Genomic DNA, 72,089 nt, shown 5'->3' with positions numbered 1-72,089 from the left:
ATATTTAACTGATGACACTGTGATGGACAGTGACAGGTTTTATGTTTACAGGGTGGACACTGTGATGGTGAGTGTCATGTTTACATTTACAGGATGGACACTGTGTTGGTCAGTGATAGGTTTTATATTTACAGGTAGACACTGTGATGGTCAGTGATGGGTTTTATATTCACAGGGTGGACACTATGATGGTCAATGATAGGTTTTATATTTACAGGGTGGACACTGTGATGGTCAGTGACAGTTTTTATATTTACATGGTGGACACTCTGATGATCAGTGATGGGTTTTATATTTACCTGGTGGACACAGTGAAGATCAGTTATTGGTTTTATATTTACAGTGTTGACATTATGATGGTCGGTGTTGGGTTTTATATTTACAGGGTGGACTCTGTGATGGTCAGTGTTGGGTTTTATATTTACCTGACGGATACTGTGATGGTCTTTGACGGGTTTTATATTTTCAGGGTGGACACTGTAATGGTCAGTGATAGGATTTATATTCACAGGATGGACACTGTGTTGGCCAGTGACGGGCTTAAAATTTACAGGGTAGACACTGTGATGGTCAGTGATGGCTGTTATATTTACAGGGTTGACACTGTGATGGTCTGTAACAGGTTTTATATTTACAGGGAAGAAACTCTGTTGGTCAGTGTTGTGTTTTATATTTAGAGGGTGAACACTGTGATGGTCAGTGACGGTTTTTATATTTACCTGGTGGAGACTGTGATGGTCAGTGATGGGTTTTATATTTACAGGTTGGACACTGTGATGGTTAGTGATAGGTTTTATATTTACAGTGTGGGCACTGTAATGGTCAGTGACGGGTTTTATGTTTACAGTGTGGACACTGTGATGGTCAGTGATGGGATTTATATTTAACTGGTGGACACTGTGTTGGCCAGTGATGGGTTTTATGTTTACCCAGTGGACGCTATGATGGTCAGTGACATGTTTTATATTTACCTCTTGGACACTGTATTGTTCAATGATGTGATTTATATTTATTGGGTGGACACCATGATGGTCAGTGATGGGTTTTATGGGCAGGGTTTTACATTTGCCATGAGCGGGCATACCCATCATGCGTGCTCGTAAAATGACACGCGTTGGCGTTGTCTGTGTGTCCTGACTTCACCGCGCACCTTTGCCATATTTCGCTGGCGCTATGGATTCTGAGGCACTCCAGACATTAATTAATGGTCCAGTTAAAGCCCTTGAGGCAGCAATTGAATTCGAATTTGCATGGCTTGTGCCATTTTCTTGGGTTCGCATGTGTGTGACGGGCAGGTGTGTAGGCCACGTTTTCATTAACCTCATCCACGCGCTGGATAAGAGGGGTGAGTGGGCTCACTAAGTGATTTGTTTTTACTCTCGTTTATTACTCACTGCTACTTGCTTGTGTGAACAGAATATCCTCATTTTGCTACAGAGCTGCTTTGACGGAAAGAATTGGCTTCAATTCAGGGCTCTGGTGGAATGATAACACTTGGGTCGTTCCCAATGTCAAACAGTCTTCTCTTACCCTGGGAAGGGGGATTGTGGTCTCCACTGGAGGGACCTCCTCTGAGGAGGAAGGGAGGGCCAGAATGGGGAGGAGGCCAGGTGTCCCTAATCAGCCTCCAGGGGAGTGACCTGTGGGAGGGCAGGCGCAGGCACAAGGGGCACAGGGCCAGCAGGAAGTCCAAGGCAGAAGGGGCCGCAGAAGATGCCACTATCCTGCTACCAGGGTATACAGGCGTGATGCAGCTACCTCAATATGTCCGAGGTGCAAGGTCGAAGGAGGCTCTGCCTCTCAAGGGAGACAGTGACCTCCATCTGTCAGATGATTGGCTCTGAGATCAGCTCCAACTGTTTGGGTGGACACCCCATGCCAGTGGCGCTGAAGGTCACAGTGGACCTCAACTTCTATGCCTCTGGCTCTTTCTAGGGCTCGGTGGGTGATCTTTGTGGAATCGCCCAATCAGCTGCCCACAGTTGTGTCAAGCTGGTGACAGATGCTCTGTTCAGACGTGCATTTGACAGGAAGGGATTGCACTCCATGAAAGCACAGATAGTGCGTGACCACAGGGTGCTGATTCTACAAGTCTGTGCGAGGTACCCAGGCAGCTCCCATGACGTTTACATCCTGAGACACTCCCAAGTGCGGAGGCTTTTCAGTGTCTGACTGGATGGATGGTTGCTGGGTGATGAGGGCTTTCCCCTCAAAAGGTGGCTCATGACACCACTCCACCATCCAAGAACAGCGGCCGATCAGTGGTACAATAGGAGCCATGTCTCCACAAGGGCAGTGATAGATGCCTGGACTGTTCAGGGGCTGCATTGCAATACCCCCCTGAGCGTGTGTCACTGATAGTGGTTGCATGCTGCATTCTCTATAATCTGGCACTGGCAAGGGGGGAACGCAGTGGAGGAAGAGGGTGTAGACACAGCTGCTCTGACAACAGTTGATGAGTCCAGTAGTGAATCTGAGGACGAGCATGGTCAGGAGAACTCTGAGGGGATAGACGCTGACCCGGGACACCTCCAGGGAGGCAGGGACACCCGGGAGGCTTTGATCCAACACTTCTTCAGCTAGTCTACCAAATAAGAACCACCACCAGATGCCAGGGCTGCGGGCTCCGTATTCAATACCTGATAGGACCATTTGCCTGGTCAATAACATTAATTATGTCCCTTTTCAATAAAGCTCAATGTCAAGCAAGTCACTCGTAACATCATGGGTTACCCTGCACCTGCAGAGCTAATGAAGCACCCAGAGGCTTGTTGAGAACCAAAACATTTAATGCTTTGCAGCTTGGCATACAGAAATCAAACTAAATGAAAGGTGTTCAACACCACACCAATTGAACAATAACTTAAATGTGGGGCAAAAGAAAACCACTAGTGATAAGCCCACATTGTGCCTAAGGTAACTTAGACTTACGCTTGTGGGTGCTACACCTAGGTGTTCCCCCTTTGCTGGCACCAGCATTGAAGACAGCCTGCACACTCTGCTGTCCTGATAGCCTTGATGACCTTGATGGGCGTCCTCTTGCTCGTGGAGCCTGTGCTAGCCCCACCTAGGAGGTGGCATCTCCTCAGTCACTGCAGCCTCATCGGATGCCACAGTCTCAGGCAGAGGGGTGGAGGAGCTGCTGCCATCATCCAGAGTGCCCTGAGAGGAGCCCACAGAGACGACAGGCAGCTCATGCGCCAATGTGAGGTCGCTCTGGACCTCTCTGCTCACCATTGATGGATGGGCACCTAGCTGGGATACTGGGTGCCCAAACCACCTCCCTCACTGACACTGACCACCTGAGGTCATGGCTGGTGTGAGGGCTTGCAAGTCCCAGCTCATCCCCAGAAACCCCCAATTCAGCTCCTGGAGGAGCCTCTCCATGTGAGTCGCCACTCTCTCCATGGAGGGGGCAGTGCCCTTGGCCATGAGGGTCATTGCGTTGCTCATGATCCTCATGGACTCCTCCATCACTGAGACGATGGCTCACATTCCCTCATGTATCTCCAGCAGATCCTCCCGCACACCCTGCTGGACTTCTAGCATCTGCTGCCCCGGGGATGACTCCAGCGGCACATCATCAACCATCGACTGAGCATGTTCCTGGTCTCTTGCAGTTCTCCGAATGCTGGTGCCCTGGGCATTTTCTGCCTCCACCTGCACCTCAAACGACTGTGAAATGCCCTCACCACTGTGCACCAAGATACTAGCCGGCGATGTTATCCCCACTGAGGTGCTGGTATCTACGCTGGTGCCTGCCTGGCTGAGAGGGTTTGATGCTTGTGCGTGTATATCTTCAGGGCCCTCAGGGGCCAGTGGCACGCCCTCTGTCTCCTGAGATTGGGCTTGCTCCAATTAGTGTGATTAGTTGCAGTCATTACACTGTTACTGTGCACGCCTGGCACCTGGATCAGGGTGCCCTCGTCTTTCAATTATCAGTGGGGATTCCATGTTTGAGGCTCACAACAATATAGAGACTACAGTGGAATGGTTGCTATTGCAGACATTCTGACCTCAGTGCTCTGCACTCTTACCTCCTTGTGGCACCGAAACCTCACCGCAGCCGGTTGATCTAGTCGCAAGCACATCTCCATCTCCAGGATCTCCTGCTCGTGTCTGGAGAGGATCAGAAGTCGGGACTGCCCGCTGCCAGTCCATAGCCTCTCAGTATTAATGTGGGCTGTCTTCTCCTGCAGCACCATTTCAGCCTGGCCAACCTCACCTAAGGAATACCTCGCAGGGCTCATCTGATTTGTGACCCTGGAGTTGCCGTACACTCACTCCAAGCAGCCAGGGCTCACCCCCTTCCCCAGATGCTGCCTCTATTACATTTGCCATTCACACTCTAAGGCTTCCCAAACCGATGAACACTACCACCTAGAAGGACAAAGGCAGCAGATAGATGGGAACACCACCACCTGGAAGTTCCCCTCCAAGCCACTCACCATACTGATTTGGAAATGTATCGCCATTCCTTCACTGTCGCTGGGTCAAAATCCTGGAACTCCCTTCCTAACAGCACTGTGGGTGTATATACACCATATGGATGCAGCGGTTCAAGAAGGCAGCTCACCACCACCTACTCAAGGGCAATTAGGGCTGGGCAATAAGTGTTGGCCCAGCCAGCGAAGCCCACATCCCATTAATGAATTAATAAAAAAAACAAAATTCTAAGTTGGGGTTGCGAGAGGGGCCAACCTAACTGCTGTGCTTAGTGACCCATGCCAACACAGTACTCACCCTTCCCGATCACAAGAGGTCATTAAACCACTTGTGGTACTGCACCCAGGTGCACCTCACCACATCATGGGAGCTGACCTGTACTGCCACCTCCTCCCAGGCACGTTTTGTTATGTGGAGGGGCCTTCTCCTCCCGTCCCTTGGGACAAGGACCTCCAAGTGTGCTGCCATCTCCTCGAGGAGTGCAGTGAGGCACTCATGGCCAACTTCCCTGCCGACCTGCCCTCCTGCCTAGCCTGCTCTCCAACAACTTTGTCCATTGCAGATGACCGAACTGAATGGCAGCCTTAGGACCGCTGCCTGCACCGTTTTGAATAGGCCTCTGGGTCCCCATTGGATCTGGTGGACATTGGCCTCCCGCCATTGCCCGTCCCTCCCCGCTGACCTCGGGAGCCGCGGATTACGCTGGGCGGGCCTATCCGTGTAACTTGTGGTGCGTGCCCGATTGCGGGCAGCAGTCAGTTTCCCGCCTGCCAACTGAAAAATGCTGGCATATGTTTACCTGGTGGACACTGTGATAGTCAGTGATGGGTTTTATATTTACCTGGTGGACACTGTGATGGTCAGTGACGGGTTTTATATTTACCTGGTGGACACTGTGATGGTCAGTGACAGGTTTTATATTTACCTGGTGGACACTGTGATGGTCAGTGATGGGTTTTATATTTACCTGGTGGACACTGTGATGGTCAGTGACGGGTTTTATATTTACAGGGTGGACACTGTGATGGTCAGTGACAGGTTTTATATTTACCTGGTGGACACTGTGATGGTCAGTGACGGGTTGTTTATTTACCTGGTGGACACTGTGATGGTCAGTGACGGGTCTTATATTTACCTGGTGGACACTGTGATTGTCATTGACGGGTTTTATATTTACAGGGTGGACACTGTGATGGTCAGTGACAGGTTTTATATTTACCTGGTGGACACTGTGATGGTCAGTGATGGGTTTTATATTTACCTGGTGGACACTGTGATTGTCAGTGACGGGTTTTATATTTACCTGGTGGACACTGTGATGGTCAGTGACAGGTTTTATATTTACCTGGTGGACACTGTGATGGTCAGTGATGGATTTTATATTTACCTGGTGGACACTGTGATGGTCAGTGACAGGTTTTATATTTACCTGGTGGACACTGTGATGGTCAGTGACGGGTTTTTTATTTACCTGGTGGACACTGTGATGGTCAGTGATGGGTTTTATATTTACAGGGTGGACACTGTGATGGTCAGTGACAGGTTTTATATTTACCTGGTGGACACAGTGATGGTCAGTGACAGGTTTTATATTTACAGAGTGGACACTGTGATGGTCATTGACGGGTTTTATATTTACCTGGTGGACACTGTGATGGTCAGTGACAGATTTTATATTTACCTGGTGGACACTGTGATGGTCAGTGACGGGTTTTATATTTACCTGGTGGACACTGTGATGGTCAGTGACGGGTTTTATATTTACAGGGTGGACACTGTGATGGTCAGTGACAGGTTTTATATTTACCTGGTGGACACTGTGATGGTCAGTGACAGGTTTTATATTTACCTGGTGGACACTGTGATGGTCAGTGACGGGTTTTATATTTACCTGGTGGACACTGTGATGGTCAGTGACAGGTTTTATATTTACCTGGTGGACACTGTGATGGTCAGTGACAGGTCTTATATTTACCTGGTGGACACTGTGATGGTCAGTGATGGGTTTTAGATTTACCTGGTGGATACTGTGATGGTCAGTGACAGGTTTTATATTTACCTGGTGGACACTGTGATGGTCAGTGACAGGTTTTATATTTACCTGGTGGACATTGTGATGGTCAGTGACTGGTTTTATGTTTACAGGGTGGACACTGTGATGGTCAGTGATGGGTTTTATATTTACCTGGTGGACACTGTGATGGTCAGTGATGGGTTTTATATTTACCTGGTGGACACTGTGATGGTCAGTGATAGGTTTTATATTTACAGGGTGGACACTGTGATGGTCAGTGACAGGTTTTATATTTACCTGGTGGACACTGTGATGGTCAGTGACGGGTTTTATATTTACCTGGTGGACACTGTGATGGTCAGTGATGGGTTTTATATTTACCTGGTGGACACTGTGATGGTCAGTGACAGGTTTTATATTTACAGGGTGGACACTGTGATGGTCAGTGACGGTTTTTATGTTTATATGGTTGACACTAACAGGGTCAGTGACTGAGGTATGTTCACGAGCAGCAAGATATTTTTTGAATTGTGAATTGTGGCTCCCTTAACTGTTATCACAGGTGGATTAGTTCTCCCTGAGCTGTCCAGCCTATTACTGAGCACCCTTGATCCCCCTCCTCCACCTCTCTCTTGCAACAGTTTGTCCTGCTCTGTGTGGCCTCTGCTCATTCTCCCAGAAATTCTCAATTTCAAGGGTGTTGTGCACTAGTGCATCAAAGTCTGGGAATAATTGGTTTGTGCAGAAGCTTGTAGTGTAGGATCAAAGCAACAGTGAAAAGTAAGCAATTAGTAATGAAGCTGGAATTTGATGATATCTCCTTTAGTCTAAACAGCACTGGTGGTGGTTACGGGGTGTGAGGTGGTGGTTCTTTCTGCTCTGAACAAATGTTTAGCTGTGTGTGGCTCAGAGCAGCTACTTACTACAGTGTGGTCCCAAAATGGCAACACTGGCATCATATGAGCATTGAAGGCTGATTGGCATCTTGGTTTACCTGTTCTATGCACTGCTGGTGGGCACTCGCTGCACCTGCACTCACACCCTCTCCAATGTGGCATCCAGTGCATATTATCTCAAAATGTGCTGCAGAGACCATTTTGAAGATGTGGAAGTGCTCACATCACCCAAAAATCAGGTAACTGATTCCAGTTGCTCACCCTGGGACTGGAGTCACATTTAGCTCAGGCTGAATCAGTACAGCAGACTTCTCTCCCTGGACAACATCAGTTTTATCAACAATCTGACAGCTTCCATGATCATTTTACTGGTGCTAGCCCACATATTACCCTGATTTTGCATCAATCCAGTTCAACCACATAAAAAGTTTGAGATTTGAATTCATGAACTCTGGGTTTTCTTATCCACACTTTTGTCACTGCCAGAATGGGCTATTCCAACACTCTCCTGGCCAAACTCCCATCATCCACCCAATAAACTTCAGATCACCCAACCCCTGCTGCCTATGTCCTAACTCACAATGTCACCTTCACCATCATCCCTGTGTCTACTGACCTACATTGAGTCCAAGTACAATAATGTGTCAATATCAAATACCACTCTGGTCACTCCCCTTCCTATTTTTTAACATGTTCCAGACCTTGGAGATCTCTGTGCTCCTCCAATTTCCTTGTGCATCTTTATTTCCATCGGCCTATCATAGGCGGGTGTGCTTTCAGCTATCCCTGCAATTCTCTACCTATTCAACTCTCTGCTTCTCCTCCTCTGCAGCTTATAGCCCTCCTTACAACCTCCTCCCATGATACCACATAAATGCAAGTTGTTGTTGTTTCTTTAAGTTGTTTGCAACATCTCCAGTTGTGATGAAAGGTCATTGAGCTGAAACGTTAACTCTAGGGCGAATTTTTCCTATGGCGGGGGGGCTGTTTGGGAGCAGGCGTGGGCAGGCACGGAACCCATCACCGCCCGTGATCAGCTGCACCCTGCCATTTTACGCATGCAGGCCAATTAAGGCCTGTCCACCGTAACATGCGGCCAATAGTGCTCAGCGCTACTTGTGCGGGCAGGGGGGAGGAGGGAGAGTCGGGGCCCATACTCTTTTGCGCATGCAAGCGCAGCAATCTCCCTGAGGCACAGAGCTGCCTCAGGGAGATTAAGTTGAAAATAAAACTTTTTTATAAATCAAGTGAAAAGTTATTTAAACATGTCTCCCCATGTGACAGTGTCACGTGAGCTGGGACATGTTTGCGAACTTTGCTAAATTTATTCAATTATTTTATAAAACCTTCAGGAAACCTTATCCTGTCCATGGATGAGGTTTCCTGGAAAACGCGAGGGCCGCCTGGGCTCTTCCCTTCCTGCCAACCTTAAGGTTGGATGGGCAGCGTCATTAACAACTTTAATGACTTTGTTAATGGCCTTAACAGGCTGTTGACAGTTCAGCAGGGGCACAGCTGCCTCCAGCGCGCACCCGTCAAAGGTAATATCAAAATGACCCGCGATGACATCAGGATGCACGCCCGATGTCATCACACGTCATTTCATGCGTTGGTGTGACAGGCCCGCCCCCACATGCCAACAGCAATATTCTGCCCCCTGTTTCTCCCTCCACAGATGCTGCCAGGCCTGCTGAGTTTTTATGTCAGATCTTCAGCATCCGCCATATTTGGGAATATGATTCATTTTCCCTTACAGTTTGCAGTGTGACTGTGCTATTTATTTCAGATGGATTTTGAAGAAGAATTTTCTCCCTGAAAATCCAAGCTTTTTGATTCTCAGATGTTACCTGTTGGGTATGTGTGCAGAAGCAGCTTATTCGATATAGCAATGAAGCTGGCAGCCGTGTGGGGCGATACCATTGCCTTTCAGATCTGGAAGCAGTCTTCAAATCCAGCCCAGGCAGATGGCAACGAAGGTCCTGCTGCCCGGCAGAGGCTCACATCCAATTAATGTCACTATAGCTTCTTGCCACTGTATGTTCAAAACATAAAATGCCAGAAAACTGGCACAAAGACTTTGCTGAAGATGTAACAAATTGGAAATGTTGATCCAATAGGCAGCATTGTTCTGAGATTTAGGGGGTCCAGTGGAGAGGGAGCTGTCCTGTGCATCTGTCCCTGCTAAGGAGTTGACTGGACTATCTTAACGGACTCCTCATTGGCCTCCCACATTCTACCCGACATAAACTTGAGGTCATCCAAAACTCTGCTGCCCCTGATATATCAAATGATCTGCCTCTCCAAGCAGAGACCTGAAATACAAACAGAAAAATGTTGGACAAGCTCAACAGGATGTGTGGAGGGAGAAACAGAGTTAACGGTTCAGCTCGATGACCTGTCATCAGAGCTGGGAGACATTACAAAAAAACCAAGCCCCATTATCCAATCACCCCTATGCTCGCTGACATACTGGCTCCTGGTCATCTCGATTTTAAAACTCTTATCCTTGTTTACAAATCCCTTCATGGCCCCTCTCCCTGTAATCTCCTCCAGGCTCCCAACCCTCCAAGATCACTGCACTCCTCTAATTCCAGCCACTTGTACATCCCTAGGTTTAATCGCTCTGTCATGCTCCTGTAGCCGCCTAAGCCCTGAGCTCTGGAATTCTCTCCTTAAAGCTCTCCATCTCGCTACCTTGCTTTCCCCCTTTAAGATGCTCTTTACAATCTACCGCCTTGACCAAGCTTTTGGTCATCATGCCCTAATACCCCATGGTATGGCCTGGGACCAGACTTTTCCATCCCAAATCAGGCTGGAACAGAGGCAAACAGGAACGAAAACTGGCGCTATGTTGGGCAGCCAGAAGTTCTGCCTCTGTTTCTGTTGGCAGCGGCTTTCATGAGTGTGTGTGATGCTTATTAAACTGCTTAAGAGCTTATTAAAAGCCTGACTTTCAGAAGTTTTGAGACTTTGGTAGAGGTGGCCAGTCTTTAGGAGCCTCAGCATTCAGACACAGTGAGGGCAGGCATGCAACATGTCAGAGGTCAGTCAGGAAGCAAGAAAACTTTAAAATTGACAGGTGGTGAGTTACCTACCTTATTCAGAGCAGTACAGAATAAGTAGAGGGGAGGAGCGCTATTGAAGGTGGCAGGAAGGTAAATATTGGTGGTAGTCTACATGGGGATAAATAAATTGGAAGAGATAATAGCGATGTCCTACACACAAGAATTTCCTTAAAGCTCATACCTACGGGGTGGATGCACTGTAATGTTCTCCAGAATACTGGGTTTGGGAAAGGCAGGAGAGAGTTTACCAAGAAAACTGTAATGATTGGCCGCCAAAACAATTTGAAAGCAGCAATTTTTACTGTCTGAGACATAGGTACATTTACAGAGCTCTTTCCCGGGCACCTTTCGCCCTGCCTGCTCTGGAGGCAGCCCATCTCCGCCCACACATCCCCGCAGCCTAATTAGACAGCAGACGCCTTCCGTAGTGAATTGAGGTCTCAATCCAGGTGCTGTCACTGCCAGTTCCCTCTTTGCGATAAAGACTGGTTCAGGACCCTGAATCGAACCCGTCTTCTGTTATCCCCTACCGTGGGAAAATCCAACCCATGGGGCCCAATTTTCCTGTGGGAGGCAGGAATTAGGAGTTGAGTCTGAATCTGAGTCAAATTTCCGCTTCTGTCTCCATGTTGTCAGGGAATATGGTTTTGTGTCACCAAGACCTTAAGTAGCCTCATGGGGGTTGGGGGGAGGATACGGGAATGGAGGTGGACTGACCCTGGACTGGGCATGTAAAAGGTCTGCCTTCACTCCGGTCCATTCACACAAACAGCAGCCTAAAAGAGTTTCAAAAGTATCTCAAAAATATGTTAACATTTAAATGGAATTCCTCTCACTGGTCTACCTGTGCCCCGCACCCTTCTTACCCATCCATCCCCCTCACCCCATCTCCAAATCATCCCCCTCACCTTCCTTATCCACTCGCCCCGCTCATCTGCCTAACCCAACCATCCCCTCACCCCCATCCCTACCCATCCCCTCCTCTTATCCACGTTATGAATTCTCTCCCTATTATGAAAGCTGGATTGCTTCCAAGACCACATAAATCCCCCAGGTAAACAATTTGACCTCAGAACTGCTAAATTCAGCAGATGCCAAAATGAAAACTTACCTTTGAAGCTCTTCCTGCTTCCATGCTGCTGGTGTAAAACCCGACAGTTGCTGAACCATGGTCACCTTGCAGAAAATCAGAAAACTTGCCAGAGACATGCTTTTAGTAAGCCTACTATTACCACTGTGATGGGGGGAGTGCACAGCTCATTCTCACCCAACTTCTCCACAGGTCACAACAGTAGTTTAAGTGTTTAATTAACTCACCAAAAATAGCCAATTATTTGCCTTCATTACTACTATACCCAGCATAAAAGAGATTTTAACCAGGCTTCTTTCAATTAACACAGAATAATTGATTTATTATAAAACAAACTTCTTTTAAAACAGGTCGCAAAACTAATTAACATACAATATGTAATCTGAAAGTGTAATGATTTATCCCCTTTTTAAAAAAATCGCACCATACATACACCCTCACACAAACACAAAACAAAGGACAAAACAAATAAGGTCTCTGCAGAGATTGGTGCAAGGGACACTTTAAAAAAGGATAAAGTTCAAAAAGGTCTTGACGTTGTTGTTCTGACAGATTTCTGGTAGATAATTGGAAATCCTTCCAGATGAAGCTTTGGTGAAACATTGACTTTGATAATTCTCGCTTGTCACAGCTTCGCAGGTTTTCAAAAATACAGATTAGTTATCATGAGATGAGAATTCTCAGACTGATGGTTAATTCACACTGGACAGCAGGCAATACACAGGGGGCTGGGGGGGAGAGAGAGAGGGGTGGGTATGGACTTCCTTCCCAGTCTGCTCTCAAGGCACAACACACACAAAGTTCAAAATAAGATGGGCAGAAAGAACTTGCCCAAGCCAGCTGTTTTCAACCAATTAGTACAAGCTCAAGGCTTGGCAACAGCAGTTTTTTCCTTAACTCAAATAAAGCAAGTAACTCTTCTCTCACCAGGTGTCCACTGGTCATCTAGGTAAAACATGTGATTTCATGAAAAAAAAGCAGCCTGTTCACAGGCCAAAAATGAACTTGTAACCTGAAGAAAGAACACAGGAGGGAGTGTGTCCAAAATTTGATGTCCTTCCAATTTTCCAAAAAGCATATTCCTCACACCACCAGAATGTAAATTAGCTTTTTAATAGGAGTGGGATAGTTCAGGGCCTTGTAAAAATGACGGATGGCAGGAACAAAGGTGGGATTTCTGGCTGCACTGCCCAGTGGATTTTTTTTGCCGTCCTACCTCCCATTCCCATCTGATTCAGGACTGGAAAATTCCAGCCTTGGGGCTGGATTTTCCCTTTTGAGGTGGGGTTTGTGAGTTGAGAGATTTCCAGACATCATGGTGCCATCTCCTGCCCAACAGTGCCTGCCCACACTATCTTCATGGTGGGGTGATGGAACAGGTTGGAGTTAGGGCCATCACCTCCCCAAGAAGGCCTGATGTGAAACAAAGGTTGGTAGATTAGAAGGTCTATCTCCTGGTCACTGGATATTGGCCCAGTATTGTATAGGATTGTTTAGGCACCCTAGCTCTCACCACACACCACTCCCATTCACCTCACCCCCACACACATTCCCCATACTCCCTTACCCCCTTCCCCCACCCCAACATCCACCCTTCCATTCCCCCGCTCCCTTTATCCCCATTCCCCCATTTCCCTGTGCTGAGCATATCCCCCAGTGATCCCTCATATCACCCTCCTCCCCAATATCCCCCATGTCCACTCACTATCCACAATGGGCAGAACTCATGAGCATTATAATAACACTGGAGAGTTTTTGAGATGATCATGAAATTGTTGAAATAAATGAAAAGCCATTCAAACCCCACTTGTGAAATCTTAATTCCCTTAGCAGTTCATAAAACTGTCAATCTAAACAAAACTCACAGTCTCCTTGACAACTGTATCAACAACCCCTGCCGAGCTGAATCCATCAGCATGGTTTGGAGCTCAGCCAAGCACTCATAATGAGATTCCATTCCAAAATTATATCAACAAAGCTTCCAGAGCTGAATACATTAAAGCCTTTGAAGTAGTGGAACAGATGACCATTTATATGACAATGCATTCCACTGTGCCAAAAGCTGAATGGGTAGCTGGCTAAAGAACTAAGCCATTTGTTGCACTATTTAAAGGCTAAGCAAATGGCTCACACCTGTCAATGGAAAGGTCAAGCCATAGGGTAAAATTGACACACTAAAACTTGAATCTTAATACTGCTCAATGCAGAGGAGAGTACTTTATCCACTGAATAAATTAATCTAATGCAGCTGAAGACTTTTCCATTTTCAGAATGCTGATCAATTTAATGTTCACTTATCTTTTCTAGATAAAGCCTTATTATAATCATTGCATTAAAAGTGCTTAATTTATCATGCAACATTACATTAAGACATGTGAAGTTAGCAACACCTTTTACACTTGCCTGTCACAAGGTCCAGGAACAGGTTTCCCATATGGTTCATGGCAAACCTGCACTGGCATGAATCATATCTCCTTCAGAAGCCAGTCCAATTCCATGAAAATTGCAGGGGGTTCGAAATTACCACCTCTGCAATTGATGGTGGCTGGATTGCTGCATCTGGTCTCAAGACCAACACCCTTATCACACGCCCTTAAAAAGACCATATGGCGGGAATGGGGCTGGGAATACCTGAATCGTGGCCCACCTGCCTCTTCCCCCAACCTGATGTGGGTTTACCCCATGTTAGGATGGCAAATTCCTGCCCTTGGTGTCTAATCTTGCCTTATAATGATCCTTTGAAGTGCCTTGGGATGTTTTGTTGCATTAGAGGCACTATATAAAGATAAATATGAGTAGCTGTTGTTGGGAGTTTTCAGTAGGACAGTGCAGGGGGATCTTTACACCAGACCCGAGAAATGTCTGATGAAATGGCTGACTGAGCAATGTAAAGGGATAGAATCTGAATGAATGGAGTTCATAGGGAGGTTTCGGATGATGTGCTCCAGAACCTGCAGTCTGTAGTCTGTGTGGGGGTGGCTGAGGGGAGAGTTGTAACTGGCCCTTTCATGTTGAATTAACTTTGTTATTCAATAAAAAACCTGAGTAAAGGAAATGTTTGTGTGTGTTTTCTTTCATGTGAGTTTAGTACTGCCTTAGGCTGCATAATGTAACATTTTCCCATCTCCTCTTTCCAGCTATCCATAGTCACAGTTGGGTGCAGAATAAAAGTCTTCGACATGCTTAAACAGTGGAAGACAGAGCAGCTGCCAATATGAATCTTCAGGTCCCAGTTGCATCGAGCCAGTGAGCAGCTGAGAGCAGCTTGTAGGTGAAGCATGACTGAAGATAGCAACAGGCCTGAGGAGCAGGGAGGCATCATGATTCGGGGTGGGGGGGAGGTGGGGTGGCTGGGGGCAGGGAGTGGTCACGATCATGGTGGGAGAGGAGCGGTAGCAGAAATGTGGTGTGGGGCAGGGGATCACTCTACCTCCTCCCAGCTCCACAATCAGCTAAATATAATGTCTTACCTTGTGATTGCTGCCACATCTAGACCTGATTTTCCTGAGTGCAGCTGGTGCCAGTTCCCTCAGGATAAACCACACTAGGAGTAAAACAAGTATTAAGCATTTTAATTAGAGGGTTTAATGACCATTTTCAGTTTTCCAATGTGGACCTCCACATCAACCTATTGGCCAAAAAGAAAGAACTAGTATTTATATAGCACCTTTCACAACCTCAGGATATCCCAAAACATTACATCCAATGAAGTACATCTGAAGAAGTCACTATTTAATGTAGGTCACCAATTAATGCACAGCAAGATTCCACAAACAGCAATGAGCTCATAACCTGATAACTGTTTTTGTGTTATTGGTTGAGGGATGAATATTCGCCATAACAAGATGGTAGCTGTCACTCTTCTGGCTTGTTAAGAGTGTGCATTTCACATTGGCCATATTGGCAGCCATTTCGTGCTGGAAAGATGGGCATTGGGTGGTAAAATTTCTAAACCCTTTTCTTAGTTGCGTTTCCAAATGAGTATAAGATGCTAGTGATTTCTCTTGTACATAACAAGCACAAGTGCACACTGATTGGCTTGATGCTCTTTCTGTTAGAGCAGGGTAGATTATGGGATGATTTGATAAAGGTAGGAGTTTCTGGCATGTAGCAGCTCTCACATTTACCTTACATGTGAAAGGTCCCTAGTTTGATCCTGGGCAGAAACATTATTTAAGATTATGAAGCAATGGAACAAGGTGGTAGCAGCAGACTTTCCACGGATTAGAGAATGTAGAAGAAATGAACATAGTTACACATTTTAATGTAAGAGCTTTGGGGTAGAGGATAGGACAAGCGTGTTAACACAGGGAGTTATTGGATTGTGGGATGCACCATTAAAGTCAGTGACTGAACCAGTGACCATGTCAACATTCACTGAGATGTTACAGAGGTGACTGAAGGAAAGGGGAATAAAGGGATAGAGGAACAGTTTTGGTTCATGGTTATTCAAAATTACCAACAGAAACTGGTTGTACCAATGGGTCTGTTTCCCATGTTGTAGTCTCTGTGCGATTCTATGAATCTTTCAGCTTTGTTTAGCAAGAAGGAAAGAACTTGCATTTCTATAGCACCTCAGGATGTTTTAAAACACTTAGCCAATGAAATGCATTTAAAGAGTAATCACTGTTGTAACGTAGGAAGCACAGCAACAGGTTTGGCTCAGCAAGCTCCCACAAACAGCAAATGGTAATAAGCAGATATTCTGTTTACATGATGCTGGTTAAATAAATGTATAACTCCCCTTTTCTTCAAAATATCTTCATGGGACTTTTACACCCTCCTAAAATGGAAGGTGAAGCCACGGTTTCATGTGTCATCCAAAAGATGTCATCTCTGACAGTGCAAAACACCCTCAGTATTGTATTGAGTGTTAGCCTTTATCAGCGATTCCCCAACAGTGGTACTTATATCCAGGGGGAATACATGAGGCATCTCTCTGGGGTATGCGGAGAAATGAGGAGGATTTTATTATTAATTATCTTATTTATTTGTTGCCTTTTTAAAAATATGCTACCCAGGTGAAGTTTTAAAATTCTGCGGAAATTTGTTACCTAAAATAGTTAATTAGCTTCACAATGTACCAATGAGGTGATGACATCCAGAACTCTCTCCTCCAATCATCATATGTTTTGGCATGGTTTCAGTTGTCTAGCAACACTCCAGTCTAACTGAGTTCTGAACTGTCAGGATTTTTATTCTTTGTGCTGTGATGATATCAGTTGGGATGTAACAGTGCAGATTGGGCAGATGGCTAAAGACAGAAAGTGTTGAGAATAACAAACAAAGTATCAGTGATGAGAAGCAAAGTCATGAAACCTGTACTGTCAATACTATTGCTGGAATCACGGATCAGACAACAAGCACAAATTCAAATGGAGGAAATTTCCCAGCCCTGTGGAGACAGTTCTGGATGGGCTTTGCTGAGATTTTAAAAAATTCATTCATGGGATGTGGGTGTAGCTGGCTAGGCCAGCATTTATTGCCCATCCCTAGTTGCCTTTGAGAAGGTGGTGGTGAGCTGCTTTCTTGAACCCCTGCAGTCCGTGTGGTGTAGGTACACACACATTGCTGTTAGGGAGGGAATTCCAGGATTTTGGCCCAGTGACAGTGAAAGAACAGCAATATATTTCCAAGTCAGGATGGTGAGTGACTTGGAGGGGAACTTCCAGGTGGCGGTGTTCCCATCTATCTGCTGCCCTTGTCCTTCTAGGTGGTAGAGGTCATGGGTTTGGAAGGTGCTGTCTAAGGAGCCTTGGTGAATTCCTACAGTGCATCTTGTGGATGGTACACACTGCTGCTACTGAGCGCCGGTGGTGGAGGGAGTGAATGTTTGTGGATGGGGTGCCAATCAAGCGGCTGCCTTGTCCTGGATGGAGCTTCCTGAGTGTTGTGAGAGCTGCACTCATCCAGGCAAATGGGGAGTATTCCATGGCACTCCTGACTTGTGCCTTGTAGATGGTGGACAGGCTTTGGTGAGTCAGGGCTTGAGTTATTCATTGCAAGGATAAATTGCAGCCCAAAGGCTCCCTGCGCCTTCCCACATCAAAGGGAATTTCTCAGGAGTGAGTGGCAACAAAATTGGCTTCCCGCTCCACAAAGTAAGCAGCCAATTATGTCTCTTCGGGACCATTTTCCAAGGTGATGGCAGTTTTCTGCTACCAGAGTGACCCCTTGCTGAGTTCAGAGTCCAAGAGGCTCTTGGGGGCAGCCTCTCAACAGCAGGTCAGGAACCACTGGAGCCAGACACTTCACGCCCCAGTGAAGGAGCCATCAGGGTGAAAGGCAATACCTACAGCCTAAACCAATCCTGTGGAGAGGTTTCCACTTCCAGCTGTGGGCCTCTTCACTCTCAAAATTGCAGGAGGGAACTGAGCCTGCCTCCACATTGAGCCAACCCCGTACTTGCCTTTTCGCCTCAACAGCATCCCCCTCTCCTAGCTGTCCCCTGGTCTGGTCCCTCAGATTGGGTCTCCTGCCTCAGGAATCTGCCCACTGTCCTTAATAGTATCATAAACACAGAGGCAGCTTCTTAACTGTCCGCCTTCTGTAAAGTTGTGCCAACAGGCTCACTGCTGGCAAGTGTGGACTTGGAACCCCCATATCTTCCCAACATTGGGATTGTGACCCAACCAGGGAAATTCTGGCCAACATGAGGATCTCAGCTTGAGTTCAAGCACAAGACAGGATATATATGTCTATTTGTCCCCAGGCCCACAGCAATGTGGTTGACTCTTTACTGCTGTCTGAAATGGCCCAGTGAACCATTGATTGGCAAGGAGATGGTTCACCGCCTCCTTCCCAAGGGCAGATAGGGATGGGCATAAGTAATCAATATTGTCTTTGCCAGCAATGCCCACAGCCTCTAAATGATTTTAAAAAGGTATAAACATAACAAAAGCTACACTGAAATGGGATTTACTGGTGAATCTCGTCAGCTGCAGTGAGCGTTCTGTAGTGACGTCCTGTTGAGTGACAGACTAAAAACACCCCCTTTTTGCAAACTCTTGGAAGCGAAGCATGAAGAACTCAAGGACAAATGCCAAAATTTTTCAAGTGGATGCAGAAACCGTTAATGTGGAGCAAGACAGTTTTGCACTCTACTTGTCTGCTGTTATTGATGACAATATTAAGGCCCTTGAAGCTTCAAGCAGCGATTTACAGATTTGCAAAGTCAGAGAAACCTCACATCATAGCAGAGTAACTAATGCTGTCTACAGCTTCTGCAGCTCTTTTCTTGAAAAGTCCCAAAAATAAATTCAGTTTGTGTCATTATCAAACAACAGTGTCATGCTACATTAATGATATGGCCAGTGATGCGCTGCCTCAATTAGTGATCTGTGCCACCAGCAGTAAGTGCCCACAGTGTTACAACTGGGTGAGGAGGGATGAACTGGCTCCCCTTTATTCAACCTCCTCAGTTGGTCGCAACAAATGTTTTTAAATTCCTTTTCCCCGTAGATGGCTTTTCCAATCCAAAAGTATGTATTTATTTATAAGGAGCCAAACTTACCAAATTTTTGAGTCAAAGAAAGAGCGAGTTTATTAGTTGCTAAACACAAGGAAAAATAATAAAAGGCATGATGGCACACACAGAGGAACATCAGAAGTAAGAAAGATTAGAGTCCAAATAAAAGTTAAAAGAATATACAATTAAGCCCTTTGCTTGTTCTTGAGGCATAGATTGTTGAATGTTGCAGCCATTTGAAGTTAGCTGGTTCTCTTTAAAATCTAGGGTTGACTTGAAGCCCAGGTAACTACACTTTGCTGGAGACAACTTCCTTCCTTTTAATTCCGTAATCTGTCTCCCAGAAATCAATGGTTTTCTCCTGAGGTTCTTTTCAATGGACAGTCACTATCTCTTGGGTTGGATTTTTATACTGTAGAGATAGGGTTTTTCTTAACTGGAGAGAGAGAGAAAGATTCTTTACTGCTCCCTTCAGCGGCTTTTCTGAGTGACTTTGATGATTTCTCTCTGCGTCTGGCTTGGCAAAAACAGTTCTTAAAAACCTCCTGTTTGTATATTCCCAAAGAGAAATTTGATTAACATCATCATCGTAGTAATCACATTTTGATCTTTCATCTCAGAAACTTCTGACACATTTCAAAATAATAGAAATCAACAGGAGATGGAGTTATTTCATCCTCCACAGTGGGTGCATCTCACTGGTTAGCAATTCCCATTATCTTTACTGTTGATTAAAATTCATCATTTTGCATTTTTAATCTCTTCCTTAGAGTTTTGGGTTTTGATGTCTGTAGGTTTCCTTTGAAATGTCTCTCTTCACACTTCCTTTCAGCGGGGTTCTTGTTTGCTTCTCAAATTCACCTTGGAATATGGCCTTGCATTTTAAAGCAGTTTGCTGTCTCATTTCTTTAAAGTTTCAAATTTCCACTCAGTTGAAAGTATTTTAAAAATCGTTTTTCAAAAATAAAGAGGCATTTTCATGATAACAGATATAGCTGGCATAGCTCACCTTCTGGTGTACATGAGTTCTATTTATGAAGGTGCAACACTGGAGGACATTTTGTTTTGCCAAGCACTGCCCACTAGAATAGAGCTCAGCAAATTTTCTGCTTTCTTGGTAGCTTCATAAACTGACATGATAGTGTCTGGTCACAATGTATTGGCATCTTTACCAATGGCAGTATACACAGTGGAGTAGGAATGTGTATCAGAGTGGCTCTTCCCAATGCAAACTGACTACATTGCAATATATATAGGGAAGCACTCACTATCAAAACTATGCCTACCAATTGGAAGGCAGCCTGGACAATACTGTGAAGATGGTAACTTCTGTAAAAGGCCTACTCTTGAATTCCAGAATATTTTCCACTCTGTGGAATGAGATGAGAAGTGAGCACATCAATCTGTTGCTCCACATGGACATTCGATGGTTCTCACCTGGCAGGGTCTTGACACATTTCTTTGAACTTCACTCTGAGGTCAAGTTATTCTTTCCAGCTCATCCATTCCCATCTCTCACTATCCATATGAAATGGCCTGGCTGTCACACCCAAGTAACTTGTTAGATATAATCCTTCTCCTGAAGGAACTGAGGACTTCGAGGTCAAAGTGCAACCACCTTCCATGTCCAGGATTAAAAAATCCATTGGAATTCTGTGCTTGGATTTTGGAGGAAAGCAACACAGATTTTCCTAACCTTCATGAATTGCTGACAAAGAATCAACCACAGTTACAGGACAGTGTTAAAGATGAAATAATGGACCCCTGAAGGTGGCAAGGTAATTATGTGGTTACTCTCCCTCAATGGGAAACAGAAGCAGCTGACTCTGTTACACATTCACAGATAATTCCCCAGACCCAATGCTGCAATACTTGTCAATAAAGGAACATGAGGACCCCCCTGACATCTCAACAGACAGCAGACACGGGATTGAGTTCCAGCCAAAGCAACCGGCTGAGTGTTGGGTCTCAGTGTAAGCAGAGTTTTCTGAATTGCTAGATCGGACTGTTGGAGTTTTGCTACATGTTGCGGTGAATTATCCACGCGAATGTGGATTTTCAGCTATCACTCGAATAAGATAACTGCATGGTCAGAGTCTTTGTGTAGAAAATAACACATAACTCAAGCTATCAATGATCACTCCAAATGTCATGGCCTGAATTTTCAGGTTGGCAGGCGGGCACAATCGGCAGGCCCGGGAGCAGTCAGGAAACAGACCACCAACCACGATCGGCTTGACACTGCCAGAGCTGGGGGTGTTGGGAGGAGGGCGGGCGCTGATGTAAGCGTGGGTGAGGGGGAGCGCAGAATGAAAGCTCCCTGAAGGCAGAGAGCTAACTCAAGGAACTGAAGACTTTAAAATGAATAAATAAAGCTTTTAAAATCCGGAAAAAACGTCCACGCATCATAATCAGTCACCTGAACATGTACATGATAAAAATTCTGTCCAGCCATTTTCACTTTTTTAAAATTTAATAACGGAAACCTCATCCTGCCCTTTAATGAGGTTTCATGAAAAATGCAAAGTCCGCCTGGCCAATTCGCCCATCTGCCAACCATAAGTTTGGACGGGCAATGAAAAATCTGGGACAATTACAACTTTAATTCCCTTAATTGGCCTCCCAATTGTCGGTGGGCTCCCTTCCAAATTTCACATGCCCCCGAAATATCATGCGAGCGCAGGGTGACATCGGGATGCCTGCACGATATCTTCTCACGCAATTATGCAGTCGATCGGGTCGAGCATGCGCCTACGCCCTGACCTAAAAATTCTGCCTCATGTGTCCAAACAAACAAACTTGCCTGTCGCATTATGGTGAATAACATTGTTGAGACAATGGGTGGAATTTTCCATGCCCACTGGCAAAGGGCCTGATAGGTGGTGCGCGCAGAAAACATGGTGCAACCTGCTTCACGACGGTGGAAAGGCATGTGGCGATCGTCCACTCAGCCCACCGACGGGGGGCCGCGTTTCCCTCCATCGGTCAACAGAGAGCTAATTGTAATACATCAACAACTCATTAAAAGGCCATCCCGCCAGGATCTTGCACCCCTCCTGGATGGTCCATCCACGTGGGTGAGGAAGCACACTGATGTGTTTCACAACAGCACACAAGCGATGTGCACTTGGCGGCTTCACTTTGGGGCAATTAAGGTGAGTGAGCAGCCTGCGAAAGAGGACACATCACTCACAGCATGGTTGTCTGATGGACGTTGCACTGCTGGATCCTCATTTGGTAAAGCAGCACCGACCTCACCGTCAGCACAGGAACGATCCAGATCCTCACTGGCCAGATAGCTGGCTCTGCTTTTGAATGCTGTCAGAATTTTGATTTCCAGCATCTCTTCACCTGTCTGTGACCTCTCCCTCCTGTTGTGAGCCAGTTTATCCTGCATGAATAGAGATGAAGAGAGTGTAAGCAGAATGCCTGCCAGGCCAGATGATAAGTATGACTGGCATGTGTGGGTGGTGGGTGGTCCCATGGACGAGATGAGGACAATGAAGATGAGTGTGTGAGAGAGTAAATGGTGATATCCCTTGAACTGGCAGTGAGTGAGGGCCCTGTGGATGTGCGATGGGTTTGTGAGTATGTAAGTTGTAAGTGATGAGAAGAGTGATTTACCCTGGTGGAACGGAGGAGATCATTCATCCTTTTGTGGCACTGGGTGGCTGTCTTCTTTTGCAGGGCATTGGTGCTGACCACTGCTGCCACCACCTCCCAAGCCAGGTTGGTGACTTTGCTGCCCACCCTGCGGCCAGAGTGGGGATAGAGGACCTTCTGACGGGTCTCCACAGCGTCCAGCAGTTGCTCAAGTTGAAGCGGGGTGGCTGCAGTCTTTTTCCCTTTGCTGGCCATGTCTCTCAGGCAGCGGTGGTGAGCTGGTGGTGATGAGCGGTTTGCTGGTGGCTGCCTTTTAAAGATGGCAGCCAGTGTGATACAACAACGGGGTAATGGCGTGCAGACGAATGAGAGCCCACCGCCATGGAAATGGCATGTTTCCTGGGAGTGAATATATAATGAGGTGAGCTCGGGACAATTTGGCATGAAAATCCACCATCTTCATTGGCGGTTGGGACTCCATTTTACCTGCCTGCTAACGCACTTAGTGCAATTCTGGGAAAATTCTGCCCATTGTTTAAGTTGTATGTGTGTATTACAATTTGTACATTTTATACAATATTTGGGCATTAAAGGGGTTAAAATATTAAACAAACCCTGCAAGTAAAGTTTAGAAACCTCAAGCCCAAATTATGCGCTTAAGTCTCCGGAGTTAGACTTGAACTCATGAACTTCTAACTCAAAACTGCAAGTTCAATCATGGAGTCAAAACTTTCACCGAAGGCTTTCACAGTTATGTTTTCAGGATCAGGATCATGCATTGTTGACGGGAATATTGGGGATGTCTGGGCCGAGCCCATGGGCTGCCCAACTTCATCTCGGGATGCCGTTGGGTTACATCACTATAGCTGCCAGTACAAGTGTTGGTGCCAACCCAATTTCCTTCTTGCAGCAGTCCAGCCTTTACTCCGCTCAATGAGTGTGAATGAAGTCCTGATGCATGAGCATCCAAGTGGAAGGTTCCCAAAAAAGAGAACATGGCCTTAAAGTAAGAGTGAGGGCATTCAGGGATGATGTCAGCAAGCAATTCTTCACAAAAAGGGTGGTGGAAAATTGGCACTCTGCATCTGAGAAATCTGCTGAGGCTGGGGGCAGGGTCAGTTGAAAACTTCAGAACTGAGATTGATGGGCCTTTGCTAGGCAATAGTATTAAGGGCTACAGAACCTAGGCAGTTAGATGGAGTTAAGATCAGCCATGACCTAATTAAGTGGCTGAACAGGCTTGAGGGACTGAATGGCCTCCTGCTGTTCCTATGTTCTTAGACAAAGGCCATAACATCTATCCAAGCAGCGTGAACAGCAGCCATCAGCTACCAGAACTCAAATTTCCATTGAGGAGGACCTGTCCTCCTTGCTAGCAGGTACCAATGTTCCTAAATTATGCTGCAAGTAGAGACACTTCCACTGCAACAAAGCAACACATCGTTTTTATAAATAGAAGTAATGGGCCAGCTGCTTGGAGGTGAAACTGGAGCTTTTGTTACCAGTTGAATTGGAAAAGGAGCTTGCATTTGTAAACTTCATTGTAAACACAAGCTCAACGTGCTAGCTAATAATAGACAAGAAGTCACTGTTCAGCATCGTTTCAGGAACTGTAAATTGAAAAGAATTTCAATTCAGCCAGTGGCTGAGATAAGAAGGGATCAGCCTTTTGGGGAGGATGTGTTGGAGATTCACTAGAACGGTAACAGGGAGGAAGGGCTTCAGTTATGTGGAGAAGCTGGAGTTGTTGACCTTAGAGCAGAGAAGGTTAAGATTTAATAGAGGAGTTTAATAATGAGGGTCTAAGGTTTTGGGGTTTGGGGGCCACAGACACCTAAATAGGCAGTCGACTAGTCATTAGTAATTTTAAGATGGTTTATTAAGTTGATTAAGAAATAACTGTTTCGACATGCTACAGTAACTAATTAGACATAAAAAGTATAAGACCCGTAACATTTGAGAGCAGTTTACTGACCCCAGAGGACAAATTGATGGTTCACAGAGTATGCTGACCTCAGTAGTTTGTGATAACAACATTCTGCTCTTAGTTGGAAGCTCTTCCCTTCCTCTTCCTCCTCCTCCTCTGGTCAATCTGAAGGAAGCAGCTGCCCAATGAGCACGGCCGCCTCAGCAACACCTCAGCCCTCAGCTCAGCCCAACACCTTAGCAGCCCTATACCATCAGTATGACACCAATATTCTGACCAATGGATACAGGACAGATACTCCAAACATCAGAGTTATCACCCTCTGTTCGTCATCCTGCTCAAGGTCAGTTTTTAGTTATGCTGAGGGTTATAGCTTGGTCTTTTCTAAACACTTGCATAGGTATTGGGGTTCAGAAGACGCTATTCTATCAACTCAGGAATGTCAATATGGCAGCCTGAACTAAGGCTGTTCAGGAGTCAAAGTGTTTAGAAGGAGGGACAATCAATACTGCTTAGAAAATCCTACATAATGCATAAGATACCTGCTTAGATAAGAGCTCATTTTCATTTATTCAGGACCTCAATTTCTTACAAGGATTTTGATAGAGTAGATTGGGAGAAAGTTTTTCTAGTGAGAGAAGGGTCATTAACCAATGGACATAAACTTAAGGTGATTGGCAAAACAAATCAGAGGGAAGCTGAGAGAATTTTTTATTTTTTACACAGCAAGTTGTTGTGATCTGAAACACGCTGCCTGAGAGTAAGAGGTGCACAGTGAGGGTAAGCTCTGGCTTGGGTGAGACAGAGACTGAGTGAGTATATTTGGGAATTTGGTTTTAATGTGGGAATTCCGTGCATGGGGAGAAAGAGGTGCTTTAGGGTAAGGTTTACTGCAAGAAGTAAAATGTGCTGAGTGGGGAATTCAGTGAAGGGCAGGGAGGAGGTGATTTCTCTCTTTTACTCTTTTTCAGCCTCCAGTATTTCATTTTCACTTTGGTGCAACAGAAGGGTCAGGTAAACCAGTAACTGGTATTATTAGTTTTATCTGGCAGTACCAAAACCTATTGGGAGGTGTAGGCTTTATTAATTATAATTAATTATCAATTATTAATTAATTAACACATATTGGAGATGGCAGGGCAGGTGATGTGCTGCGATTGCAGGATGTGGGAGCTTCTAGATACTGGTGTGATCCAGGGAAAATACATATGCAGTTTGCGGCTGCAGGAACTTCAGCTCCAAGTTATTGAGCTGGAGGCTGAGCTGCAGTCCCTGCGGCATATCAAGGAAGGGGAAAGTTACCTGGACACTTTATTCCAGGAGGCGGTCACACCCTTTAGGATGGAGTCTTCTGATTTGGTCAGTGGTCAGGGACAGGATGGTGTGACTGCAAGTGAGGCAGGCCAGGGGACCCAGGGGGCAGGAATGCAGGATTGTGAGCCTCTGCAGTTGTCTAACAGGTTTGAGTTTCGTTCAGCTTGTTTGGATGAGAGTGGGGGCTGCAGGGTGGATGAGCTAACTGGCCATGGTACAGGAAGCCATTCAAGCGGGGGAAGTTATAAGGAACTTGTGGTAGTAGGGGACTGTATAGTGAGAAGGATTGACACCATTCTCTACAGCAAAGAGCGAGTCCAGACAGTTGTGTTTCCTACCCAGTGACAGTACATCTGCTCAGGGCTAGAGAGGAATTTGCAGTGGGAGGGGGAGGACCCAGTCATCATGATCCATGTTGGTACCAACTACATAGGCAGGACAAAGAAGGAGGTTCTGCAAAGTCAGTATGACGAGCTTGGCAACAAATTAAGAAGCAGAACCTCAAAGGTCCTAATCTCTGGATTATTACCTGAGCCACGTGCAATTTGGCATAGGACAAATCAGATTAGGGAGATGAATCCATGGCTCAAAGGCTGGTGTGGGAGAAGTGGATCTAGTTCATGGGGCACTGGCACCAACACTGGGAAAAATGGGATCTGTACCATTGGGATGGTCTGCAGCCGAACCGTGATAGGACCGGTGTTCTTGCAAGCGGCATAAGTCAGGAAGTAGAGAGGTTTTTAAACTAAGTAGTGGGGGCAAGGGGTCAAATCTGGGAAGACGTAGCAAATTAAAGAATAGAGATGAGGCAAAGGAGAAAGGTATTATTTTAGGAAATGAAAAACAGATGGTGACAGGAAGGGATAGATAGTACAAATCTAACAGTAAATCAACAGATGAGACCAAGGTTATAAAAAGAATAAAAGGATAAAACTAAAGTCTCTGTATCTGAATGCACAAAGCATTTGAAACAACACAGATTAACTGAGAGTGCAAATAGAAATAAATAACTACTATTTGATAGCCATTTACAGAGACATGGCTGCAGGAGGACATGGATTGGGACCTGCATATTGAAGGGTACAAGGTATTTAGGAAGGACAGAAAGCGAGGAATAGGTGGAGCAGTGGCTCTGTTAGTTAATGATGGTATTAGCACAATAAAGAGGGATGACCTAAGTTCAGGAAATCAGGATGTGGAAACAGTTTGGGTAGAGGTGAGAAATGGTAAAGCCAAGAAGTCCCTTGTGGGAGTTGTGTACAGGCCCCTAATTGTAACCACATGGTAGAATGGAGCATAAAGGAAGAAATAAAGGGAGCTTCTCAGAAAGGCACAGCGATAATCATGGGAGATCTAATCTGCATATAGACTGGAAAAGTCAGATGGGCAAAAGTAGCCTAGATGAGGAGTTCATAGAATAGTTCTGGGATAGTTTCTAGAACAATGTGTTCTGGAGCCAACCAGAGAGCAGGCTGTACTAGGCCTGGTATTGTGCAATGAGATGGGATTGATTAATGACATTATAGTGAAGGCATCCCTAGGTAGCAACAACCATAATATGCTTGGATTTTACATTCAGTTTGAGGGAGGGAGGAGTGGGCCCGAGACCAGGGCTGGGACTTTCTATGCCCACTTGCATCAGGCATGTTTGGTGGTGTGAGGGGACAATATGACATATGGCAACAAGGGCAAAAATCGGTTTCACGACATCCTGAAGCCAGTCTCTGATCGTCCGCTCAGCCCGTCGATGGTGGGCCACATTCTCCACCATCAGACGTCAGGAACCTCATTGTAATACATCAGTAAATCATTATAAGGCCAGCCGTCCCCAATGGATCGTCCGCCCACATCAGCGGGAAAACATGCCAGTGCAGAACACGACTTGGCAACCGTTACGTATAGAAGCCAGGACTTACCCACCAGGGCCTTGCTCACATCACGGGCATCCATGGAGCAGAAGGTGCTGGAGCCTCAAAAATGGGTAAGGGGCCTAATGTGGGCCACACAGCCCCTGGTCTGGGGCCTCTCCCTGCTGATGTGAGCCAGCTTCTCCTGCATGGGAACAGATGGAGAGAGTGTGAACAGGACATATGGCATTGCTTGGAATGTTTGTGAGGTGGGCGGAGCCATTGACAGGATGAGGACGTGAGCTCCAGAGGATATGAGCCTGATGGAGACGTTGAGGGTGTGTGTGAGAGTTAGAGGTGTGAGATCCCTGTGAATGTGTGATGAGCTTGTGAGTGTGAGCTGAGAGTGATGAGAAGAGTGAATTACCCTGGTGGAATGGATGAGACTATTTAGGGGCACTGGGTGGCTGCTGTCTTTTGCAGAGCATTGCGTTGACCACCGCTGCCACCGCCTTCCAAGCCAGATTAGTGATGCTGCTGCCCTTCCTGTGGCCTGTGCGGGGTTAGAGGACATCACTGGAACCTCCACTGCAACCAAGAGGCACTTGAGGGGCGTGTCATTAAACTTGGGGGCTGCAGTCACCTTGCCTTTCGGGGCCATGTCTTCTTTACAGCAACCATGGGCGGAAGCACTGAGAGGTGTGCGTGGGCCTGGACTTTAAATATGGTGCCTGGCGTGAGGAAGTGGCGAGGTAATGATGGGCGAATGAGAGCCCACCCACTATTGAAACAATGTGTTTCCCGGAAATGCATAACTAAAGCAGCGAGTTTGGGATGTTGTGGTGTGAAAAGTCGTTACTGCAGCCAATGGATAAAACATCGTTTTACCCGCCCGCTGCTGCATTTCTTGCAAATCTGGGACGGTTCTGCCCTCTGTTTTTAAACTTGAATAAGAGCAATTATGAGGGCATGAATGCAGAGCTGTAAAGTAAATTGGCAAATTAAGTTAAGGGATAGGTCAATAGAGATTCAGTGGCAAAGGTTTAAGGTGATATTTCAGGATACACAGAATAAGTACATTCCATCAAGCAAGACAAAGTCCAAGGGATGGACACACCATCTGTGGTTAACTAGAAAGGTTAAAGATAGTATCAAACTTAATGAAGAAACAGTTAATTGTGCAGAAGATTGGACAGAATATAAGGAACAGCAAAGCATGACTACCATGCAGACACAAGCACAAAGCCATGCCAATGGGTACACAGAGTCCACAGGCTCAGCGTAATTTGTCCACCATTGGCACGACAGCCAATACAGGCGAATCAATGTGGGCTGTATGTCCTCAGCCTTGCAGCCAGAAGTTGCCCAGCTTTTACCTGTCTGCAAGGTGTGTGGCCCCAGAGGACACTGGAAACACCAGTGCAGACAGAAAAGGTCAAAACAGATGGTTTGACATCACGAGAAGCCAAAATCAAAAGCCATACAAGCACAGCATTCCAAACAACCAAGAGCACGCACCAAACAGCATCAAGACAAGACCCACAAAATACCTATCCCAGCTAGAGAGTCAGATGACCAGAAGGATCAGACCATCGACACACAGAATAAGCAGGCTTTCAGCATGGTGAACATTGAAGAATCTATTGGCACAATAGTACCAAAAGAAGCCTTTGCCACCCTCCAGTTTATATGCCCACAGATGAAGGGTAACCTTTATACAAGACTAGATACTGCTGCATGTGTAAATACCCTTCCCCTTTGCACACTGAAATGTATGTATCCACAGAAGTGGCAAGAGATGCTTCAACTAATCACTGCTATAATGATCCGGAGTTTCCATCCTTGGGATCCATTACATTCAAGCGTCACTGCAAAAGCTCACAATTTGAACCGAACATGTCTCCCCATTCCAAAAGTGCAAACTTCATACTGTGGAACCGATGCAGAATTACTGTCCGGACAAACCTCCTCAGTCATCACTGGTCAATACTCCCAGGAGTACAAGATACATTACTCAAAAAACAGGGGAAGATGAAAGATGTCCATGATTGGCATGCCAGTAACAAATTGCCAAACCTGAATATCAGGCAGAAAGTTTGAGTCCAACACCCAACTGATGGAATCCAGCAGCAATCATCAGCATATGCCCAGAACCAAGACTGTACCCAGAACAAACACCAAAAGGCACGACTGTGCAATGAAACTGATGCCAAATCAGCATAATACCATAACAAGAAGCACTGTACAGTTCTATTGTGACTAGAACATGGGTCTAAGACACAACACAAACAAAGCAACCCTAACCAGCATTCTGAAAATGTACAACAGCTTCCAGCAAAGATCACTGTACCGCAGTCCAGACAGATAAGCAAACTACCAATATGCTTCTGAGACTTGTAAATTTATTCCTTTGTATTAAAGTATGTACACACACAATATTATTTTCTTTAGCTTTCATGCTAGTTTGATTCTTTAAGGGTAAGCCATTAGTTTAGTTAGGAAAAGGGATGTTATGATATGATTTATGTATACCTTTGAGAGAGTATTTCTTAAACTGTAGTCAGTCATTACATACCCCAACAGGATGTGATGTATTAGTTTCATGACTTGTAGTCAGTCTGCCAGCAGCAGTGGTAGAGATTAGACATACACAATATGTAGTCTCCAAGTAAACATGATCTGTACATAGTCTTATCTTCAAATAAAGAGCCCACATTATTGTTTCACCAATCCTTGTGTATGATTGGTAGTTTACATTGAAGAAGAATATAACAAAAATGCGCTTTCTGATTTTGACCCAAAATAGTCTGGCTCAAATTTTAAGATTAACAGCTGTCAAAACCCAGACACCTTTAAATACTGCAGCCCAACATTCTCCCAACTGAGTTATTTTAGCTCCAGAGTGTGACTAAGCTGCTGATTGGGAGCTCTTGTGTGAAATGAATTTGGGACAATCTCAAGTCCATTTCCCAGAGGGCAGCGTTACTACTCCTGCAATAGCATCCATTGCGTTCAGAAACATAAAGCAATAAAGTTCAACTTTCCATTGGACTTGAATTGATACATCAATCACACTCTGCTCAATGTGCATGTGACTAATAGAAATAGAGGTCCTTTCAGCACTGGACAGGTCCTCTTGGGAGATAATGGCTGCTATATGTTAGCAATCCAGTAAATATGCCAAGAATATTCCTTTAGTGGTGGATTTCTAACCAAACTGGAAGAGCAAGGAAAGGTGATCTCCCGGAAGGTGAACTTCTCACTGTTTTATTCAATTATTTTCATGAAATTCCTTTCACATTCAAAGGGTTTATTTATACTGCAGATGGTGTTTAGTACAAGCTGTAATCCCACACTGCTTCGAGAGGATTAGAAAAGTTGAACAACACAAAAGCTAATTGAACATTTACTTCTGTTTGTTCTCACATCCAGTGCTCCATAATGAGGTGCAAACTGTTGGTTTGGGCCCAAAGTAAACTGAACAATGGAAACACTATGAACAGCAACTTTGAAATTGCTGTAAATCCGACGAGCTGGTGGTCATTACTTTTAGGCTGATGTAATCGATTGCCCTTTTTTAATCACAGGTGTTTTAAATGCAAAGGATTATACCACAAAGCACCTGGCCAGGGTAAGGAGGAGGTGGTGGTTTAGTGGTATTGTCACAGGACACATATTCCAGCAACCCAGGGTAATGCTCTAGAGAATCAGGTTTAAATCTAGGAAATAGTGAAATTTGAGTTCGTTAAAAGCCTGCTGATGACTGTGAAGCCATTGTCATGAAGACCCATCCTTTAAGGATGGGCAATATATGCTGGCCCAGCCAGTGATGCCCAGATCCCATGAATGAATTTAAAAAAAAACAAGGAGATGATGTGTACATAAATAATATTTTAAATACTTCTTTCAAAGTGTGATCGCCACACTTATATGAAAGAATTTTTTTTTATGTGTTCATGTGAGGTTTATTGGCTAGATCAGTATTTATTCACCATTCCTATTTTCCCTTGAGAGGTGGTGGTGAGCTGCCTTCTTGAACCTCTGCAGTCCATGTGGTGTAGGTACACACACAGTGCTGTTAGGGAGGGAGTTCCAGGATTTTGACCCAGCAACAATGAAGGAATGGTGATATATTTCCAAATCAGGATGGTGAGTGGCTTGGAGGGGAACTTCCAGTTGATGACGTTCCCATGTGTCTGCTGCCCTTGTCCTTCTAGGTGGTAGGGAATGTGGGTTTGGAAGGTGCTGTCAAAGGAGCCTTGGTGAGCTCCAGCATTGCATCTTGTAGATGGTATGCGCTGCTGCATTGGTGGTGGAATAGGGGAGTGCAGGGTTTTTGCCAGTGCAGTGAAATAGATAGAAGCATTTTACCATCTGGAACATATCCCAAAAGGACACAGAGAAGTGAAAGTGAAAGACCACTCTTTTATGACAGAGATAGTCACCTATGGCACTCTATTCGCTCTCACATATATCAAAAGGTAAAAAGATTTCAGCAACATTAGTGTTGTAGGGTGGCCTTGTTGCCTATTTGTAATAGAGTTGATCTCCAGTCAACTTTCTAGGTGGAAACATTAGGGGCAGAATTTTACATTCAGCGTGCAAACGTGCACCTGACACATTGGAACGTAAAATGATGCACGATGACATTGGGTGTGCATCCCAACGTCATCACGATATTGCGTTGGGCAGGCATGCGTCGGGGTTGGCTGCTCACCCGCCAATAGTTGAAAGGCCTATTAAGTCCAGTAACCAGGTAATTAACCTGAATTTTATGCTGCCCGCCCAACCTTATGGTTGACAGGCAGGCAAAAAGGCCAAGTGGCCTTTTTTAGGAAACCTCATCCATGAACGGGATGAGGTTTCCTGAAGCTATTACAAATTAAATAAAAAGTTTCACCTGAACTTCAAAACATGTCCCATCTCATGTGACACAGTCACATGAGGGGACATGTTACATTGAATTTTTCTGCTCTTAATTAATTTTTTCAAAAATGCTTCAATCTCGCTGAAGCCCGGAGCTGCCTCAGGGAGATTGAAGTGCTCTTTCATGTGTATGCACAAACTGCACGCTAGGCCCCCTCTCCGTCCTCCCCCTGCCCACACAGGCAGTGCTCAGCGCTAGTGCTTGTGATCCACGCAGGGTGGGCCTTAATTGGCCAGTCCATGTGAAATCGCAGTGCGGATTCAACCACAGGCAGTGGCCAGCTCCGCGACCACCCCCATCTGCTCCCGCCAAGTCCTCCCGACAAATGGAAAATCCTACCCTTGGTTTATTTACAATGCAGCCAGCAGCAACTGCACATGTGCTGTCAACTCTATCTCTATCTCTACACTAACTGTGGAGGTAGCCCACACTGCTAACACATTGGTTTACACAGAACATGTGATCTTACATCGCAGGACTATTCTTAAAGGTACAGTCCAACATTTAACAAAGCCATAATTACTATAACTAGGTGCAGTCCAAAAGTCCAGGCTTGTTACCCACAGCATTTCAGATCTGCAAAACCTATGTAATTATCCTTTGGGAATCATCTCCCAACTCTGAACTTCCTCATTTTTAATGTATACCCAGGGATGTGAACCCTTTGTCACTCAGAACCAACTCCTTGGACCAACTTTTTTAATCCTCTTCCTAACTTACTATCTTCAAACTCCATCAAATCACAGCCTCCTCTCTTCCAAGGAAAAAAAGCTCAACTTCCTCAACCAATCCTCATAACTCAACTTTTAAATAGCTTCATTATTCCTCATTGTCCCTTCTCAAGGGCAGTAATATCTTCTCTATGACTGGCTGGTTAGTAGCATTTGACCCACAGTTTACAACATAACCTCCTTGGATTTCCATTCTGTCCCTCTATTCTTACTCCACTTTCCCTTGTTTTCATGTACTTATCCATTGTAATCCCCGGTCATTACCCCTAGTCAACACATTGGCCTATTTGACAAATACTACAATGATTATTTTACATGGTCCACATTAAACTGTATTTGCCACCTATTGATCTAGTTACCTGGAAGCTCTAAACCTTCTACAGTCTGATAGATTGTTCCTTATTATTTATTTTGTCTCCTCTATCTTCACCATTGGTAAATTGGGTAAATTAAAAATGGTAGATACCCTCAAGGAAATTTGCTTACAATCTCTTTTCAACTTATCAAAGTTCCCATTGATGCCTAGTTTAACTTTACTGTTTTTAAGCTAATTCTCTGAATGTTGCCATACCCTGCCTTTGATCTTATCACTCTTGTCATTAAACATGAATCATTAATCTTGGTATATAAGGGGGTATTTTACAGATCCATACTGTTAACAGGGATCCTTGACAAGTGATTGTAGGCAATTCAATGCAATGGTCATGGGCAGGCTACTCATTATTTTCCAACCAGCAGGTATGGACTTGTGAATGATCCCTATAATATCAGCTGAATTTGCCCAGTTCACCATGTAACATCTTCGAGGAGGTCCTCATGACCTCTAATGGGAGCCAACTAAGATTCTGAAACATACATAGGAAGCGTGGGGAGGGGGCATGGTTGGAGGGATCTGATTTACAGCCAATTTAGAAACAGTAACCAAAGGACATTTGACACAAACAGAGGAAGAGGAGTTGGTTATTCAGTCCATCCAGCCTGTTCCACCATTGACAGATCTGCACGTCAATCCCATATACTCGCCTTGATTTCAGATCCCTTATCAGCCTTCCCAAAAAAAAAATCTCTTGATCATGGTCTTGAAAGTTTTAATTACCCAGCATCGATAGCCTTTAGTAGAAGAGAGTTCCTATTCTACCACCCTTGGTCTGAAAAAGTGCTTCTTGATTTCATTCCTGAATGACTTCACTCTATGACCCTTTATCCTGGACTTCTGGATCAGAGGAAATAATTTCCTCCACAGACCAGATCAAATTGCTATATCATTTTAGAGATCTTGATTAGACCACCCCTCAACTTTCAAAACTCAAAGGGGGGGCCAGCTGAGTTTACACAACCTGAATCCATTTATCCTCTTTATTACTCTGGTGAACCTGTGTGCACCTCCTTCTAAAGTTAAAATATTACTGCCTGAGATGTGGTGTGCACAGATCTGAATGCAACACTCCAGCTAGGGTCTAAGCAGATAATAACAGATTTATAACTTTATACATCTGGAACATAACTTCCACCCCTTTGTATTCCAGACCTTTGGAGATAAAGGCCAACATTCCATTTGAAATTATTTTCTTGTACCTGTCCACTAGTTTTTCAGTTGGCCTCATGTGTAGCTTCCTTTATTCAACGGAACAACTGAAACATTGTGGTTGCGATTAGACTTCTGTGCGATTGCCAGAGGGGAGAGAATTGCCGTGTTTATCTTTCACCTGATCTTTTTCTGCTCAACATTCTCCTTGTTCCTCAGGGTGTGTTTGCAAAGCGTCACCACATTTAGCAGGTGTCACCAGAGAGACAGTGAGACAGAGAAAGAGAAATTAAACATCCCCAGGAAGTGGCTTCAACTTTCATTTGGCAGTTTACTGTGTGGTTTCACTGTTAAAAGGCCTGTGTATTTACATCTGCTTTGGCTATTTTGTATCCTTGAAAGAACCCACATACTGTCCCAGTTCCAAAAAAGAACTTGAATATTTTTTTTTGTTTGGACATTTACACAGTCACATGTGCAGCACCTTCCCTGAAATGCTTATGCTAGTTTGGCGAATGGATGCAGAATCAGTGGTTGACAGGGCAGAATTCGTCTGTCTGCAGGGAAATGTTTGTGTTAAAAAAAACTTTAATAAACCTAACTTTCTCCCCAACAAACAACGATACCTTGAGCCATTCTTTAGGGGGTGGTGTACTTCTCAAGCCTAATCCTGGGATCGTACATTAGAGAAGGGGACCATTCAGCCCATTCTACTGGCACTGCGGAAGAACAATCTAATTAATCCATATTGCTTGGAGTTTCTCCTTATTTATCCAATTCCCTTTTGAAAGTTACTATTGATTCTGCTACCACCGCCCTTTCAGGCAGCACATTCCAGATTGGAGCAACACATTCCGTGGAAAAATTCTCCTCAACTGCCCCTCAGCGTTTTTTGTCAATTATCCTAAACCATTAATATTATATGAATAGAATTTACTTTGCTGCATTTAACACACAGAGATCCTGCAGATTAACCCTAAGAAAGAAATCACTTCTCTAATACTCCATGAAAGAAGATGACTCCATCACTCAATCTTGCTTAATGTTTTTTAGGAATCTTCTAAAAAGCCCCATCAGGGCTCCAGCCGCCTAAGCCATCTTTTCTGACCATAGAGACATTAAATTACATTTCTCTTTTAGTACAAAGCTGTTTGCTTTCATAGTGTTCCTGATCACAACTGAAACTGAAACAGGTCTGTCGAAGTTAAGTCTCTTTCTTCTGTCAGTGACTTCTTAGTAATGAGTCTGCATTTGCATCCAAATGAGTGCCACAAGCATTAAATCATTGCCTTGGAATCTCCTTGCTTCCTGCAGGAGAAATGTGGGGCACATCAAAGAATGTTCTGATACTGAAGCTGCGTTTTGTCCCAAGTGCTGCCAATTTTGGTGTCTCACCAAGTCAAAGACCGCAGTTAGAGAAAGTGCTTTCATACTCCCACGATACCCATGTGTGTGAAGAGTCCAGCTCGGCTCCAGGATAAAGTCCATGTTGGATGAGTTCCATCACGAACTTGGCAGTCTGAGCGAGCTTTAGGTTACAGTACCTTAGCAAACAGGTAATCCAAGTCCTGGGAGATATTATCCCAGAGGCAAAGATGTGAATTCCCCAGCTTGAGGATTAAATAATTTGTTCTTTCATCCACCTGTGACTTTGAGTTTAATTTTTATTCCATCTGTTCTCACTCAAATGCTTCTTTCTCTCAGCTGCCTTCACTTTGATCCCCAGGACAGAGGCCTCTCACTTATCCAGCCATTCCTCTTCAATTTGTTGACTTTTTCTCTGCTGGCTGGAAGGCTCCACACTGTCCCCACCCAATGGGCTGTTCTTCATGTGAGAGTCTAAAGTGATCATCACCAAACAGTTGGCCAGTTCTTCAGGCCAGGGAAGCACAACATGAGGTGGAATATTCACTGGATGTTGAAAAAATATGGTAGATGTTTCACTAATGTCAAGGCCTGAAGCTCCAATTTCATTGGCACAGCTCCCTGGATCTCATTCAGTGACACCAATACAATTATAATCAGGGGAGGGAGAGAGGGACAGTGCATCCCAACAATCTACTTGATGGGCTCTGCAACACAAGGAATTTTATTGAGAAATTTGCCTTTTTTATCCTTTCATGGGATATAGGTGTCATTGGAAGGATGGGCATTTATTGTCCATCCCTAACTGCCTTTGAGAAGTTGGCTATGAGCCGCCTTTGTTAAGGTCAGGAGGGGGATTAATTTGAACAGCCCAGATTTCTCCACTCGCAACCCATCCATAAACAGAAAAGTGTTTTTGAGTTTTGATTTTCCCCTTTATAAGTGGTGGTGTACTTTCCCTAACCCTTCAGTTTTGGAGTTATCCTATCCTCTATTAATAACCCCACAGCAAACTCAATAAAGTAAAATAAGAGGGTTAGTTTACTTTTTACATATACACGAAAAGCAGAAGGAGGTTTTGCAATGTCCACCCCTGTTTGTATTCATACAATCAAAGAGGGAAAAAGATAACTGAAAGAAAGGGGTACAGGTCAAAGACCACAATAAAATAAGAATTATGGTTTCATATGAGTCCAGGGCCCAGAATCAAAAGTCCAGTGGCGTATTCCTTCAGAGGTTAGCAGGCTGCAATTGTTGCAGGGTGATTCGACTTTCCAGAAGTGAGGACTTCCACAATGGAAGAAGGCACATAGAGATGAATGAATCTTATAGGCACAGATACAGGAGTTCTGGTGTTCCAGTAGTTCACAGTGTGGATGAGGGCCAGGCACGTTACCTGGACAGGGCTCTTTCTGCTGCTACCTGTTAGGTGGTAAAATGGTAGACTGCTTGGGTTCAGTTCCACACGGCAATATTACAGGTTCTAGTAGCTTGGGGGTGGTCAGGTGACATAACCCCCACTTCTTCTCCTGGGTCTTGGTCAAAGGATGTATTTTTTCAGGTCTGGAATCTTGAGGGGTTCAATTGAGGAGTCAGGGTCCTTTTTGTCCTGTGCAGACACACCGTCTCCATTGGCTGGAGCTCTGCCTTAGAAATGTAAAGGGGGTTGGTGCATTTCTTTGGGATTTGATTGTCTGTGGTCGCAGAGGGCATTAACACCTCTTTAAAGGTAACGAGGTCCCTGCTGGTTTCTGAAGGTTAAGCAGTTCCTCTGGTATGAGTCATGGCTAGCCATGGTAAAGTCTTTGACAATTTATAAAAAAAATAACTTTATAAAGTAACCAGGTTGATGTAGATATAATATATTTTCCTTCCTTATTTCTGGCTGGGACACCTTCTTCAAGTGCTGCATTCCATGGGCTGATGGTGCACCCTCTGTGTTGAAGATAAACTGGGAATCCATGAGACATTGTCGGCCATCAATAGCAACAGCGTTGTCCTGTTCCACTACAATATGTAACCTCATGGTCCAGCATATATCCCACTCTATGATTACCATCAAATTAAGGAACCAACCGGGGTTCAACGGGGAGTACAGGAGAGAATACTAGGAGCAGTACCTGGTACACCTGAAAATGAGATGCCAACTTGTGCAGTTACATAGGATGACGTGCATGCTAAACATTGGAAGCAGCATGTGATAGATGGAGCTAAGCAATCCCACAACTAATGGATCAGATCCAAGCTCTGCAGTCCTGCCACATCCAGTCGTGAATAGTGGTGGACAATTAAATAACTCACTGGTGGAGGAGGCTCCACAAATATCCACATCCTCAATGATGGGTGAGCCCAGCACATCAGTACAAAAGATAAGGCTGATGCATTTGCAGAGCTGTGGAACAGATGGTCCATCTTGGGATCCCCCTGAGATTCACAGCATCACAGATGCCAGTCTCAGCCAATTCAAGTTGTAGTGTGTGATTTACGTACATGGACTGTAGGAAGATTAAAAGGGTTAAAAAGATTTTTAAAACCTGCATCAGAGTTGTACTAACTCTCAAGGGAAAGCATAAGTCCAAAAAACAAACTATTTATAGAGAATATATTTCACCAATGATCCAGATCTCTGCCCTATTCAGGGCCTTGGCACCTCCACACAGTGTCTCACCAGCCTTGAACTGCTGCTTCAGCTCCTGGCTGCAGTCCTGCTCTCCTCTCTCTCCATGAGACTCTTCAGGCTCAGGGCTGCTGCCAGCCAGTCTGACTAAGTCTCCAACTCCCCTTCCTGGCTCTTTAGTCACCCTCAGGGACTTCAAGCAGCCCAAGGCTCGAGCCACAAAGTCACTCACAAACCCTGGACTTCTCCTTGCTGCTTTCTCCTTCATCACATGACATCTGGCTGTACCCCTCAGCTGGTCAAAGACCCTGCTTCTTGCAGGGTGGGGCCCACACTTGCTGACCAGTACCCCTGATCGATGCTCTCCCCCACCATAGCCAGCCACTGCTGGGACCCCTGCTACAGATTTGTTCCACATGAAAGCAAGAAACGGCTGAAACCACTGGATACTGTAAAGGCTACGAGCCCTGACGAACTCTAGAACTTGCTGCACCTCTAGCCAGGCTGTTCCAATAGAGTTACAACACCAGCATCTATCAGCTATGTGGAAAATTGCCCAGGTATGCCCTGTACACAAAAATCAGGACAAATCCAACCCGACCAATTACTGGCCCATCAGTTCACTCTCCATCATCAGTAAAGTAATGGAAGGGGTCATCAACAGTGCTATCAAGTGGCACTTACTCAGAAACAACTGTTCACTGATGCCCAGTTTGGGTTCAGCTCTTGATTTCATTACAACCTTGGTTCGAACATGGACAAAAGAGCTGAACTCCTGAGGTGAGGTGAGAGTGACTGCCCTTGACATCAAGGCTGCATTTCACCGAGTGTGGCATCAAGGAGCCCTAGCAAAACTGGAGTCAATGGGAATCAGGGAGAAAATTCTCCACTAGTTGGATTCATACCTAGCACAAGGTATGGTTGTGGTTGTTGGAAGTCAGTCATCTCAGTTCCAGGACATCACTGCAGAAGTTCCTCAGGGTAGTGTACTAGGTCCAGCCATCTTCAGCTGCTTCATCAATGACCTTCCTTCCATCATAAGGTCAGAAATGGGGATGTTCGCTAATGATTGCACAATGTTCAACACCATTCACCAGCACCAGATACTGAAGCAGTCCATGTCCAAATACAGCAAGGCCTGGGCAATATCCAGACATGGGCATAACTGGCTAGTAACATTCATGCCACACAAGTGTCAGGTAATGACCATCTCCAACAAGGGAGAATCCAACCCTATCCCCTTGACGTTCAATGGCATTACCATCGCTGAACCCTCCACTTTGAAATTCTGGGGCTTACCATTGACTAGAAACTGAACTGGACTAGGCATGTAGAAACTGAACTGGACTAGGCATGTAAAAACTGTGGCTACAAGATCAGTTCAGAGGCTGGGAAATCAGCAGTGATTAACTCACCTCTTGACACCCAAAAGTCTGAGCACTATTTACAAGGCATCAGGTCAGGACTGTGATGGAACAACACGCAAGAAGCTCGACACCAAAACAAAGCAACTCACTTGATTGGCACCCCAAACACAACTCAAACATCCACTCCCTCCACCACCGACGCACAGTAGCAGCAGTGTGTACCATCTACAAGATGCACTGCAGGAACTCACTAACACTCCTTAGGCAGCACCTTCCAAACTCACGAACACTACCACCTACAAGGACAAGGACAACAGATAGATAGGAACACCATCACCTGTAAGTTCTCCTCCAATTAATTCATCATCCTGATTTGGAAATATATCGCCATTCCTTCATTGTCACTGGGTCAAAGTCCTTGAACTCCCACCCTAACAGCACTGTGGATGTACCTACATGACATGGACTGTAGCCTTGAAGAAGGCAGCTCACCACTACCTTCTCAAGGGGCAATTCAGGATGGGCAATAAAAACAGGCCTAGCCAGCGATGCCCACATCTCGAACAAAGAATGAAAGAAGCAGGGCAGACTGAGTAAGTATGGTGAGTTTCCTTCTACAAAGGATATATGTGAAGCAGGTGGGTAGAATAACAAATTTCATTGTCACTTCAACTGAAAGCAGCTTTTAAAATATTCTGTTTTGACCTGAATCAGGAGCCTAATAACTATTGAAGGAGCTCTATGTGAAATGTAGGTCCCAATGTGTGGGGCATTTATCGTCCGGACTATAATCAGCACTTTACCCTTCAGCCGACATGTACAGTTCTGTTTGTGTTCACTTCAGCCGCACAAAGCTCCCCACCCCCACCTTAACTCCATGGCACTGGCGAACACCATAACCATCTGTTGCCCAGCAAATACCCACACGCAGAACTTGACACCTGATATTCATCTTGCTCATACGGCAAGCCATCTATGGAGGCAGTCAGGTGCTGACAGCTGACACAACGATGTAGATATGGCACAAAGCCCACTATCGGACCATCAGACACTCCCAGGACAGGTACAGCACGGGGTTAGATACAGAATAAAGCTCCCTCTACACTGTCCCCATCAAACGCTCCCAGGACAGGTACAGCATGGGGTTAGATACAGAGTAAAGCTCCCTCCACATTGACCCCACTAAACACACCCAGGACAGTTTAAGCAGAGGTGGTTGGAATGAATTTTTTTGGACAGTAGATTCTGGTGTGAAATTGTGAATTGCTAGCATGGAGGACTTTTGGAAGATTTCTCATTATTGATTACCGGGGTGGGGGGTTGGGGGGTTGGGGGGGATACGTTCCTGCTCTTCCTGGCCCACAAGCAGTGCTAGAAATGCACTGGCCTGGCCCGCACAGCATTCCTTGCATTCTACAGCTGTGAAAGATAAAATCTTAAAGTATTGAAATAAGGGTCTCACCTCCTGAGAGAGGGTAGGCTGCCCAGCAACTCACCCCCTCACCATTAAAACTGGGTTCCAGGTGGGTTGGATTTAGACTTGAGAATTTTTTACATTCTACCTGCCCACCCATCACAAACACAATCATTATTAATCAGTGTTAAAATACCTCCCATTGTTTTGGGAGATCAATCCATGGAATTGGCTCTCTCAACAGCAAGTGGAAACAGATAGAATTGAATGCTTCAAATAAAAATTACATTAATTCTTTGAGAAAATAAATGTTTGGGATCCAGTTTGAGTGATGTGGTGGAATTTAATGCTTGTGACAGGTTTGGGGTGGGAGAAGCTTTGGCAAAGGGTTGGAAAAACAGGGAGATTCCCGTGTCACTCTTTCTTGGGGAACCCAAGGTTATTTTATGGAAATCAGGCACTTAAATGGACAATCCTGGGCCTCCCATCGAATTAAGCCTTGAGCTGGGTGGAAATTCCTTCCCTGGAACCTGCTGGCCAATCAGAGCCAGCAGCTTACTAGCTCTGGGAGCACCACTGGGAGTGATGGCATTATATAATATAATGGTATATAATATATATAATATAATGGTATTATATAATTATATAATACCACTGCTGGTATTGCACTCAGGCCTTGACCAGGGATTGATACTGAAATCCTGGAGAGCAGTAAGCGTGGGCAGGATGGAGGTAGGAGGGAGGGAGTACTGGTGAGGCAGTACGGTGTTGACTGAAAGAGCAGGGGGCTGCCTTATATGGGGACACCTTTGCTGATGCTAGGTGCCTTGAATGGCACAAACTACCCGAGTATGAAGGACCCCCCCCACCCCCACCCTATTAGTAGGCTGCAGACAAACCTGACTAGGTTTACTGTGCGTTTGTCCTGGAGTGCTCCATCGGATGCCAGTTGATTTCCAGGGATGAGGCCTTCAAGTGACGCCTTAAGGGCTTCAATTAGTTTCAGGTGGGAAGACCACCTTCCACCCTTCCCTCCCCTGCGTCCCCTTCACCCGGAACTTGATCGGGGGAGTTGGGAAGGTGACAGGGCCTCCATCCTGCATCCTCCTGTCCAATCAAATACGCACATCCTCCGGCCCTGCCACCACCCCCCGCCCCACCCACCTCACAACCTTCCACACCGTCAACCTTGCCTCCCAGTGAGTGGGGGGAATAAAACTGTGCATAAATGCCGGTGAGGAAGAAGTAACTTTGGAGCAGTAGTTTCTGAAGCTCTTGTCCACTGATGTTCTCCTCACATATTGCTTGGGTCTCTTGTTGGTTATCTGAATGATGTCAGTTGCTATAATTGGTCAGCATCTCCATTGTTGTATCCTGTGACTGCCAGGATGGTTGAAGGTGGAATGGGTGGATCTTGGTCTTTTTACTGTGATTCCTATGATCCTATTATTTAGGTCATCCTGGTCTCAGGGGTAAGAGTTCAATGTGTAATCAACTGCACTATTCAGTCCTTCTCACAACTCAATATTCTGACAACCTGCTTCTTGTCTGTTAGAAATATGTGCTGAGTGTTTGCATTTCTATACTTGCACTGTTTAGCATGCTTACAGGGCTGTGTTGTAGCTTTAACAGATTCGCACCTCCCTTACAGGTAGTCCAAGTGATTCTCTTTGAACCAGATTTGGTCATCTGGCTAATTGGATGATGGAGGAGTGGGGGATATACCAAGGTTCCAGATTGTGCTGAAACGGAGCTCCACTGTTCATGATGCTGATGAGTCTCCAATTTAGACAGATAAAAGTGATAAATCTGCTCATAATCAATCCACAGCACATGGCCAGTGTCACACTACACAACTGAGTGTGTCTTCAGAATAGAGTCAGGACTTTGTCTCCACAAGGACTATGTGTTGGCCACTCTTGATATCACATAGGATATTGTCTTATGTTGATTCTTTGGCCACAAGTCTAGTAGCCAGCTCGGTCAGTGCATTTACTACTGTTGGGTCCATATGACATGAACAGAAATCCAAAACTTAATTCTTATGCAATGTTTAAAAAATGGAGTTTTTCCTGAACCAAGAAATATGGCTACAAAAAGTCACATGATCATAGAACTGGCCCTTTGTTTTGGGAGCTACCACCCAGGAGTTACAAGAACAAAAGAATTTCTCTCTCAGCCTGTGGAATCTCACTCCTCATTGTACAGACCCCTTGTAATCAACAAAAGCAGAGAAAGTGCAGATGAACTGGCTCCCCAACCTGAATTATCACACAAGAGAGAGATTGAAACTCATTATTCTAAAAGAGACGCTAACAAACATATTGCCTCTCTTCTAAGGAGGGACAATGGAATTTTGGCCAGAAGCACAGAAACTGATTGGTAAGCTGAAATTAACCATTAATAGGCCATGTCACATGACAAATGAACATAGGAGTTAGGAACAGGAGTCAGTCACTCAGCCCCTCGAGCTTGCTCTGTGATTCAAAAAGATCATGGCTGATCTAATTTTAACCTCAGCTTCACATTCCTGTCTACCCCAATAGCCTTTCAACAATTTGCTTATCAAGAGCCTACCTTCTTCTGCCATAAAGATATTCAAAGACTTTGCCTCCAATGCCTTTTGAGGAAGAGAATTCCAAATTCTCACAACGCTCTGAGAGAAATAATTTCCCCTCATCTCTGTCCTCTCCATATTCACCCTGTAAAGACTCCTCAGGATCGTATATGTTTCAATTAAGTCACCTCTTACTCTTCTAAATTCCAGTGGATACAAGCCTAACCTGTCCAGCCTTTCCTTATAAGACAACCCACCCGTTCCAGGTATTAATCTAATAAACCTTCCCTGAACTGCTTCAATGAATTTACATTATTCCTTAAATAATGAGACCAATACTCTACACAGTACTCCAGATGTGGTCTCACCAATGCCCTATACAACTGAAGCAAAAACTCCCTACTTTTGTAATCAATTCCCCTCACAATAAATGATAACATTCTATTAGCTTTCCTAATTACTTGCTGCAGCTGCATACTAACCCGCTGTGATTCATGCACTAGGACACCCAGATCTCTGAGAATCTCAGAGCTCTGCAATCTCTCACCATTTAAATAATAAGCTCCTTTTTTATTTTTCCTGCCAAAATGAACAATTTCTCATTTTCCTAATTATAGTCCAATTTCTAGATCTTTGCCCACTCACCTAACCCAAAGATATCCCTTTGTAGACTCCTTGTCTCTTCTGCACAACTTACTTTTCTCATCAAATTTAGCAACCATACCATTGGTTCCTTCATCCAAATCATTTGTATAAATTGTAAAGAGTTGAGGCCCCAGCACTGATCCCTATGGCACACTTGTCACATCTTGCCAACCAGAAAATGACCCATTTATGCCTACTCTCTGTTTCCCGTTAGCTAGCCAATCTTCCATCCATGCCAATATGTTACTCCTATACCATGAGTTTTTATTTTCCACAATAATCTTTGATGAGGCACCCTATGAAATGCCTTCTGAAATCTAAGTACAGTACATCCACCAGATCCCCTTTATCCGCAGTACCTGTTATTTCTTCAAAGAACTCCAATAAATTGGTTAAACATGATTTCCCTTTCACAAAGCCATGTTGACTCTACCTGATTATCTTTGAATTTATCTAAGTGCCCGGCTATAACATCTTTAATAACAGCTTCTAGCATTTTCGCTCTGACAGGCATTAAGCTAACTGGCCTATAGTTTCCTGCTTTCTGTCTCCCTTCCCTTTTGAATAAAGGAGTTACATTTGCTATTTTCCAATCTAATGGAACCTTCCCTGCATTTAGTAAAATTTGGAAAATTAAAACCAACGCATCAACTATCTCACTATCTAGGATGAAATCCATCAGGACCTGGGGATTTGTCTGCCCGCAGCTCCAACAAATTTCTAAGTACCACTTCCTTGGTGACTGTAATTTTCCTGAGTTCCTTCTTCCCTTCCAATCCCATTTACAGCTTTTTCGGGGATATTACTTGTATCCTCTATAGTGAACACCAATGAAAAATACTGCTTCAAGTCATCTGCCATCTCTCTATTTTCTATCATTAATCCCCAGACTTACTTTCTTTAGGACCAACACTCACTTTGTTAACTCTTTTCTTTTTTTAAAAACTATAGAAACTATTACTATCTGTCTTTATATTTCTAGCTAGCTTTCTCTCATACTAATTTTTCCCTTCTTAATAATCCTTTAGTCGTTCTTTGCTTTTTTAATATTCCGTCCAATGTTCTGACCTGCCACCCATCTTTGCACAATGATATGCTTTTTCTTTAAGTTTGATACCATCTTTAACTTTTATAGTTAACCATGGAGGGTGGTCCTCCCCTTGGAATTTTTCTTTCTCATTAGAATGTATCTATTCTGAAACATCCCCTTGAATATCTGCCACTGCATTTCTATTAACTTATCCCTTAACCCAAATTGCCAGATGTCTTTCACTAGCTCTGCTTTCATGCTGTCCTAATTGTCCTTATTTAAGCTTAAAATACTAGTCTTTGGCCCACTCTTCTCTCCCTCAAACTGAATGTCAAATTCAATCATGTTATGATCACTGCTACCTAGGGAGCACCTTCACTATGAGGTCATTAATTAATCCTATCACATTGCACTATACCGGGGGCAGAATTTTCAAGTCGACAAGCACGGGTGGGGTCCGCTCGCCGATGCGTAAAATGATGCGTGGTGATGTCGGGCATGCGCCCTGATGTCACCACGCATCCTTTAGATTTCCAGTTCGGTGGGCAAGCAGCCGTGTTGGCTGCCCACCCGCCAAACTGTCAAAGACCTATTGAGGCCTGTTAAAAACTAATTAAAATAGTTAAATGAGCTGCCCGTCCAACCTTAAGGTTGCCGGGCAGGCGAAGGGCCCAGGCGGCCTTCGCATTTTTCATGGAACCTCATCCACAGGTGGGATGAGGTTTCATTAAGTTTTTATAAATTAAAGAAAGTTTATCATTAATGTTCCTTGATATGTCCCAGCTCATGTGACACTGTCACATGAGGGGACATATCTTAAAATATTTTCTTTCCTTTATTTAGCTTTTAAAAACTTTAACTAATCTCCCTGAGGAACCTCCGTGCCTCGGGAGATTTCTGTGCTCTTTCACATGCACGCACAAAAGAGCGCAAGCCCCAGCTCAGGGAATACTCTCCGCCTGCACAGGAAGCGCTCAGCACTTCCAGGTGTGCTTCACGCTAGGTGGGCCTTAATTGGCCCGCCCATGTTAAATGGCGCCGTGGACCCGATCGGGGTGCCGATCGGGTTCACGCCCGCTCCTGCCCTCCAACGCACAACCCCCCTAACAGGGGGAAAATTCTGCCCCAAGCCTAGTATAGCTTGCTCCTTGGTTGGCTCCAGAATGTGCTTATCTAAGAAATTATCCTAAAAACATTCTATGAGTTTGTCATTTACACTACCCTTTCCCATTTGATTTTTCCAGTCTATATGTGGATTAAAATCCCCCATGATAATCGCTGTACCTTTCTCACAAGCTCCCACTGTTTCTTCTTTGATACCCTGTCCTACAGTGTGTTTACTGTTCGGGGCCTATACACCACTTCCACAATTGACTTCTTGCCTTTGAGATCCTTCATCTCTATGCAAACCGTTTCTATTTCCTAGCTTCCTGAACGTAGTTCATCCCTCTCTATTGTGTAATGTTGTCTTTAATTAACAAAACCAAACCTCCACCTTTTCCTAGCTTCCTATCCTTCCTAAAAGTCACATATCCTTCAATATACAGGTCTCAATCGATGGCGTCTTGCAGCCATGTGTCTGTAATGATTGTATTTATTAAATTCTATTTGCACTATCAGTTCATCTGTTTTATTTTGAATGCTACGTGAATTCAGATACAAAGCCTTAAGTTTTGTCCTTTTATTATTTTTATAATCTCTAGCCTTATCTGTTGATTTTTTCTTAGGGCAGAATTATACGCCAGCAGGCTTTTAAAGTCAATGGACTTTTGAACAGTTTGTCACATTTTATGGCCCTGCCCCGGTCCTGGACAGACCATAAAATTCAGCCCCTAGACATGTACTCTCTGCCCTTTCCTGTCATGGTCTGTTTATTATTTTCCATATTAATACCTTCCTCTCTTTCCTTGCCTTTGCTCTTTGATATACCTTATCTTTTCACATTTGATCCCTTGCTGTACTATTTAGTTTCTAGCCCTTTCTACTTCCCTAATTATGTGGTTCACAAGATCACTGGTCCCAGCACATTTCAGGTGTAGACTGGCCCAATGGTACAGCCCCCACTTTCCCCATTGCCCCAAAAGCCAGAACCCACTTCTCTCATACCAGCCATTGAGCCACGTATTCATCCCTCAAATTTTATGCACTGTCCAATTTGCATGTGGCTCAGGTAATAATCCAGAGATTATAGCCTTTGAAGTTTTGCTTTTTAATTTTCTCCCTCGCTCTTCATAATCTCTATGCAGAGCTTCTTTCCTAATTGATTTTCAGGGATGAAGAACTGTAGCTATGAGGAGAGATTGGAGTGGTTGGGACTGTTTTCCTTGCTAAAAAGAAGGCTGAGAGGAGACTTGATAGAGGTATTCAAGATCCTGAGGGATATGGACAGAGTAAATAGTGAGAAACTGTTCCCACTCAAGACAGCTTCAAGAGCTAGAGGGCACAGATTCAAAATAATTGGCAAAAGGAATAAATGTGATGTGAGGAAACATTTTTTCACCCAGTAGGTGGTTGGAGTCTAGAACAAACTTCCTGAGATGATGGGGAGGGCAGGTTCGATCAAGGTATTCAAAAGGGAATTGGATTGCTACCTGAATAGGGAGAATGTGCAAGGTTACGGGGTGAGGCAGGGGAGTGGGACTAGGTAGAATGCTCTTTCAGAGAGCCAGTGTACATGAGCTGAATAGCCTTCTTCTGCATTGTAAAGATTCTGTGATTCTGCTATAGTTCTACCTATGTCATTGGTACCTACATGGACCAAGACAGTTGGATCCTCCCCTCCCACTGCAAGTTCCTCTCCAGCCCTGAGCATATGTCCTAAAACCTGGCGCCAGGCAGGCAACACAGTCATCTGGACTCTCGCTTTTTGCTGCAGGGGATAGCGGCAATGACTCACGCCCTTGGTCTTTTGGCCAGTTTTAACATTACATCATTGGCCACACAGGCAGTCTGCTGTTTAACATCTAACTGGTGAACCACCCCAAGACATAGAACTCCAGGGAGAAAAGCAGCCTGCTCCTCGAAGCCTGTCTCTGCTGGAAGGTTTACTACCATCACCTGCAGAACCGACCCAGTTTCTGTTTGCCTACTTCATCAGCGGTATCAGCACCAACTGTAAAGCGAACTCTGGAACTCTGGTCTTCAACCAGCTGAATTTGAGCTCTTACAAGAAAGAAGTCCTCATTGGACTTTGGCTTCTTGGACCCTGGAAATCACATAAACTAATATTCATTTCTGTGATTCTTCTGCTGTTACTATCCACAGTTGTAAAACTCTTTTTTCTATCCCCCTTTACTGTGTGTGTATGTATTGGAGTGGAAAGTTGCAAACACTCCTCCCCCAGGTTTTGAATGTGGAATTAACTAACCTTCTGAGTTAACCATAATATGAGTTTACTGTGAGTTATTAGAAAATTGGATCTCACAAACCGAGGGTTTGGGAAAACACGCCACTATATACTTTAAAAATAATTCAAAACACCATCTGCTTATGCACAGTTGGAGAGAGGGAACAAGTACAGTTTGCCTGTTTGTAACACTACCAAGCCAATCATGGTGATGAACATTGACGTCCCCCACCCAGAATACCTTTGTAGTCTTGCTTCCTTGCTCAGTGCTTCCTCCGAGTGATGTTCAATATGGAGGAATACTGATTCATCAGCTGAAAGGAGCAGTAGGTGGTTTCAGCAGCAGGATTCCTTGCCCATGTTTGACCTGAAACCATGAGACTTCTTGAGGTCTGGAGTCAGTACTGAGGGCAGCCAGGGACATTCCCCTGACTGTATACCTGCAGGCCAGCACCTCTGGTGAAGTGAATAGCTTTTAGCCATCCCCATCCAAGCAAACACCGAGAGCCCTCGTTTTCTTGGAATACAGCAGAGGATTGCATTGAGTTAAGGTACCAGCCTTAGGCAGAGCACGTTTGCCTCAGAATCAGAGGACAGGCGTTCACATCTCACTCCAGAAATTTGACAAATATCCAGATTGATACTCCAGCACATACTGAGGAAATGTTGCACCATCCGAGGTGTCTTTTATTTGGTTTGAGGTTAAATTCAGGCCTCATATGCTGGTCTCAGGAGAATACCAAGGCACTATTTGAAGAGGAACAGCAGAGTGTACCCTGGCCAATTCTTATCCCTCAATCAACATCGATAATTAACCGTAGTCAACAAAGGACCATAGGAATCTCTCATCATTAGAGGGAGAAAATTTCTTATATAGCTTGAGGGGTATCACTCCAAATCAAGCATGGTGCAAGGCAAGGAGGCAGGCCTCCATGAGCTACCACATCCAATATGGGCACTGAAACCCTGCTGGTGGCATCATTCTGCACCATACTATAGACATTTAGTCAAATGAGCTAACCAACACCCTCCCTCAATCAATACACTAAAAAAGATTTCCTGGTCATTATCACATTCCTTTTTTGTGGGAGCTTGCTGTGCTCAAATTGACTGCTGGGTTTCCTACATTCCAAAAGTGACTATGCTTCAAAAAGTGCTTCATTGGCCGTGAAGCGCTTTGGGATGCCCTGCGGTCATGAAAAGCTCTGTCGGAATGCAAGCCCTTTCTTTCTATATATAGTTCAGGAAGCCTGGCTGAGAGTGAGAGCCTCTCCCCTCCCCAATCCTGTCCCAATATTTTTTTTTCGTCAACAAATATAGGTAATGTTGAGCAGAGTACGGATCTTGCAGCCCTTCTGAAAATAGGCTGCGGTTAGGCAGCTCCTCAAAGAGCCTGCAGCACATTCCAGGTTGAAAATGAAGCCCAACTCATCAGCTCCCTCACATTATTCCGGCTATTTTTACACAGCCTGAAGGATCGGTGACCACAGTTTCCACAAAGTACCAAGAACTGTTTCTACACATGTAGTACTGTACATGATCTCTCTACGAGGGATAGTTGCAGAAAACTATGCAGGATTTGATACTTTCTGACTAAGTTACCCCAAGCTGTTCTCACTGAATGTCAGTTGAGTTGGGAAAGAAGCAAGCGTTTGGTTTTTGCTGAGTTATTATAAACACTGTTATATAAAAAATAAAGAATATAATTGTTTCACAACTTCAGAATGTCCCAAAGTGCTCCACCACAAGAGGTGCCACTGTCGTAATTAAGGAAACAGCAGCAAATCTGTGCACAGCAAGGTCCCAGAAACAGCAGTGAGATCATTTGTTTGAGCGATGTCACTTGAGGGATAAATAATTACCAGGTCTGCAGGTGAATTCGGCTACTCTTCCTTGAAATGCTACCACTGGTATCTTTACATAACCCAAGAGGGCAGACAGGGCCTCAGTTTGCCATTTCCTCTGAAAGACGTCATCTCTGACAGAGCAGCATTCCCTCGGTACTGCACTAGAGTGTCAGACTAGATTTCAGTCAAAGTCCCCAAAGTGGGACTTGAATCAATGGCCATGACTAACTTGGGCCATGGCTAACCTCTGACTTGTACACGAGTGGAATTTTCCATGCTCGCCAGTTGTGTTTGGCGGTGTGAATGGACAATCTGGCAAGAAGGCCAAGAATTGGTTTCACTACTTTGTGATCATCCGCTCAGCCCATCAATGGCGGGCCACATTTCCTGCCATTGGAGGCCAGGAACCTCATTGTAATGTATCTGCATATCATTATGAGGTCAGCCCCCCACTGGATCGTCCCCCCACGTCAGCATGATTACACGCCATCGTGTTTCAAAACAGCATATAAAAGGTGAGCGCTTGGTGGGCTGCACTTTGAGGGGAACTTGGAGCTAAGTGTACAGTAATGTTGCAGAGTGGTCACAAGGGACACCTGTTGAGCTTCAAGGTTGAGGTGATTTTGGGGTGGCCTGCCCTGCGGTTAAAGGTAGTGCACAAGCACGTGCAGGGTGGTGGGGAGGGAACCAGCCACACATTAGGGACATCTTGAAAAAGTGGCCATTCCTCTGCAGCCGAGACAATTCAGGCACGGCCACATTGACATGATTGGGGTAGAGCCTCTAGCTTATCTGCCCACTCAAGCAATGCAGAGGCATCAAAGTGCCACAAAACGCTCCAGAGCTTTTCACCCCTTGAGCACAGGCTGCAAACTAATGAGTGTTTTAGTTGACTGCAGAACAATTGGACGACTGCACACATTGCTAAATCTCCTTGCTAAAGCTGGCCTTGGAGCAGTCATTGGTACAGGCACTCACAGCCCCTTGCAATGTCAGCATCCCGGTTTGGACCAGTCCCCTCCATGGTTCAAGCTAACAGTGCAGCCTTGCAGTGCAGCTTAGGAGAATTCCTGTGCCTGAGCTGAGAGCACAGCATGCAGTCTAATGGGCAAAGCTGCTGCCGATCGGTCAGGTGGAGGGGGGAAGAGGTGGATGGGGTTTCGGGCAGCCATAGAGCGCACTAAACTCTGGCCATCCAAATAGTGCCCAGCACTCTCTGGGTTGCATTAAAGGGCCTTCAGACTTAACCAAGACAGTTTCTTAGAACACCCAAGCTAACCCACATGTCTCTCTCTTTCATCCTACAGGAGTATATCAGGAGCATGGAATCTGGTGACCTAGCTGTCTTCCTCATGGCATACAGAGAGTGGAGATGATGGTGAAGATAGCGACAGAGTTGCCTGGCGGTGCAGAGGCAGGAGCAGCACCCTCTGGAAGAAGGGGCGGCTGGGGTTCCTGCACATGTCACCGAAGAGCCACAGCGAGCTGTTGCTAGTGGGTGCCTAGATGGACGCAGGGTCTATAGACGCTGCCTTTCATTCCTGCAGATTACTAAGAACCAGTGTCGCCAAAGACTGTGCATTTCTACAGAACTGGTTGTTCACATCTGCCACTTACTGCAGGACTTGGCACCAAGTGGACATGGAGGGCATCCACTGCCAGTGGCTATGAAAGTGACCACGGTGATCAATTTCTATGCCAGTGGCTCCTTTCAGGGCTCCACAGGTGACCTCTGTGGGATTTCACAATCTGCCACCCACAAATGTATCCAGGTGGTCACAGATGCCATCTTTGTGAGGGCACACAACTTTGTGCGTTTCGTCCGGGACCAGGAGAGCCAGGATGCCAGGGCCATTAGATTCGCCAGATCTCAGGTTTTCCACAGGTGCACTCATGTGGCACTCAGGTCTCCATCACAAGGAGCACTCATCTACGTCAAACACAAGGGATCCCACTCACTGAACGTGCAGCTGGTGTGCAACCACCAGAAACACATCCTGCAGGTCTGCACACAGTTTCTAGGGATTGTCCATGACTCCTACATCCTCAGTCGCTCGCAGATCCCTGGAGTCTTCCAGGGTCCACATAAGCTGCAGGGTTGGCTCCTCAGGGACAAGGGCTACCCACAGAGGCCGTAGCTGATGACACTCGTACAGCAGCCTCAGACTGCAGCAGAGTGACGCTACAATGAGGCTCATGCTGTGACTTGCAACTTGGTGGGGCAAACCATCAGGATGCTGAATATGAGGTTCCAGTGCCTGGACCGGTCTGGTGGAGCCCTGCAATACAGTCCACAGAGGGTGTCACACAGCGTCATCGTCTGCTGCACCCTTTACAACCTGGCGCTGCAACAGGGAGAGGAGCTGGCTGAGGGGGAGGTGGAGGAACTGGAGGTCTCCTCCAATGAGGAGGATCACGATGGGGATGAGGCTAAGGGGCTCCTCAGAGGCGACAATTACGGGGATGAGGCTCTCACACTGACCAGATGAGGCAGGCACGCTTGGGAGGCCTCATAGCTGCTGGATTTATGGAGGATGATAACAATGTGCAGTGAGGAGACCCCATAGATCCTCACATTGCATCTGTGAACATTTGAATCCAGTCTGGCTCATGGCAGCGTCAATACCCTCTGTGAGAATGCTCCTGTCATGGAGAGACAGTGGAGGCCCTAATAGTCGCTCGATTGCAGGAGGATGATGACGACATGCAGTGAGGACACTCCATAGATCTTCACATAGCCTCTGAGAATATCTGACTCCTGTCTGGCCGAGGGCAGCTCGCTTGCGCTCTGTGATCAGGGCCATCTCAGAGACACAGCCATGAAACTTTAGAAGCACCTGATCCTTTTTCCACCTTCAGCACCTCAGCCCTTCAGGAGTTGGAGCACAGCATCACTGGTCACAGATGCTGGTGTGATGGGGGCCAGCCCCACCTTAAAGGTGCTGAGAGCACACAGAGAGAATGATGGAACTCTGTGGCACCTGCCCACTACATTCTGGCAGCAATGACCAGCACCGCTGAGGTGCAGGGAACAGTAATGTTTCCAGGCAGTGTGAGGCTGGACGATCACTGTGGTCTGAAGGCTTCACAGAGCACAGGGAAGAGACCCTGGACTGAGACACCTGCCTTTATCTTGTGCAGAAAGGTTTCACATCTGAGTGACAAGAACACTGCTCATCAGAACAAGGAGCCATAGGCAGGGTGACATTGTTGAGAGTTTATTGACAATAGTGAAGATTATGTACCAATGATCAACACCCATGCCCAGGCTGTGCTTCCTGACTGGGCTCAGCTGCAGCTTGTTACTGCTGAGCTGTGTGCTGTTGCTGTGGTTGCGCTTGGTGTTGGTTGTGGCTGTTGCTGCTGCCGTGGGATTTCCAGTGGCTCTTCCTGCTATTTTCCTGTGGCTGTTCCTGCTGCTGCTGTGGGGTTTCCTGTGGCTGTTTCTGCTGTTGTGGGAAGACCACTGCAGAGACTTGGGGGAGAAGGGGTGCGTGTGTTATTTAAGATCTTGCCACCCACAACCCTCCTCGCTCCGATCATGTCTGAGTCCAGGTAGCTGGTGCTGCCTGGTGAAGAGGGACAGGGCTGGCTCCTGTGTGCCAGCTGCTTGGTGAAGACATTGCCCTCCCCCTACGGGAAGATCATCGAGGCCTCCACCCACACTCCACTTCACCGAGTGACACCCACCTACCCTTCACCCTTTCCCTCCTGTGTCTCCCTGTTCTAAACCCTCTCCCTCCTCTCCCCTCCTCTCTGTTTCTCGTCATCCTGGAGGGGGAGGTTACACCATCCTTTCCCCCGCTCCCCTGGGTGGGATATTGTGGAACATGGACCCTGTCACAGGGTCGCCTGTAGCCGGGTATTCCCGGGGGACTATGGGGCTGATGCTGACAGCGGGGGCGGAGCCTACTAAAATAACCTATGTGGGAGCAGCTGCTCCCTTGGCCCCATCACCTTTCTGCCTCCTCACCAAAGCCCTGGCGGTGAAGAGCTACACCCATCCCGAGATGACCATCGAGGCGTGTGTCAGGCTATGGCTGGGGTCGTCGGCCCCTCGACCATAGTTGCCACCTCGAAAATGTACAGTAAAGCCATAATTTTCTTGAGGTCCAAGCAGACGGTGCACCTGGCCCTAGAAAAGGGGCTCACTGTGGGCGGGACATTCCTGGCAGTGGACCCCTTGAGGCCACCTCCCAGAGGCTCATTATTTGCAACGTTCCGGTCTTTGTCCCCAGTGAGCTCCTCCTCCCTCTCTTCCATCAACTGGGGGAGGTCAGGTCTGGGGTTGCGCCGATCCCGCTCAGCCTCAAGGATGCGGCCCTCCACCACATCTACTCCTTCCGGCGCCTGGTTTTTGTCCACCTGGCCTGGGAGGAGTGCACTGAAGGTGATTTTAATGTGGAGTTGGAGTGGGCCACCTACAGGGTCCTCTGGATTGTGGATGGCATGCGGTGCCAAGTCTGCAAGGAGGCAGGGCACATCTGTAAGAACTGCCCCACCTCCAAGGCCACTAGCACCATCCAGGTGGTTACAGCTGGCACTGCCGTTCCTTCCCCCTGTCACCATTCCATCTCCCTCCCCACAAGGGGAGGTGCCGCCGGCAGCCCCCGCCATCTCGGCTGCCAGTTAGGTGGGAGGAGAGCCCCCACGCTGTAAAAGCTGGCGTGCAGCAAGACCTGCCACCTGGAGGCGGCCCCCCACCCAAATCCCCCAAACCCACCCTGATCCCCAGAGCCCTGAACACACCGGCTAGGGAGCAAAAGCATCATCCGGTCCCAGCATCATGACCGCGTGAGATCCCAGGCCCGTGTGTGCATCAGCGCCATGTGCTGGGCCCGGCGGCGTCCCCGCGCAGGTTCCCGGGTCTGGCAGTGATGGAGTGCGCTACGAGCTGGTGGTCCTATTAAAGAGGGTGGACCTACCCACAGTCCAGAGGGCAGAGCGTCCAGAGGGGCTGGATGAAGTGGCGGGGGCCTCACAGATGGAGGTCTCCCCAGCCCCCAGGCCACCCCGGAAGAGACGCCGCCCCTCGGAGGGGGAGGACCTCACAGCTTGTGAGGTCGGATGTGTCCCCTCCCCCAGTGAAAAGGTGGTGGCTTCTCCACCCCGTAACTCCTCGCTCTGCCCTCTTGGGGGAGCCCAAATCCCCGACCCCTTGCTGCAGTCCCCTGAGCAGGGCCTCTTGGGGGTTGGTGAGGATATCGGCCTTGCGGTGGTGTCCCACCCTGACCCACCTTGGAGCCCCGAGATGCTATCTGGCCTGCTAGGGGACTGCAGCAGCCCCTTCATGGCCCCGACAACTGGGTCATCGGGCAGCGGTGATGAGAAAGGCCTCCCGACTCCCTCCCAACCTTCAGCGCCAGGCACATCCGTCCTTGGGTCCAGAGCTTTTTTGGACTCGTTGGGTGACTCGGTGCCTGCAGGGGAGTGGGGCTCTGAGCCGCTGCCAACCTTTGGCCCATAAGAGGAGACCAGAGAGGACCCCTTTGCCCTTGATCCTGGGGGTGGGATCGAGGTGGAGCTGACTGGCAGCTCCGAATCAGCCCCCGTACTCAATACAGGGGAGGGGTTGAGGGCTGGGGGCAACGACCTGGAAGAGGACGGGGTTTCGGTGGTGAGCACCGGGGACGACTTAGTCATTGTCGGGTGAGGTGGTGGATCCCCTGGTGCCCCCCACTGACTCTCACCTCATCCCTTTACGGGAGCTCCAGGATTTTTTTAGCGAGTAATCGCGATCACCGAGACAGCGTCCAGTCAGCCTGGACCGGTGGTAGTCTTTTCCCCTTGTGTTCTGGTCTCCCCACGAGGCTGTCAAGTCCCCTGGGCTGGACAGGAATGCTAAGAGGAGGGCCCACACGTTCCTCGCTGGGCTCCTGACGGGGAGGAAGGATTAAAAGAGCCCCCTCCTTCTTGCACTTTGCTTTAGGTGATGGTAGCACATACTTCTGACAATGAAGACCACCATAGCCAGCCTCAACACCCACGGCAGCAGCAGGGACACACAGCGCAGGTTCCAGAGCTTCTCAGACCTCCAGGATGAGAAAAACGCAGTGTGCTTCCTGCAGGAAACTCGTACCGTTCCGGGAGACAAAGCTCCATGGCTCCTGGAGTGGCGAGGGGGCGGGGGGAGTCTACATGAGTCACCCAGCCTCCAATTCTGGCGGGGTGGCTATCTTGTTGGCCCCACATTTTCAGCCGGAGATCTTGGGGGTCAAGGAGCCGGTGCCAGGCCGGTTGCTGCACCTGAATGTGCGTCGGGGGGGTGCGGTGCTTCACTTTGTGAATGTGTACACTCCCCTGGGCGCGCAGCAGCAAACCAGCTTCTTTGAGGAAATGTCCACTCATCTGGGCTCCATCGACGCGGGCGAGTGCATCATCCTTGGGGGGGGATTTTAATTGCACCCTTGAGGCCCAGGACCGTCATGGTACCCAGCACCACACGCTAGGTGTGAGTAAGTTACGGGACCTAGTCAGGTCCTTCGACTTGGTGGATGTCTGGCGAAATCTCCATCCCGATTCCAGCGTTTTCACTTTCATGTCACCTGGAGTCGGATCGTCCAGACTCGACCACCAGGCGCAAGTGTCCTGCGTTCCGGCGGCTTCCGTGTGGTGGGTGTCATGCACGGTCCACCTCTGGTGTGGGCGGAGCTCATTTCGTTCTGTGCTCGGACGGGGTCCACATACTGGTCCTTTAACAACCTGCTGCTGGAGGACGAGCGGTTCCTGGACTCGTTTCATCATTTCTGGGCTGGCTGGAGAAGGAAGCAGGGAGGCTTCCCCTCCTTGAGGCTCTGGTGGGACTTGGGCAAGGCTCATGTCCACGTTTTCTGTCAGGAGTACGTGAGGGGGTCGACAAAGAGGTGGAAATCCAGGGTTGAGGTGTTGCAGAAGGACCTGGACCGTGGCTCCCCCTTCTACTATCTGGAAAAAAGGCACAGGGTCCGTCAGCAGCTCCTTACTCTGCTGGCCGACGATGGATCCCTTGTCTCAGATCCGGAGGGCATCAGGGCCATCGCCCGAGACTATTACACTGCCCTGTTCTCTCCGGATCCGTCCAGCGAGGATGCTCGCAGAGTTTTGTGGGAGGATCTGCCGCAGGTCGGCCCGGAAGGCGTCAGAAAGCTTGACTCCCCTATAAGTCTGGGGGAGCTGACCGGCGCCCTCAACAACCTCTCCAGGGGCAAGGCCCCACATGGGAGGTTAGTTCAGAAGGTTCAGACACTTGGTATCCATGGAGAGGTTGTAAACTGGATTCGAAATTGGCTGTTTGGGAGAAGACAGAGAGTGGTAGTGAATGATTGCTTCTCAGATAGGAGGTCTGTGACTAGTGGTGTGTCTCAGGGATCTGTGCTGGGACCATTGTTGTTTCTTGTCTATATCAATGATTTGGATGATAATGTGTTGAATTGGATTAGCAAGTTTGCTGATGACACTAAGATTGGAGGCGTTGTGGACAGCGGGGAAGGCTTTCAAAGTTGCAGAGAGATCTGGACCAACTGGAAAAATGGGCCAGAAAATGGCAGATAGAATTTAATGCGGAAAAGTGTGAGGTGTTGCATTTTGTAAGGACAAACCAAGGTAGGACATACACAGTAAATGGTAGGGCACTGAGGAGTGCGGAGGAACAAAGGGATCTGGAAGTTCAGATACATAATTCCCTGAAAGTGGCGTCACATGTACACAAGTTTGTAAAGAAAGCTTTTGGCATACTGGCCTTCATAAATCAAAGTATTGAGTATAGGAGTTGGGATGTTATGGTGAGGTTGTAAGACATTGGTGAGGCCAACTTTGAAGTATTGTGTGCAGTTCTGGTCGCCTAACTACAGGAAGGATATCAGTAAGATTGAGAGAGTGCAGAGAAGATTTACTAGGATGTTGCTGGGTCTTAAGGAGTTGAGTTACAGGGAAAGATTAAACAGGTTAGGACTTTATTCCTTGGAGCGTAGAAGAATGAGGGGAGATTTGACAGAAGTTTACAAAATTATGAGGGGTATAGACAGAGTAAATGCGAATAGACTCTTTCCACTTAGCTTAGGAGAGATAAACACGAGAGGACATGGCTTTAGGGTGAAGGGGGAAAAGTTTAGGGGGAACATTAGGGGGAACTTCTTCACTCAGAGAGTGGTGAGAGTGTGGAACGAACTACCATCTGACGTGGTAAATGCGGGCTGACTCTTAAGTTTTAAGAATAATTTAGATAGATACATGGATGGGAGAGGTCTGGAGGGTTATGGATTAGGTGCAGGTCAATGGGACTAGCGGAATAATATTTTGGCACAGATTAGAAGGGCTGAATGGCCTGTTTTCTGTGCTGTAGTGTTCTATGGTTCTATGGTTCTATGGGCAAATCACTGGGGCTGGATAGGCTGACCATGGAGTTCTTCAGGGCATTCTGGGACGTCATGGGGAGCGACCAAATGGGGCTCCTGGGGGAGAGTATCACAACCAGGGAGATGCCCCTTTCGTGACACAGGGCCGTGATTACCCTGCTGCCTAAGAAGGGGGATCTCCACCTGCTTAAAACCTGGTGCCCGGTCTCCCTCCTCAGCACGGATTATAAAATTTTTGCCAGAGCCATGTCTTCTCGCCTTGGCACCGTGCTGGACCACATGATCTACCCTGACCAGTCCTACACCGTCCCAGGCAGTGCCATCTTAGATAACATCCATCTGGTCTGGGACACTATCCAATTTTCCCAGAGGACTGGTCTGTCGAGCGCCTTCCTGTCTCTTGACCAGGAGAAGGCATTCGACAGGGTGGATCCCGACTATTTACTCGGAAATCTGTGAGCGTTCGGGTACGGGACGCATTTTATCGCCCGGATCCGACTTCTGTACACCGCCGCCGAGTGTCTAGTGAAAGTTAATGGGTCCCTGATGGTGCCCCTTCGCTTTGGGAGAGGGGTACGTCAGGTCTGCCCCTTTTCTGGCCAGTTGTATTCTATTCGCGTGGAGCCTTTCCTACGTCTCTTGCGGAGGAGGTTGTCGGGAGTGGTTCTGCACGGGCCAGGCATTAGGGTGGTCCTCTCGTCTTACGCTGATGATGTGCTCCTTACGTTCAGTGACCCGGCTGACCTGCAGAGGATGCGCGAGTGCCAGGAGGTCTACTCTGCCGCATCCTCTGCCAGGATCAACTGGGATAAATGTTCTGGTCTCCTGGTTGGTCCGTGGCAGATGGATTCCCTACCCAAGGAGCTCAGGCCTTTCACCTGGAGCAGGACCAGCCTCCTCTAGCTGGGGCTCCACCTCTACCCTGCTGAGGAATCCTGACCAGCGAACTGGCAGCAGCTGGAGGCCAAAGTCACCATTTGCCTGCGGCGCTGGACAGAACTGTTCCGAGTGCTGTCCTACCGTGGTGGAGTTCTGGTCATAAACCAGCTGATCGCCGCCATGTTGTGGTATCGGCTGGTCACTTTGATCCCTCCCCTGGACTTTGTCACAAAAATCCAGAGAATGTTAGTTGACTTCTTCTGGGACAAAAGTTTGCACTGGGTCGCTGCTGAGGTTCTGAGTCTCCCGCTTAGGGAGGGCGGTCAGGCGCTAGTGTGCCTATGCACACAGGTGGTGATTTTCCGCCTTCAGACACTGCAGTGATACCTTTACATTGAGCCCCCTCCGAGATGGTGTGCCCTGGTGATGTATTTCTTCCACCAGGTGCATGGCCTGAATTATGTAGGCCTGCAGCTCCTATTTATAGACCTGAGGGGCCTTGGTGGCTCCTTGCAGGTGTTGCCTGTCTTTTACCAGGACCGATCAAAGTCTGGAACGTGGTTGCCTTGCAACACAGCTCTCCGCTGACAGGAGCAGCAGCTATTGTCAGAGAGCCGCTGCTCAGGAATCCGCCCCTCCACCCTTTTCAGTGACTGGCGGAGAGGAAGGCTGTGGCGCAGGGGTGCCCAGGATCGGGGACGTGCGGAATGGCAGGGGAATGGACTGGATACTACCACAGGAGTTGGCACATCGCGCATCCGTGGACGTCCGGCTCATGGCCAATGACATTAAAGACCTCAGGACAGTTCTGCTCAGCCCCAGTGTCATCCCAGGTCTCGAGGTGGCTCAGGTGTGCGGTGGTCTTCCATCCGAGTGTACCCCTGCTCAGACGGAATTCCACATTGGCCCCAAGCCCCGAACCCTCCCTCGGAAGCTGGTGCCCTGAAACCTGAGCCACCTCGGGGATATGTCACCGTGTCCTTTCGCACGGCGCGGAGGGGTTTCCTGCATGAGCTGCTGCTGCACACCCTTCACTTTCGTGCCCTCGGCTGCCGCCTGGACATGCCCTGCCATGCCTTGTTGTCATCCGGTGGCAGAGGTCCCCATTGGGGGGTCCTCCCACTTTCCATTGGGGAACAGGGGTGGAGTGTGTTGCACGCAGCAGTCCTGTAAAACCGCAGGATGTGTTGGTTCACAGACTCCCAAGATACCTGTGTCTTTTGCGGCCTTGTGGAGTCCATGGACTATGTCAATAAAGGGTGCTGTAGGCTGCACTTCCTTGTCAATTACTTAAAAAATATTTTACTGTTATTTTGTTTACACTTCAGTTCCACATTCCTGATTTACAGGTACATGGTGCGGGGGAGGGGAGGGGGGAGGGGGCGGTGCTGCTGGGTTGGAGGGGGACCTCCTCGTGAACTTGTTCCTGGGCCTGGCCAAGTTGGCCATTAACAGGTCCAGGCTGCGGGAGTTCCATGGGTGGCCCGACTGTCTGCCCCTCTTCCGCGGCTGTGTTCGCAGCCGGGTGTTCCTGGAGAGGGAGCATGTAGTGTCTGCCGGCACTGTCAAGGCCTTCCGGCTCGGTGGGCACCGTGGGGACTGGGGTATTTTATTGACCCTCTTAATCACATTTTGATTTAATGTTTGAAAATTTCCTTTAAATTTTTTGTTTGTTTTTGCAGTTTCCCTTTAAGGGGCTGCTTTTCACTTTCCCCCTGATTTTGTTAATTTAGTTTATTTGGTTGACTCAAAAGAGTTACAGCTTCTTAACTTTCCTAACCCTGCCGCTATGCCTTGGTGCTCCTCGGACATCCACAGTGGAGGGGAAGGCAGCCTGCTGACTGTGACGCCTTGTCTGTTGTGACCTTGGTGGGCGTCCTCTGGAGGGCCAAGATCTGGAGGGCTCTGGCCTGCTTTCGGGGTCCTTCTGTATGGCAGTGGCCCCCTCCTGAGCCTGTGGAGCTGGATCTGCAGATGTCACAGGAAGAGAGGATTCAGATAGGCCGGACACTCCCAGAGTCACCTGGGTGGATGACCCCAGGGGGTGCAGCTGCTGATCCTCCATCCCATGGGTGGCTGAAAGCCCCTGGCTGGCTCCTTGTATTGAGATCGAGCTGCCCCGCCCCCCTCTCGCACTGACGCTGTATGAAGCCAACTATGGCGTCAGTCATGGAGTTCAGCCCATGCAGCTGTACCGGAGTGATGTCCTGGACCAAGGTCTCCATGGCGGCCGCCATCCTACCAGTGTTGACCTCGGTGGTTTGGCATGCAGGCACTATCACCTCAGCCTGAAGGCAGACGGACTCCTCCATTGTGCGTTGCAATCTAAGGAGTGCAGCGAACATCCCTTCCTGATGTTCCCGAGCTTGCCTTTGTAACTCCAGCAACTGTGACATGACGGAGTCCAGAGGCTCATCATCTGACTCAGACTCTGTAACGTTCTGGCCTCCAGCATCCTCCAAGTGCCGGACACCTGGGAAGTCCCTGCCTCCATCTGCTGCAAATCAGACAGTGCGATGTGTTCACGAGGCTGTGATCCTGAGGCTACTCTAAAGCTAGGTCCCACCGAGGTGTGTGTCTCTGTGCTGGTGGAGGGTGTGGGTGATCTCTGTGATGGGACCTCAGGGAGGTTGCCTTCAGATTCCTCTTCAGAGGTTTCTTCGGGGCTTGATTGGAGGCCCTGTGTCATGGACTCTGTCGGCTGTTTCCCAGATGTGCCTGTGAAAGCAAGGAGAGAGAATTAGTGCATGGCAGTGGCCTGTGAAAGAGGGCACATCACTCACAGCATGGTTGTCTGATGGATGTTGCACTGCTGGATCCTCACTTGGTAGAGCAGCACCGACCTCACCGTCAGCACAGGACCCGTCCCGGTCATCACCGGCCAGCTGGATGGTTGTTTTCAAAGTCCTTGAGGACCTTAATTTCAGGCATTCCTCCACCAGTCTGCGGCCTCTCCCTCTTGTTGTAAGCCAGCTTGTCCTGCATGGATAGAGATGAAGAAAGTGTAAGCAGGATGCCTGCCAGGCCAGATGATCAGTATGCCTGGCCTGTGTGGGTGGTGAGTGGTCCCATGGACAGGATGAGGACAGTGAAGGAGTGTGTGAGAGAGTGAATGGTGGTGTCCCTTGAACTGGCAGTGAGTGAGGGCCCTGTGGATGTGTGACAGGTTTGTGAGGGCTGAGAGTAATGAGAAGAGTGACTTACCCTGGCAGAACGGAAGAGATCATTCATCCTCATATGGCACTGGGTGGCTGTCCTCTTTTGCAGAGCATTGGCACTGACCACCACTGGTACCACCTTCCATGCTGGATTAGTGATGTTGCTGCCCAGCCTGTGGCCAGAGCCGGTGTGGAGGACATTACGGCGGGACTTCACTGTGTCCAAAAGGTGCTCAAGAGATGCATCACTGAACCCGGGGGCTGCAGTCTTTTTGCCTTTCTGGGCCACATCTTCTGTGCAGCAGTCGTGGGGTGGAAGCACTGAGAGGCGTGCGCACAGCTGCACTTTAAATATGGTGCCCGGCACAATGAGAACCCAGCCACCATGGAAACAGCAGGTTTCTCGGGAATGCATAATTAACGCAGTGAGATTGGGACGATATGAGGTGAAACGCCACCATTGCAGCCGGTGGGTAAAACATCATTTTCTCCGCGTGCTACCACACTTAGTGCAAATCTGGGACAATTCTGCCCTTAGGTTTATATATAGTTCTTTAGCACATCTCTCAAAACACCCCAAAAATGCAGTCAGTGTCATTCTTAAGGCAAAATATAATACATGCTGTAGTTCCTATGAGAAGATGCTTCAACTATAAAACCAGTCTCTAACACAAGATTTACTCATGCCCCTGTAGTAATTCTGCACTGTATAACTGAGTTTGGAGGCCCAAAATGTACTCCATTCCTGATACACACAAATATGCTGAAGCACTTTGAGACTGACCAATCATGGCTCTCCCACCTACTGCAATGACGGGAATGTTTTCATTGTGAATGCACAGCAGGTCTGGGTAGGACATCAGATATTAAGTGCATGTTTGAAGTGTGGCCTTCAAGGGGAGGCAGGATAAAATCCTCTCTCCGCATCAGGAGAGTGCGAGAGGAGGACCCTGGGACAGGCAGAGAGCAGCACCTAGAGGAGAGTGAGAGAGAAAGACCCTGGGACAGGCAGTAAGCAGCATCTAGAGGAAAGTGAGAGAGGAGGACCCTGGGATAGGCAGTCAGCAGCACCTAGAGGAAAGTGAGAGAGGAGGACCCTGGGATAGGCAGTCAGCAGCACCTAGAGGAGAGTGCGAGAGGAGGACCCTGGGACAGGCAGAGAGCAGCACCTAGAGGAGAGTGAGAGAGAAAGACCCTGGGACAGGCAGTAAGCAGCATCTAGAGGAAAGTGAGAGAGGAGGACCCTGGGATAGGCAGTCAGCAGCACCTAGAGGAGAGTGCGAGAGGAGGATCCTGGGACAGGCAGTCAGCAGCACCTAGAGGAGAGTGCGAGAGGAGGACCATGGGACAGGCAGTCAATAGCACCTAGAGGAGAGTGAGAGAGGAGGACAATGGGATAGGCAGAGAGCAGCACCTAGAGGAGAGTGCGAGAGGAGGATCCTGGGACAGGCAGTCAATAGCACCTAGAGGAGAGTGAGAGAGGAGGACCATGGGGTAGGCAGTCACCAGCATCTAGAGGAGAGTGTGAGAGGAAGACCCTGGGACACGCAGTCAGCAGCACCTAGAGGAGAGTGCGAGAGGAGGATCCTGGGACAGGCAGTCAGCAGCATCTAGAGGAGAGTGCGAGAGGAGGATCCTGGGACAGGCAGTCAGCAGCACCTAGAGGAGAGTGCGAGAGGAGGACCCTGGGATAGGAAGTCAGCAGCATCTAGAGGAGAGTGAGAGAGGAAGACCCTGGGACAGGCAGTCAGCAGCACCTAGAGGAGCATGAGAGAGGAGGACCCTGGGATAGGCAGTCAGCAGCACTTGGAGGAGAGTGTGAGAGGAGGATCCTGGGACAGGCAGTCAGCAACACCTAGAGGAGAGTGCGAGAGGAGGACCCTGGGACAGGCAGTCAGCAGCACCTAGAGGAGCATGAGGGAGGAGGACCCTGGGATAGGCAGTCAGCAGCACTTGGAGGAGAGTGTGAGAGGAGGATCCTGGGACAGGCAGTCAGCAGCACTTGGAGGAGAGTGTGAGAGGAGGATCCTGGGACAGGCAGTCAGCAGCACCGAGAGGAGAGTGCGAGAGGAGGACCCTGGGACAGGCAGTTAGCATCATCTAGAGGAGAGTGCGAGAGGAGGACCCTGGGACAGGCAGTCAGCAGCATCTAGAGGAGAGTGCGAGAGGAGGACCCTGGGACAGGCAGTCAGCAGCATCTAGAGGAGAGTGAGAGAGGAGGACCCTGGGATAGGCAGTCAGCAGCACCTGGAGGAGATTGTGAGTGGAGGACCTAAAGAGTGGGTGTATAAAGATGAGAAGCAGAGTTTACCTGTGAGGGAGCTGGTTCTCCCCCAGACACTCAGCGGTATTAAAATTTGAAAGGAGTGACATCAGGACAAGAGAGAGAGCTGATTGGTGGGTAGTGGGTAAGTGATTTTCTTCTTCTTTAATGTGACATTACAGAAGGTAAAAGTCACAGCATTTGGTTATTTTTTAGGAAAACCTAAATACTTTTCTAATGGGCTTAAATTTAAGGAAATAGTCCTTTAATTAAAACAAACAAAAAGTATGGCCAGGAATCTCAGCCCAGTGTGTTGTGTTGCAGCATGTGGAAATTCTTAGACACCCCTTGTGGTCTGGATAACCACGTGTGCAGGAAGTGCCACCAGCTTGACCAACTCGAGCAATAGGTTTCGGAGCTTGAGTGTCAGCTGGAAGCTGAGGGTTACATGGATAGCACATTTTTAGATGTGGTCACTCCGCAGCTTAAGGAAGTGCAGTCAGAGAGGGAATGGGTGACCATCAGTTAGAGGAAGGGAGGCAGGCAGGTAGTCAGGAAAGCCCCAGCATGCATCTCACTCAAGAACTGTTTTTCTGTGTTATAAAACAGTGAGGGTGAAGGTTCCTCTGGAGAGTGCAGTCAGACCCAAGTTCACAGCACTGTGGGTGGCTCAGCTGTACAAAGTGGGTGGAGTAAGAGTGCAAGAGCAATTGTTGCAGGAGACTCAGTAGTGAGGGGTGCAGACAGTCACCTCTGTGGCTGTAGAAGTGAATTCAGGATGGTATGTTGCCTCCCTGGTGCCAGGATCAAAGATGTCACAGAACGGCTGCAGGGCATTCTGAAGGAGAAGGATGAACAGTCAGAGGTCGTGGTTCATATTGGTACCAATGACATAGGTAGAAAGAGGGATGAGGTCCTACAGCAAGAATTTAGGGAGATCGCAGATTAAAAAGCAGGAATTTAAAGATTGTAATCTCTGGATTACTCACTGTGCCATGTGCTAGTGAGTATAGGAATAGGAGGATAGAGAGGATGAATGCATGGCTGAAGAGATGTTGTGGGAAGGAAGGATTTAGAGTCCTGGATCAAGGGTCTGTTTCTGGCGAAGGTGGGGCATACACAAGTCGGACGGGTTGCATCTGAACTGGAATGAGACCAATATCCTTGTGGAGGTTTGCTAGTGCTGTTGGGGTTGTGGGGGGGGCGGGGTGGAGGGGGGGGGGGGCTGCGGTGAGTGTGGGTGTAAAATAATTTGGCAGGGAGATGGGAAACAGAGTGGAGGTACAGTAGGGGCTTATGCACAGCCAAATATAGAAGAGAAACTAAAACAGTCTGGAAGGCAGAGCAAATATAGACCTGTTAAAGTACATGGGAATAATGCAAGGTTGGATTGCATCTATTTTAACACAAAGTGTCTAACGAGTAAGACGGATGAATTGAGGTAATTGATTAACACACGAGAGTATGATATTGTTGCTATCACAGAGACATGGTTGAGGGAAGGGCTGGACTGGCAGCTCAATATTCTAGGGTATAGAACCTTCGGGGAGGGGGGTTGGGGGGTGTGGTGAGATGCAAAAGAGGAGGTGGCATTGCACCATTGATCAAGGAGTCAATTACTGCAATAAGGAGGGTATCTTAGAAGGTTCCTCAGATGAGGCCATATGGGTAGAACTTAAAAACAAAAAGGAGAAATCACTTTGCTGGGAATGTACTATAGGCCTCCAAACAGTCAGCGGGAGATAGAGGAGCAGATATGTAGGCAAACCTCAGAGAAGTGTAAAAATAATAGGATAAAAATAGTAGGGGATTTCAATTTCCCCAATATTAACTGGGATAGGCTTGGTGTGAAAGGCTTAGAGGGGGCAGAATTCTTAAAGTGCACCCAAGAGAGTTTTCTGAGCCAGCAGGAAGAAAGTCCTACAAGAGAAGGGGCAGCAATGGACCTAATCTTAGGGAATAAAGCCAGGAAAGTGGTAGAAATGTCAGTGGGGGAGCATTTTAGATATAGTGACCATAACTCTTTTAAGATTTAAGGTAGTTTTGGAAAAGGGCAAAGATGGACTGGAAATAAAGGTCCTGAATTGGGGGATGGCTGATTTCAATATGATAAGACAGAATCTGGCCAAAGTGGACTGGCAGCAGCTGCGTGTAAGAGTCTACATCAGAAGAGTGGGAGTCATTCAAAAAGGAAATAGTGAGAGCTCAGGGCCAACATGTTCCTGTAAAGGTGAAGGGTAGGACCAGCAAATCCAGGGAACCCTGGATGTCAATAGATATAGAGGATAGGATAAGGGGCAAAAAAGGAGACTATGGCAGATACAGAGGGTTGAAAACAATGTAAGCCCTAGAGGAGTATAGAAAGTGTAGGGGGGTACTTAAAAAAAGTAATTAGGAGAGTGAAGAGGATGCATGAAAAAACACTGGCAGTAAGATAAAGGAAAATCCCAAGGCATTTCATAAATATATTAACGGCAAGAGGATAACCAGAGAAAGAGTAGGGCCCATTAGGGATCAAAGTGGCAATCTATGTGTGGAGCCGGAGGACATGAGTGATGTTTTAAATGATTACTTTTCACCTGTGTTCACTATGGAGAAGGATGATGTAGATGTAAAAATCAGGGAGGGGCCTGTGATATGCTTGAAAAAAGTAGCATTGAAAGTGTGGAGATATTATCATTTTAGCAGGCTTAAATGTGGATAAATCCCCAGGCCCAGGTGAGGTGTATCCCAGGTTGCTGTGTGAGGCAAGGGAGGAGATTGCAGGGGCTCTGACACTAATTTTCAAATCCTTTCTGGCCACAGGACAGGTGCCAGAGGATTGGAGGACAGTGAATGTGGCACCATTATTCAAGAAGGGTAGTAGGAATAAACCAAATAATTATAGGCCAATGAGTCTAACATCAGTAGTAAGGAAACTATTGGAAAAAATTCTGAGGGACAGGATTAATCTCCACTTGGAGGGGCAGGGAGTCAGGGGGAGATCATGTCTAACAAATTTGATTGAATTTTTCAAGGAGGTGACTAGTTGTGTAGATGAGGGTAGTACAGTTGATGTAGTCCACGTGGACTTCAGTAAGACTTTTGACAAGGTCCCGCATGGGTGAACGATCAATAAGGTAAGAGCCCATGGGATATAGGGCAATTTGGCAAATTGAATCCAAAATTGGCTTAGTGGCAGGAGGCAGAGGACAATGGTCGACAGTTGTTTTTGCGATTGTGATGAGTGGTGTACCGCAGGGATCGGTGCAGGGTCCCTTTCTGTTTGAAGTGTACATTAATGATTTAGACATGAATATAGGGGGTATGATCAGTAAGTTCACAGATGACACGAAAATTCGTGGTGTGGTAAATAGTGAGGAGGAAAGCCTTAGATTACAGGACGATATAGATGGGCTGGTAAGATGGGCAGAGCAGTGGCAAATGGAATTTAATCCTGAGAAGTATGAGGTGATGCATTTTGGGAAGTCTGTCACAGCAAGGGAATACACAGTGAATGATAGGACCCTAGGAAATACAGAGGGTCAGAGGGACCTTGGTGTACATGTCCGTAGCTCCCTGAAGTCAGCAGAAGAGGTAGGTAAGGTGGTTCAGAAGACATATGGGATGCTTGACTTTATTGGCCGAGGCATAAAACATAAGAGCAGGGAAATAAATGTTGGAGCTGTATAAAGCGCTAGTTAGGCCACAGCTGGAGTACTGTGTGCAGTTCTAGTCACCACACTATAAGAAGGATGTGACTGCACTGGAGGGGGTGCAGAGGAGATTCATCAGGATGTTGCCTGGACTGGAGCATTTCAGTTATGAAGAGAGACTGGATAGGCTGGGGTTGTTTTCCTTAGAGCAGAGAAAGCTGAGGGAGGGACCTGACAGAGGTATACAAAATTATCATGGGGAATAGATAGGGTAGATAGGAAAAAACCTTTCCCCTTAGCAGCGATGTCAATAACCAGGGGGCATAGATTTAAGGTAAGGGCAGGAGATTTAGAGGGGTTTTGAGGAAACATTTTTTCACCCAGAGGGTGGTTGGCATCTGGAACTCACTGCCTGAGGGGATGGTAGATATAGGAGCCCTCACAACATTTAAGAAGTATTTAGATGAGCACTTGAAGCATTGTGGGTGTACCTATACCACACAGACTGCAGCGGTTGAAGAAGCAGCTCACCACCACCTTCTCAAATACACAAGAACACAAAAAATAGGAGCAGGAGTAGACCATGTGGCTCATCGAGCTTGCTCCACCATTCAATATGATCATGGCTGATCTTGGGCTTCAACTCCATTTTCCTGCCCACTCCCGCATATCCCTTAATTCCCTGAGAGATTAAAAATCTGTCTATCCCAGCCTTAAATATATTCAACAATGGAGCATCAGCAACCCTCTGGTGTAAAGCATTCCAACCCCTTGAATTAAGTAATTTCTCCTCATCTCAGTGCTAAATATTTAGTACCTTAAGGGCAATTCTCAAGGGCAGTTAGGGAAGGGCAATAAATGCTGGCCTAGCCAGCAATGCCTACACCCTGTGAACAAATTAATAAAAGGGAGATTGGCTTAGAATGAAGTTTAAGACTCAATTCACACAGGAGACCAAGTCCCCCAAGAGAGGAATTATGTCGAACAATGGAATGTGGTGGAAAGTCACAGCAGTAGCAAGAATTAATGATAAGGAATGATATGATTAAATAAAAGGGTGGGGTTGGGAGCGGATCAGCTCACCCCCTGAGCTAATGTAACAATGAGATGACATATAGCAGTAAATGACTGTAGAGCATTAGGAAAATGAATGGAAAATTGTTGGGGAATGCTACAAGTGCCTAGCAGTTGCACCTTCAATATCAGCAAAAGTGCAGAGAACACAAATATCCCATGCCTGTTAAAGAGCCAGCTTCCTGGGAACAGTGCAAGAAAAGACTCAAACTTACAAGGATAGCTGTGGGCAAATTGCACCATCTGCTCTAGCAAGAACTGCAGAGCAATTCAACAGTTTCACAAAAAATACCACTGGTCATGAGAAGGATCAGTTAGCACCCTGATCTCCTAATGCCAGCAGCAGCTCCTTGGCACCCACAGGAGAAGCCCAGAGCCAAGGTGATTGTGATGAAAAAAGCCTCAAAGTTGGAATGCATTCGCTGAAATAAACATTTGTTTTCATTCATTCTTGGGCTTTGGGTGCCATTGGCAAGGCCAGCAGTTATTGCCCATCCCTAATTGCCCTCGAGAAGGTGGTGGTGAGCTCCCTTCTTGAACGACTGCAGTGGTGTAGTGTATGTGTTTAGGTACACCCACAGTGCTGTTAGGGAGGGGGGTTCCAGGATTTTGACCCAGCAATGCTGGGAAAATGGTAATACCTTGGAGGGCACTACAGAGGTGGTGACAGTCACAGGCACCTATCGGCCTTGTCCTTCTAGATAGAGATGGTGGGTGTTCAAGATGGTGGCAAAGGATCCTTTGAAAACAAAACTGAGGGGTCTAAAATTACAAAAGGTTTTGAGGTGGCTAAGTGTTGAAGGCTGTGAAATTGATATCAAGAAGGACTTTATTTTATTTGTTCTTGAGATGTGGAAAGTACTGTCCATCACTAATTGCCCTGAAAGCAGTAAGAGTCAACCAGTTAGCATGGGATTTGAATCAGTGCAGGTCAGGCCAAGAAAGGATGACAGGTTCCCTTCTCTAGAGGACATTAATAAAGCAGTGAGGTTGTTACAGCAATCCAGCCGCCATGGCCATTGTCTCTGGTGCCATCCCTAAAATATCAGATCCATCAAACTCATCTTGCCACTGTGGGAAATGAACTCTGACATCTAGAGCTGCTAATTCAGTGTCAGCACCGCTAGACAACTGCATGTACCCTCCGGTCTGAGGCCTAACACTGCAGGCATAACAGAGTAAGTTTGAAAAATTTCTATTCACACACACAGGCCTATTCGAATGTCAAATGCTTTAATATAGCCAAAGCTATAGCATTATTTAAAATGGAAAGGGAAATGTTTGGGAAAGGTTGGAGAAGGGGATAGACAGTTCTGACTTTTTCCAGTTTTTCCTCCAAACTCAGGTTATTAACTCCAGCAGCACCAGCAGAACACAACTAAATGAGGCAAAGGCCCAGTTACACCAACATTGTGCCAATTCTGGAACTTCCTATTTGGCATTTTAAGGAATGGAAGATTTGCTTAATGCTTACCATGCTAAGATGATGGATCCAACGGTGGAGTTTCCCAATGCTGGCAGTTGCCAGTTCCTCAGTTAAATCAGATTCCGATATTACTGGAAGTCAGAAGGGGCATCAAGTTCCAATTAGATGCATGTGGACTCTACTTAGGAGCAGACTTTGGCCAGGGAAGTGGTCTGGAGCTGAACTGGATTAACTTCCCTGCACAGGGCACCACAGATGCTTAGGGTTTTTTTTCTTTATT

The sequence above is a fragment of the Carcharodon carcharias genome, chromosome 8 (genome assembly GCF_017639515.1).
Source record: "Carcharodon carcharias isolate sCarCar2 chromosome 8, sCarCar2.pri, whole genome shotgun sequence".
Classification (NCBI taxonomy): domain Eukaryota; kingdom Metazoa; phylum Chordata; class Chondrichthyes; order Lamniformes; family Lamnidae; genus Carcharodon; species Carcharodon carcharias.
This window is presented reverse-complemented; position numbering follows the sequence as displayed.